This window comes from Benincasa hispida, chromosome 9 (assembly GCF_027475165.1).
Source record: "Benincasa hispida cultivar pf3 chromosome 9, pf3_genome.v1.1, whole genome shotgun sequence".
Lineage (NCBI taxonomy): Eukaryota > Viridiplantae > Streptophyta > Magnoliopsida > Cucurbitales > Cucurbitaceae > Benincasa > Benincasa hispida.
The window spans coordinates 29,309,630-29,381,718 of NC_143486.1; the positions used below are offsets into that span (position 1 = coordinate 29,309,630).

At 33.3% G+C, this 72,089-nt stretch overlaps 2 protein-coding genes and 1 pseudogene across 3 annotated transcripts; 1 reads left to right on the forward strand and 2 right to left on the reverse strand.

The window, feature by feature from the left end:
• Nucleotides 1-29,040: 29,040 nt before the first annotated feature.
• Nucleotides 29,041-36,760, forward strand: LOC120085640 (transcription factor bHLH155-like). The gene is made up of 12 exons (XM_039041739.2): nt 29,041-30,206; nt 30,777-30,947; nt 31,237-31,321; nt 31,457-31,498; nt 32,102-32,161; nt 33,426-33,539; nt 33,731-33,763; nt 33,892-34,914; nt 35,019-35,120; nt 35,619-35,759; nt 35,930-36,055; nt 36,260-36,760. The coding sequence occupies exons 1-12, from the start codon at nt 30,109-30,111 to the stop codon at nt 36,338-36,340; spliced, it is 2,076 nt and encodes a 691-aa protein (XP_038897667.2). The 5' UTR covers nt 29,041-30,108; the 3' UTR covers nt 36,341-36,760.
• A 274-nt stretch (nt 36,761-37,034) lies between these two features.
• LOC120084648 (1-aminocyclopropane-1-carboxylate oxidase homolog 11 pseudogene) lies at nt 37,035-37,818 on the reverse strand (annotated as a pseudogene). Its single transcript, XR_016531698.1, has 2 exons — nt 37,400-37,818; nt 37,035-37,139 (listed from the first exon to the last, which is right to left on the reverse strand). The product of XR_016531698.1 is annotated as a 1-aminocyclopropane-1-carboxylate oxidase homolog 11 pseudogene (transcript).
• Nucleotides 37,819-58,472: 20,654 nt separating this feature from the next.
• Nucleotides 58,473-59,396, reverse strand: LOC120084651 (uncharacterized). Its single transcript, XM_039040461.2, has one exon. It carries the CDS (start codon nt 59,394-59,396, stop codon nt 58,473-58,475), a length of 924 nt encoding a protein of 307 aa, XP_038896389.2.
• Between the last annotated feature and the right edge of the window lie 12,693 nt (nt 59,397-72,089).

Sequence of the window (72,089 nt, forward strand, 5' to 3'; positions counted from 1 at the left end):
GAGATCACAAAATCGTTGCTTTAAGAGATCAAATACAGACTCGAGAAATCGCTGAGTCGAGTTAATCTCCAACTACAAAAGATAATGACAAAGGAAAGACTATCTTGCAAGAAGACCAACCACAACAAACCACCTCTGTTGCCACCTTATCAATACAACAGCTACAGGATATGATTACAAACTCCATACGGGTTCAGTACAGAAGACCATCACAATCCTCCTTTATGTACTCCCAGCCGTACACCAAGAGAATCGACAGCCTAAGAATGCCAGCTGAGTATCAATCTCCAAAGTTCCAGCAGTTTAATGGAAAGGGCATCCAAAGCAACATGTTGCAACTTCATTGAAACCTGTGAAAATGCAGGAACCACAGGAGACCAGCTAGTCAAGCAGTTCGTCCGTACCTTGAAAGGAAATGCTTTCGATTGGTATACTGATTTGGAGCCAAAAATGATTGATAGTTGAGAACATCTAGAAAGAGAGTTCCTGAACCGCTTCTACAGTACAAGGTGCAATTTTAGCATGATGGAGCTGACGAAAACGAAACAGTGGAAGGGAGAGATAGTCATCGATTACATCGACCGATGGAGAGCATTGAGTCTGGATTGCAAAGATAGACTCACTGAATTATCTACAATGGAGATGTGCACTCAAGGCATGCATTGGAAGCTTCTATACATCCTACAAGGGATAAAACCTTGTACATTTGAGGAGTTGGCAACATGCGCTTATGATATGGAGCTGAGCATCACCAATAGGGGAACTAAAGATTTCTTAGTCCCAGAAGGGAGAAAATACAAGAATGAATCCAAGGGCACTGAAAAGATCGTGGATAGTGCCACAAAAGAATCTATGGTCGTTCATGTGACCCTGCTGAAATTTTCCTCCAAAGAAAAACAAACAAAATTTGAAAGAAGGCACAATGAAGGCGAGAAACGTTGTCCAACTCTTAAAGAAAGATAGGAGAAGGTTTATCCATTCCCTGACTTTGATGTGGCAGATATGTTAGAGCAACTGCTAGAGAAGAAACTTATTCAACTCTCGGAATGCAAGCGGCGGGAACACAAACAGGAAAAATAGATGATTCTACCTACTGCAAGTATTATCAGTTCATTAGTCACCCAGTTGAAAGGTGCTTCTTGTTGAAGGAACGCATTCTGAATTTGGCTCATGAAAAGAAGATTGAGCTAGATTTGGATGAAGTAGCTCCGAAAAATCACGATACAGTAGCGGCGACTTCAAGTGTTCCAACACTGTCTGTGTCCCATGCTCAAAGACAAAGCTCGATCCAGTTCGGAGCCTTCGAGCCTATAGTTGTTTGGTTCTAGCAAGAGATTAAAACAGCAAATTCCAAAAAGAAAGATGAGCACATTGAAGATGACAACAGTGGATAGTTGCGACTAGTCGAAAAAGAAGATAGCTAAACTCCACCCAAAAAGAGTCGCGTTCCTATCGAAGCTATAGAAGAATGAACAAGACTAATAAAAAAGAAAGGCAAAAAGATGACACAGAAGCCTAAGTCTGCTTAGAAAGAAGACAAGAACTTTCCTCAATTCCGACGATCGGCAACTTCGACAGAATTTCTCCCAAGAAGCTTTCTCAATATTCATCCAGAGAAAGTATCAAAAGTTATTACATGTCACACTGTTGGCATAGTGGAAGTCAACAACAATCATATGACTGCTAAAGAAGTCAACGACCCAGAAGAAATGAAGCAAAGAACTTCTGTCTTCGATCGTATTAAGCCTTCAAGTGCTCGATCTTCAGTCTTTCAAAGATTGAGTATGGCCACGTAGGAGAAGAAGACCAACGTCCAACGACTACTTCTGCCCGAACTTCAGCCTTCAAAAGGCTAAGTATATCCACATCAAAGAAAGATCAACCTTCAGCATTTGCTTTTGATCGTCTCAAGACAACAAGCGATCAACGTAAATGAAGGATGAAAATCTTGAAGCCAACGTCATTCCATGAAGAAAACAATGACGAAAAGATTCACAGTCGTGTCCCTTCACGCATGAAGAGGAAATTTTCTGTTGACATAAGTACAGAAGATTCCTTGATAGTGAAGCCAAAACTCATCATATTGACGAATCCTATAAATGAAGAGGATGATTAAAACTATGATGAAATAAGAGCTTCTGAAGTTTAAATGAAGAAGCTCTTCATCGCAAGAGCCTAAACTGTATGATGCTTCTGGCCGGCATGAGCTTAAAATGTGAACGACCCAAAAAAAAAAACTTTGTACGAATTACGTTACGACTTGATCTCTGTCATTATAAAGGGTACGTAGGTAACTTAGAGAAATTTAAGTTCAGTCATACATAAAAAAAAAACATTCTTTTTGAACTACATTATGACTTGATCCCTATCATTATGAAGGGTACGTAGGCAGCTTGAAAGAAACTTCATGTTCAATCTAGTTAAAAAACACTTCAAGTTCAAGTTCAGAGGTTTCATTAATGCTTCATCTTCATGCTCAAGTCTGGAGGCTTTGTAATGCCATCTTCATGCTCAAAGTCGTGAAGTCGAGCTCATGCGAAGATTCATTGATGCTTCGTCAAACTCAAGTGCGGAAGATTCGTCGATGCTTCAAGCTCAAATGCAGAGGATTTTCCGATGCTTCGTCAAGCTCAAATGTGGAGGATTCGTCGATATTTCAAACTCAAATGCAGAGGATTCACCGATTCTTCAAGCTCAAGTGTAGAGGATTCGCCGATGCTTCGTCAAACTCAAATGCGGAGGATTTGCCGATGCTTTGTCAAACTCAAACATGAAGGTCTTGTCGATGCTTCTCCATCTTCAAGTTCAGAGGATCCATCGATGCTGCTCCATTTTCAAGTTCAAGATCGGCGTGCATGTTCCCCACTTCCATATTCAAGTTTAACATTGGTGTGCGTGGCTCCACTTTCATCTTCAAGTTCAAGGTCGGTTTGTATGACTTTGTTCCAAATTTAAGTTCAAGGTCAGTTTGCATGGCTCCACTCCATCTTTAGGTTCAAGATCGGTGTGCGTGGCTCTGCTTGCATCTTCAGGTTTAAGATTGGTGTGCATGGCTCCCCTCCATCTTCAAGTTCAAGGTCGGCGTGCATGGCTCCGCTCCATCTTCAAGTTCAAGGTCAGTGTGGCTTCGCTTCATCTCCAAAGTATGGCGTGGCTCGCTTCATCTCCAAAGTATGGCGTGGCTCGTTTCATCTTCAAAGTATGGTGTGGCCCGCTTCATCTCCAAAGTATGGCGTGGCTCGTTTCATCTTCAAAGTATGGCGTGGCCCGCTTCATCTCCAAAGTCTGGCGTGGCCCGCTTCACCTCCAAAGTTTTGGCGTGGCTTACTTCACCTCCAAAGTCTGGCGTGGCTCACTTCACCTCCATAGTCTGGTGTGGCTCACTTCATCTAGGCGCGACTTCACTTCACCTTCACAAGTTAAGGCGCGACTTCACTTCACCTTCACAAGTCAAGGCATGGCTTCGCTTCAACATCAAAATTCAAGTGCAGCTTCGTTTCACCTCCAAAATTCAAGTACGGCTTCGTTTCCTCTCCAAAATATTGGTATAACTTCACCTCTTCTTCAAAATGTTGGTGTAGCTTCGCTTCCTCTCCAAAAATGTGTGTGGTTCCACCTCATATGCGAGATCAAGTTTGGTTTGCCTAGTTCTACCTCATATGCGAGAACAACTCTGGTCCATCCGGCTCCACCTCATATGCGAGGATAACTCTAGTTCGTTTGGCTCCACCTTGTACACGAGATCGACTCTAGCCAACCTGACTCCGCTCAAAAGCTTGATGGCATATTCTTCTCATCTTCAAAGTTTGATGGCATATCCGCCTCATCTTCAATACTCGATGGCATATTTCTCTTATCTTCAAATTTTGATCAATGAGTAACATAATAAGGTAGACCTTATCAGGATCCTCCTTATGGTGAAAGCATGGGAGAGTTGTAAGTCTTGCAGGGCCCCTCCCATGATGATCAGGATATGCGAACGATGCTACAAGGTAGACCTTATCGGGATCCTCCCTAGGTGAAATCATGGGAGAGCTATAAACCTTGCGAGGCCCCTCCCATGACGATCAAGATATGTGAACGGTACTACAAGGTAGACCTTATCAGGATCCTCCCCAGGGTGAAAGCATGGGAGAGTTGTAAGTCTTGTAGGGCCCCTCCCATGATAATCAAAAAGCATGAACAGGTATACAGTAGATAGACCATACCAAGGTCATCCTACAAAAGAAGCGGTTTGTAATCCCTTGAGTTGTGCTTTAATTCCTACAAAAGAGTAAGGGAAACAAGTTAGTAAACCTATGCCAAAAAAAAAAAAGGCAAGTAAAAATAAAGAAAAAGGGAAGTAAAAAAAACGAAAAAAAGGGAAAAAAAAGAAAATAAAAAAACAAAAAGGAATGAAAAAAAGGGAAAAAATCGGAAAACAAAAGGAAAAGAGAAGTAAAAGAGAAGAAGGGAAATTTTTTCTTTTAACTACCAATAGTTTCATCCATTGACTCAACTTGCCTCATCAAATTGAAGATCTTTTGTCATGAAAAGCAAAGAAGTAGGGAAAACAAATCAATTAAAGAGGACAGTAGAAGAAAATTCTCAATGAAAATAGAAATCCAAATGAGGAAAAGCTCTCATAAAAAGTTCAGGTGCTTCCATCAATTCGCCATTGATCTTACAGAAATTCTGCAACCACACAAATTCATCGAATCAGAAGCTTTTCCATTGGATATGATCTCTTTGAAGGTTTACCTCTATTTATAGATGAGGAAGTGGTTATGTTTAAAGAAATATATATAAAAGAAATCACAACGGTTGGAAGATTTATCTCAAATTCAATTAAGATTCTTTCAATTATTTGGAGTAGTTAACAAAATTGGTTGAAAACCATATTTGACTAAGTTAAAGGATACAACAAAATTTTACTTGAAATTGTCAAGTTTTATCAAGATTCAAGTTAAATCAAAATTTTAGCTCAAAATTTTAGTATATTTCAAATTTTACATTGGTGAGAGTTGGATGCGAACCAAATTATTGAATTTGAATTCAAATTATAGTCAAAATCAAATTTTCTGAAGACAAAATTTGACATATTCCAAAGTTTATGTCAAATCCAAATTGGAATGAGACAAAAATACTATTCGGGTACCAATAAAATTTTATCTAATATTGAAACTTTTATATAACTTAAGTGTTGCCTTAAATGAAAATATAGGCGCATTCCGAGCTTCACCAAATCAAGATTGAAGTAAAGAAGAAGACGAACTCAAAATTCTACTCCAAATCAAAATTGAAGCTTAGAGAAAGGTATTCATATTTGGTGTCCATGTAAGTCCACATCCTACTTGCCACTTTGCCCATAAATAGTGGCATTTGGTGGCTCTTAAAATCACACATACATTGATGAGAATTCCACTTCAAAATTTCACTAATTTTCATATTATCCAAATTTATAATTTTAGTTATTTTATGTTTTTAGTTATTTTATTTTATATATATTTAATATTATTATATTATATTTTCTCTATATGTGCGTTATCGTTGTGCTCCTCAAATTCACAACATGTTATCAACATGAGCTCCTGTCGTTTTTCTTGCTAAAGGTATGCCAGTTTTTTCCTCTTCATTATAATTAATAAATTTAATGTTATTTTGCATATTCAAATCTATTAAATTTATAACATGAGTACAATATTTTATGATAGTGTTACCATGATAAATCTCACAAAATTAGAATTTGTCGCCCTTGATATTAATGACAATAATTATTTGTCATTGGTATTTGATGTCGAAATCCACCCGGATGCTATGAACCTTAGGGAGACTATGAAAGAAGGAAATACGACATCATCCAGTCAAGACAAAGCAAAAGCTATGATTTTGTTTCATCATCATCTCCACGAGGGATTGAAAATGGAGTATCTTACGATAAAAGATTCCGATATCTTGTGGAAAAATTTAAAAGAGAGGTATGATCATAAAAAAACAGTTATTTTTCCTAAAGCTCGTTATGAGTGGATGCACTTGAGACTACAAGATTTCAAATCAGTAAGTGATTACAACTCCACATTATTTAAAATCAGTTCAAAATTGTTATTATACGGAGAAAAAATTACTGTTGTCGATATGTAGAGAAGACATTTTCTATATTTTATGTCTCGAATATGCTCCTGCAGTAGCAATATCGAGAGAAAAGTTTTAAACAGTATTCTGAATTAATTTTATGTCTTCTCATGGCCGAATAAAATAATGAATTACTGATGAAAAACCATGAATCTCGACTAATCGGAACGACACCATTCTCTGAAGTGAATGTTGTGAATTTTAATAATAATGTGTCGAGGTCGAGGTCGTGACCGTGGCAGAAGAAGAAATAATTATTATTTTTGTAGTGGTCATTTTAATCATTCAATTTTCAAAAGAACTACACAAAATGATGATCACAAAGGAAAAGCTGTACAAAATAAGAGTTCAAAAAGTGTTGAAAATAAATGTTTCCGATGCGGAATGATTGGGCATTGGTCACATACTTGTCGTACATCAAAATACTTAGTTGACCTCTATCAAGCCTTCTTAAAGGAAAGAAAGAAAAATGTAGAAGTAAATTTTGCATACCAGGATAATGACATATTTGACCCATCCCATATGACAAATTTGGATGTGGTGGACTTCTTGGAATCTTCTGAAGAGAAGATTGGCGCACTTGATGGAACATCAAGTTTTTTTTTTTTTTTAATATCTAGACTTAATGTTATTGTTTTCTGTTATCTATCTTCATATTTTTTTAGTAACTTTTGTATATTTTAAGTGTTATTTTTCTTATTGTAATTATTTTCTTTTAATAAAGCAATATGAATCATTTTCATACGTTGGGTGTTTAAAAAATGAGCAAAGAAAATCTATGTCTGGTAGACATTGTAACTACATATACAATACTTACAAATAAAAAATACTTTTCCAAATTGACAATGCTGAAAGCAAAAGTAAATACAATGTCAGGTTTTGCAAACTTGATCGAAGGTTTTGAAAAAGAAAATATTATTTTGCCTAGAGGAAAAAAATTTACAATTGACAATGCATTGTTCTCTAGTAAATCAAACATAAATCTTCTAAGTTTTAAAGATATACGTTGCAATGGTTATTATATTGAGACTGATAGTAAGAATAATGTGGAATATCTATATATCATATCCACTATCTCAAATGAAAAACGTATATTGAAAGAGTTGTCTACTTTATCTTATGAATTGTATTATACTCATATACGAGTAAATGAAACATATGCAACAATGAACCTGAAGTTCATGAATCCAAACATATTTACAATTTGGTATGACCGATTGGGTCATCTAGGATCTATAATGATGAGGATAATTATTGAGAATTCAAATGGACACCCATATTAAGAACCAAAAGATTCTTCAATCCAATGAATTATCATGTGATATTTGCTCTCATTGAAAATTGATAATTAGTCATCACTAGCTAAATTGGGGACTGAATCACCTACATTTTTAAAACAAATTCATGCTGATATATGTGGACCCATTAATCCACCAAATAGACCATTTAGATATTTTATGGTATTAATAGATGGATCCAGCAGATGGTCACACGTGTGCTTATTATCAAGTCAAAATCTTGCATTTGCAAAATTACATGCTCAAATAATTAAGTTAGAACACAATTACCTAATTATACAATTAAGACCATTTGTCTTGATAATGCTGGTGAATTTACATCACAAGCTTTTGATAATTATTGTATGTCAATTGGGATAAGTGTTAAACATCATGTAGCTCATGTTCATACACAAAATGGTTTAACATAATCATTTATAAAATGTTTGCATTATTTATGAGAGCTAAGCTTCCTTCATCTGTATAAGGACATGTTATTTTGCATGCAGCGTCACTTGTACGCATTAGGCCAGTAGCTTATCATAAGTATTCACCATTACAATTAGCTTATGGTCATGAGCCAAATATTTCCCATCTGAGAATTTTTGGATGTGCAGTATATATTCCAATTACTCAATCACAACGCACTAAGATGGGTTCTCAAAGGAGGTTAGAAATATATGTTGAATATGATTCCCCATCAATTATTAAATATCTTGAGCCTCTGACGGGTGATGTATTTACTACACGATTTGCTGATTGTCATTTTAATGAGACAAAATTTCCAACATTAGGGAGAGGAATTAAAAAGTTGGAAAAAGAAATTACATGAAATGCATCGTTATTGTCTCATTTAGATCCCCGTACAGATCAATGTGAACTTAAAGTTTAGAAAATAATTCATTTTCAAAATATAGCAAATCAATTGCCAGATGCATTTATAGATGCAAAGAAAGTAACTAAGTCACATATACCAGCTGCAAATATACCACAAAAAATTGATATCTCAACACAACAAGTTGTCACTAGTGAGTCTGGAATACGCCAAAAGTGTGGTTGGTAGACTAGTGGGTTCCAAAGATAAAAATCCTAGAAAACGAAAAATAAATAATAGTGAAAAAGACTTAGTTAAGGATGTAAATACCCATAAAAAAAATCCTCGACATGACTAATGAGAAAGATGAAATACCTAAAGATAATAATGAGATTTCAATAACCTATGTCATGACAAAAAAAAGATGGAATCAAACTAATGTAATTATTGACAACATTTTTGTGTATAATGTTACTCTTGATATTATATTTGAAAATAAGGATCATAAACCAAAATCTGTTGAAGAATGTTGAAATAGAAAAGATTGGCTTCAGTGGGAAGAAGCAATTGAAACAAAATTAAACTCACTTTCAAAACGTCAAGTTTTTAGACCAGTAGTCCGAATACTAGAAGGTGTTAAATCTATGGGATACAAATGGGTATTTGCGAGGAAAAGAAATGAAAATAATGAGGTCACAAGATATAAAGAAAGACTAGTTGTACGAGGTTTTTTACAAAGACCTGATATTGATTTTGAGGAGACATATTTTCTAGTAGTGGATGCAATTACATTAAGATATTTAATTGGCTTGACTGGTATATAAAAGTCTAGATATGCATATTATGGATGTACTCACAACATATTTATATGGATCTCTTGATAATGATATTTATACAGATCTCAAACAGATTATCTGTTCACATGTGGAGGAACTGCTATATTATGGTGATCGGTGAAACATACTATAACGGCCACTTCCTCAAATCATGGTGAAATTCTTGCAATTCACGAGGCTAGTCGAGAATGTGTATGGCTAAGGTCAATGACTCAGTACATTCGTGAAACGTGTGGCTTGTCTTCTAATAAAAATCTTCCAACAATATTATACGAAGAAAACATAACTTGCATAGCCCAAATCAAAGGAGGATATATTAAAGGAGATAGAATAAAACATATTTCATCAAAGCTTTTTTACACTCATGATCTTGAAGAAAATGGCGACATCATTGTACAACAAATTTGTTCAAGGATAACTTGACAGACTTATTTACAAAGGCATTACCAACCGCAACTTTTGAAAAATTGGTGCACAAATGAGAATGTGGCGACTCAGAGATCTTAAGTGATGTCCTCATGAGGGGGAGTAAATATATAGTATTCTTTTAGGAGTATGTATATGAAATATGTACTTTTTTTCCTTCACTAGGGTTTTTTCCCATTGGGTTTTTTCTAGTAAGGTTTTAACGAGGCATATATATATAATATATATATATATTATATATAGAGAGAGAGTTAACAATCTGTAGATTCATTCCCATGGTTCGATCTTTCCTAGTAAAGCGCGGCGTGTTTGAATTCTGATCGCTTTTACGCGAGAAAGAGGGACCACCCTCTAAGCCTAAGTATTCCTCAATGACCAATAGCGTACAAGTACCGTGAGGGAAAGGTGAAAAGAACCCTATTTAGGGAGTGCAATAGAGAACCTGAGATCTGATGCGAACAATCAATTTCCTACTTAGGAAGAGCCCTTCTCAAAGACACGCGAGCCAGCCTAGAACGGAGCACATGCTACTTCTTCGACATCGCAAACACCTTACCTTTCTTCTTAGTCTGATCCGTTTTAGGTTTTTAGCTTTGATCCAATTTCGAAGCTCGTTTGCTCACTAGCCGATGTCATTTTCAATTGACTTAGTTAGAAAAGTATGGAGCTAATCAGACTCTCCCGAGGAATTTGACTAAGACACCCTTTCTCCAGGTGTTAGCTCTTCCGGATTACACCAAAGCATACGAGGTACACACTATCCGATTTTTCCATTGGTGAATCAAATACCTGGTCTAATAACGAACCATTCTGATTAGTTGATAATATTAGTTGAGAATTTTTTGAAAGGATTCCTATAAAAGGTTTCATTAACTCCTAATTCATGTCGAGTAGACCTTCTTGTTGCAAGAATTCTTAATTCATGAGTTATAAGGAGGGACTTATGTCACCACAAACAAAGACTAAAGCAAGTGTTGGATTCAAAGCTGGTGTTAAAGATTCTAAATTGACTTATTCGACTCCTGAATATGAAACCAAAGATACTGATATCTTGGTAGCATTCCGAGTAACTCCTCAACCCGGAGTTCCACCCGAGGAAGCAGGGGCCGTTGCAGCTGCTGAATCTTCTACTGGTACATGGACAACTGTGTGGACCGATGGGCTTACCAGTCTTGATCGTTACAAAGGACGATGCTATGGAATCGATCGAGCCTGTTCCTGGAGAAGAAAATTAATTTATTGCTTATGTAGCTTATCCCCTAGACCTTTTTTAAGAAGGTTCTGTTACTAACATGTTGACTTCCATTGTGGGTAATTTATTTGGATTCAAGGCTCTGCGTGCTCTACGTCTGGAGGATTTGTGAATCCCTACTGCTTATGTTAAAACTTTCCACAGCCCGCCTCATGGTATCCAGGTTGAAAGAGATAAATTGAACAAGTATGGTCGCCCTCTATTGGGATGTACTATTAAACCAAAATTGGGATTATCCACTAAGAATTATGGTATTATGATAGTAGTCCTCCAAAAAAGCATATAATAAAGAAAGCAGTAATATTCAAAAGCATCTACCATAGAAAATCTTACCATCAGGCTATCTTGTATCTAGAACCCTCCCAGGAAGAGAATTAGCCTTAAGAGGAAGAATTCTCTATAGCCCTAAAGAAAAGGGATGACTAATGGTTTGGAAAGCATAGAGGTATATAACGTGCAAGCACCTTCTTTATTTTATTGTCAGATGGATTAAGTCAGATAACCTTATTTTTAAAGATCTCCCGGTACTCAAAAGTCTTAGAATCAAATGTCTTCTCCTATGGGATGAAACCACAACTTATTTTATATATGTGGTAAACCATTCCCCTAGCTGGCCTACGGAAGACTACTAGATGGCCTACCAATACATCTTAAAAAAACACTTTTTTTTTTCGGATCAAAAGGATATTCTTAAAGAAAGCCTTCCCCCTTACTAAATCAAATAGGGCTGAAATAGACAACAAGACAAAGCATTTTTATTAAACTGGCTGATACAGGTTAAGAGCATAAAGATATTAACAGCGGATATGCCACTAATAAGTAAGAACCCATCTGCGACAACAGAAGTAATATATATGGTAAGACTTTCTCTTCATCTTTCAATATATTAAAGTGCTTGTCTTAAAGAAGGAGAATGAGAATCTCTATTACTAGAACTTGAGCCAGCGTCGCCTGCAATTAAGGAAGAAATGAGGGGATGAGGCCTAGACCCCGGAGCTGGTGGAAGTTGCAAAGAAAAACCACTTCCTCCTCCTCTCCCTTTCGGTCAAGCTACTTCGTTCCTTGTTATTCCGAGCCTTAGATCAATCCCTTCTTGAGCAACCAATTCAATACCAGCTTCTTCGAGAAAATAAGAAGAGTAACTGCTGATTAGTTAACTGTCGACTCTTCCTCGTCAATTACATTGCCTTCTGTAAGAGCTATTGATCAGGTCTGCTAGTCTTCTGTTTACAGGAAAGGAAGTTGAAACAGGCATGGTATGAGAGGAAAGCCTCACGGCCACAATTCTGCTAAGTGTCAAAGACCGTTGACAGCTACTGTTAATCGCAAACCTTCTCTTCTGAAAGAACCTATTTGCCCACTGACTTTCAGCTCTGTAAAAGAACCCCTTCAACTATATGTAACCACTTCTTGAAGAGCCTCTTCCTATTCATGCAACAACAACACATTCTATGCCATCTTCCTTATATGATTAACCGCAGACAAGGCCTGTAATTCATCTGCAGCCCAGACTAGCTACTCGTATAAGTAAGGTTCGCATAATAGTTTGTCCATCCTTTTCTACATCTATCGCTGAACCAACTGACAAGATAGGCCGGCTGGAAAAGTTCCCCAATGCCCCCTGAGTGACCAGCTAAGTCAAACTTCAACATGTTTGGAGCTAACAGCCATACTAGGAACCCTATCTTACTTAAATTTAAATATATAACGTTTCGTTCGTGCACCTCACCCTATCGGTTCACTCATTCCTTTCGCTATCTTAATGGTATAGCATAGCCACCGCTTATTGTAATTTACACGTCTTCATCTCGGGTTCGTAAAGAGCAGTGACCGTAGATCTCAAATCTATTTCTCCATTCACTCACACAAATCCATCCAATTTCCTTTTTTTTTTTGTTGTTGTTTCTTTGTCCCATTATATTCTTGATCTGCTTTCACATCATACGATTTTTGCTTTTTTTTTTTTAAGAACAAGATTTCTTTTATCTTAAGAACAAGTTCGATCCCCATCTGGTGATGGAAGATGAGATTCTAAAACGATTGAAATCCACCACTCAAGAAGAAGTCTGACATCATTGAAATTATGGATTAAGACATCTCTAAGGGCATAGATGAAGTGGCTCGAAAAGTCTGATAGGGAAAGTTATGGATGGAAAAGGAGGAAGTCAATATACGCTGCCTGAGAAACTCTATGGCTAGTGCTTGGGATTGTAGGTCCCTTACAGTTATCCATTTGGTGGCACTTCAAGTTTTGCTTAAGCAGTGAAGATGAGGCAATAAGGGTTGGGTTCTTCACCAAGGAACTTGGTCTTATGAAAAGAATCTTTTAGTGTGAGGAGATGGGAAAGGAATATAGATAGATCCCAAGTGCAGTTCCATATGGTGCCATGGAGGATCCACGTAATAGGGTTTTAAAGTGGCAAGTTGGTTTACCAACTGTGCTTGAAAGGGACCAACAGCTCTAAAAAACGGCTATTTTCGCATTTGGATTGACCTATCATACATTGAGAATTCCCTGTAACTCGTGTATAGAAGCATGAAAACAGATCTTTCTAAATCCCTTACAGGCTTAAGAAGCTCATTTCCATGAAAGTAAGTAAGGAAGGCTTTTCCGAATAAGAAGAGGCAGAGAAGACAAAGAGCGTCCGATCCATTAATATCATGATTGGGTCGACCAGGCCAGATCATGAGTGAAATATCATGATCGGGTCAATCAGGCCAGATCATGAGTGAATAGAAAATCGAAAACATACATAGCAGTCCCAACTGAAATACTTGGAATAATTCTATCACTTCTACTAGGAGTAGCCTTTTTAGTGCTAGCTGAACGTAAAGTAATGGCTTTTGTGCAACATCGAAAGGGTCTTAATGTAGTGGGATCGCTCAGATTGTTACAACCTCTAGCATATGGTTTGAAATTGATTCTAAAAGAACCTCTTTCACCAAGTAGTGCAAATTTATCCCTTTTTAGAATGGCTCCAGTGGCCACATTTATGTTAAGTCTGGTCGCTTGGGCCGTTGTACCTTTTGATTATGGTATGGTATTGTCAGATTCGAACATAGGGCTACTTTACTTGTTTTCCATATCTTCGCTAGGTGTTTATGGAATTATTATAGCGGGTTGGTCTAGTAATTAGGGGGCGGCCGTTCGGTTGCCTATGATACTAGGACCAATAGGTCAAAAATGGGTTTGTGCCGCAGGTGTTGAACGATCTACTTTACACAGGTGTGGGCTTATAGGGCTAGGGCTCGTAAACCCTTTCTTTCATTCATAAATAGGGCCCTGGTCGGTCACTTTTCTGGGTCGGGATCGATAAGTGGAATTAATACAATGAATTCAAAAACATCAAACCTCTCTTGTTCGAAAGAATAGAAACACATCGAAATGGTACCAACTGTACTTAATAATAGAAGGATTTGGCAGAAATATGTAAAATTATCCCCCCTAAAAAGATTATTCCAGAATAAATGGGCAATAGTTAGGAGAGGTGCGCCAGCGGCGAGCAGAAGTAAGATTATTAGATACCTCAGGAAAGCCCGGCCAGAACCACACATGCAAGTTTCCTTGCATGTGGCTCGTCCATGATAACTTCTTCGAATTTGCATGAACTAGTAGACCGATCACTCAGTGAGGATGTTACCTCCAGCATGAGCGAACCTTTTCGGAACTGGTTAAGAATGGGCGCCATGAGACCAGCCTGAATCAGCCAGGTTCTATTTCTCATGTCCCCTTCCTAACAATTGTACCTTGTCTTGGGGCAATGAAATTGGCTGATATTATGACAATACTAGGTAGCATGGATATCATTATGGGAGAAGTTGATCGTTAAAATGAAAATTGATATATCAAGCTGGAACAATCTATTCTTCCTGAATACCTGGAAATATATGCTAATTCGAATTGAAGGGTGATATCAAATCGGTCTATTTTTGGCATCATATCCATAGTGAGCATCCACTATATATCAAAAAGGAAGAGAGGGTGCGACCCCCAGAGATTCATGAAGAAGTTTTGCGCTATTTACTAGTGAGTGGTATTATTGGACTGATCTTTTGGTGGGAAATGTTCTTCATTTTAGATAATGAAACCATTCCATTACTACCAACCCAAAGAAATACGACCTCTCTTAGATATACGGTTTATGCCGGAAAGGTACGAAGTTGGACTAATTTGGAAACATTGGGCAATTTACTTTATACCTACTATTCCGTCTGGTTTTTGGTTTCTAGTCTGATTTTATTAGTAGCCATGATTGGGGCTATAGTACTGACTATGCATAGGACTACTAAGGTGAAAAGACAGGATGTATTCCGATGAAATGCTATTGATTTTAGGAGGACTATAATGAGGAGGATGACAGACCCACTCATGATCTACTAAAAGGCAAGTAGCTTGATTGGTTCAAATCCAAGTCGTGAGATGGCAGTGATGGTGAGGAAAAGGCGTAGGTTGGCCTGGCTTTGGCTTGCACTGGTCATTATGGCGATTGATGATCCCAGTACAAACAATAAGTTAGAGTCTCTTAAAAAACTCCCAGTGTATAAAGGAATGTGTGTCGAAGATATAAAGCGAGTGCACCGGAAAAGAACGGAAACTGGGTTGATCTATTCTATGGCGAAGCATCCAAAGCATAACTGCACACTCACACGATCTTTGCCGAGAGATAGGAGCATTCGGTAGAACATTTCTGTGAATGCTATTCTAATTTAAGTGGTCATATTCTGTTGTAGGGTTTGGTGGCCCGAAATTGACTTGGCTTCGCTAAAAGGCCTCATCTCTAGAAGCCTGGCTCGCGAGGTGTCCCTCCCGTAGCCCTGTTTTCCAACATTTCAGATAGTTAGTGGATCGGGAATCTAACCCAGCGAAGAAAATGCCTACGACTAAGTCAGGCACACTAGCGCACCAAGCAAGAAAATGGTGGATTGACTGGCGAACTCGTGCAATCAACCAAAAGAGCCTTCGCCTTAGTAAGCTAGCTTTGGTTGTTAAGCAAGCGCTTCGGGCTCATTTGATCGAATTTGGAAAAGTCTTTCTCATTATTCATTCTATTCGAAATATGGGGGAGCTTTCGATCAAGATGTTCTCGCCTCCCATATTCAGGCTCTCGCTATTGAGTTCTCTTTCCCCGAGTAACTCACTAGGGGGACAAAAGCTAAAATGAGACCACGAAAGAGTAATCCACTCTCGCCCCTGATCATGCCTCGATTCCTCTCTCTATCGGTCGAGCCTGCTCTTCATGACAATGGTACTTGGGAGCTTGTGCATCTTCCATGTGGTAAGACGACCATTGGTTGTCGATGGGTGTATACAGTCAGAAGAAACAAGTCAAATTGACCTGTTCCATTTGCACCACAAGCCGGGCTTAGAGCGTGTGAAACTCATCGCGTTGAGACCATAAGATGTTACACGAAAGCGCCGCTTTCTCTGTAGTGTTGTCACACAGCAGCCTGCCTAGAAGAGCCACTCGCCCTTGTTTAATGCAACCTTTCTTTTTTAGAAAAATGTACCACAGAAAAAGAAAGAGGAATAGGTTGACTGCCTTATTCACTTAAACGATTGAGGAAGTTACACCTCGATTACTTCCCTACTAGTCCAAGGAAAAATAGAATAACCAGCATTACTCTATTTTTCCCCACCCTGAATGGTTTGAGTCACAATACGCTGACCCATCTCGTACAAAAAAGGTACAGGTTACATCAAACTTCAAAGTTGATTGGCACACTCTTGACATCAGAAAGAAAGACACATTAGTTATATAATATATATTATATATAGAGAGAGTTAACTATATATAGGCATATATATATAGAGAGAGAGATATATCTCTCTCTCTATATATATATGCCTATATATAGTTAACTCTCTCTCTAATATACTATATTATATATATATGTCTTGTTAAAATCTTACTAGAAAAACCCAATGGGAAAAAACCCTAGTGAAGGAAAAAAGTACATATTTCATATATACATATAGGTATCTAAGGAGGAGTGTTATGAATATTATAATAATAAATAGATGTTCATTGCTTAGTGTCCCAAAAGCCACGTGTCACTCTTCATGTTGTTCATGTGCCTTGTAATTATTCATGTTTGGTGTCCATGTAAGTCCACATCCTACTTGCCACTTTTTCTATAAATAGTGACATTTAGTGGATTTTAAAGTCACACATACATTTGTGAGAATTCCACTTCAAAATTCCAGTAATTTTCATATTATCCAATTTTATAATTTTAGTTATTTTATTTTATATATTTAATATTATTATATTATATTTTCTCTATATTCGTGTTTCTGTTGTGCTCCTCAAATTCACAACATTTATAACTATTTCATTTTTTTTAAAAAAAATGATAACAACAAAATTCCACACACATATATTTAAAAAATCTAAAATAATACATTCAACAAACCATTTAAATAAATAACAACATTCTACTTGTTATAGATTAAAAGAATCACGTCTTTTTTTAAAACATGTTTCAGTTAATTCTCTATCTAATAAGTGAACGAATTTTTATATTCATAAATGAGGATTACTCTAATATGTTTGGAAGTAGTATTTATAGGCTTAATTTTCAAAAAAATAAAAATAAAAAAAGGGTCGTTTGGGACAAAAAATTGGTTATTATAGTCCTAGGTTATTATAGTTGGGTTATAATAGTTTATGTTTGGTGTTTAGATTATTTTTGTTTGGTGTATAATAGTATGTGTTTAAGGTGTAAACTATTTTAATTTGAGAATAAAATAATAAATATTGTAGCAAAGAGTAAAAAAATGATGAATGTACAATAGTAAATACAGTAGAAAATGAAGGTTTTGAAATAGTGTTGATTGTAGCTAATTGGAGAATACAGAATAATATTTACTATAGCAAGAGGTAGTTATTATAGTCTTAGGGTAATCTTTACCCCAAACACACCCTAATGGTTACCAAATGAGGTTTTTATTTTTTTATTTTTGTTTTTGAAAATTAAGTCTATGAACGCTACTTCCACCTCTAAATTTCTTGATTTGTTATCTACTTTTCACCAATATTTAAAAAACCAATCCAAATTTTGAGAACTAAAAAAAGTAACTTTAAAAAATTGCTTTTGTTTTTGGAATTTGGCTAAAAACTCAACCATTGTATTTAAGAAAGATGCAAATCATTTTAAAAAATGTGGATGAAATAGACTTAATTTTTAAAAACAAAAACAAAAGATCAAATGATTACCAACGGGCCTATATTTTTCAAAATTTATAAAGTCTACCACTAATATATATATGTATATATTATCATTGGATTCTCTAACAACTTAGATTTGTTTGGGGCCACCAATGGTCTTAATTTTTTGTGTGAGTTGACATAAACTTGTCAACAAAAAGGAAAGAAAACCATACAAAATCTATATTAAATATGATAATAATGGCTGCTTTGATGCTTCTTGTTCTTTTTTTTCCTTGGTTTTAAAAAGAAAAGTAGGAGTTAAAAAATTAAGAAAATTCTTATAAATAAAACAATCCTAAAAATATTTACATTTCATAGCAAAAAGTTTCAAAGTGCTTTGTATTTTTGGAACTTTTTACTATAAAGTATAAATATTTTTAAATATTTTTTTATATTTAAAAAGACACCTTAAAATTAACATATCATAGTTGTCTGATTTTAGTTTTGTACTTTTGAAACTTTTTACTACAAAATATAAATATTTTTAAATATTTTTTTATATTTAAAAAGACCCCTTAAAATTATCATATATGGCTATGGTTTTTGCTGTCTGATTTTCGAGGAAATGGGAGCTTACCCTTATAAAAGGAAAAGAATGTTGGGGCCATCCCTTTAGTATCTACAAAACATATCCTATCTAATTAGATATTAAAAGAGTTATATTCAAAGGTTTCATTAATAGGTATATAACTTAATGTGAACTTGAAATAATATTGATTGAAGCATATAACTTCGACTAAGAAATCAATTTCATAAAAGACTTAGTTCACATTTTTATTTAGATAAATGACAATATCATTAACTACTACTCCACTCATGTAGTGCAAAAAAGTGTCTTACATCATGCTTACAACACAAAATAAAAAAATTACATAGCCAAATAAATTAAGCTCGTGGGTCGAACAATTCCAAACAACTTAGTTCCTTGAAAATAATGATAATCATATACTAATACGAATGACATAATTCAAACTTAATCTACCTTCAAAACATAATCCACCAACCAACTTGAATTTTATTGGTTAAATTAGAATTACAAATTTATTTTCCTACTTTTTTTTTTTTAGTTTGTGTTTATTTGATTCACGAACGTTAAAAGTATATTAAATCCTTAAAGTTTCAATTTATAATTAATAGGCGGCCCTTAAACTTTAAAGATGTCCTAATTAAGTTCCATGATATTCAATTTTATGTCTAATAACTTTCAGTTTTGTATTTAGTATGCAGATCTGTGAATGTTTTTAAAAAACTCTATATAAAAAATGTTAATTATCTATGAGAAACAAGTTTGAAAAATTTAAGGACTTATTAGACAATTTCCAAAGTTCAAGAATCATATATTGGACACAATTTTGAAAGGTTAAAAATTTATTAGATATTTTTAAAAGTTCATAAACCACATTTAAAAAAAAAAAAAAAATCAAATTCTGAAACTAAATTTGTAATTTAACCAATTGTATTTTATATGATTTTGACACGATAAAAAACATTTGCGTTATCTCGATTTATTCTTCATCCTATATATTCAAAGAGAAAACAATATTAGACACAAACATATACATATGCATCCAATCATAATTCAACTCTAAATTTTGGTCGTTGTTCGTGTGATAGAGTGTAGTTAGTGGTTATATTTATACTGTTTTTAAGGCAAACCATCACACCTAATTCTATAATAGTAATTGATGTCCTATCTATTGAGTTCTGTTCAGGATTGATAATTCACATATTATCTAATACAAATAAATGGTAATTGAGAAAAAGATATATATTATTTTGAGGTATAATGGCCACTAATGTCACACACACATACATATATTTATTGACATTTAGAGAGAGAGTGTTTGATAGATCAAAGTTCACTCATGACTTTGAAGACTAAGGACTCATCTTGTAGATTACATGTTTGTAAAAAGCTAAGCTATGAAATCTACTAGCGATGATGTTGGTTTCCCAACTCCATTTTTTAGAAAGAGGAAATAAAATTTGAATTTAAATAACTTTTTATTAAATTTGGGATTTCATTTGAGTTCAATGTAAAAACGTATTTGAAGTAAAAGGTAATTGTTTTAAATGGTAAAATGTTGAAGATATTTTCAAGTATAGCAAAATATCACCGTCTATTAGTGGTAGATCGCAATAGACATCTATAACTTTCTTACTATTCTCTTAAATATAACATAAGATCTACATCTTTTTTTTTATTTTCTTTTTTAGTCGGGTTGTTATTGTATCCTGGAGGGGATGTGTTAGAGAATAGTTGTTGCACTAGTGGTTGTCGATTGATATAAAGAAATACAATACACATCGTAGTGGCAGCTTGAAGCTCCTTAAAGAGGACGAGATCTCTGCACATCAACATAATTGTTTGTTTGTTTCTCAATATTTACTTTTTTTTTATAATTCTCCCAATATCACGCATATGCTTAATTAATGAACCTGTCATGTTGTTATATTAAGAGACTATATACCAACAAGAATGTATAACTCAAAAAACATAAAATATATAATTTCGATCAAGAGATTAGATGTTCAAATTTCTTTCTCTATGCATCATGAATTAAAAACACTATCTATAATCAAATTTCAAAATTGAGTGCCATAGTTCAAAATTTAGAAAGTAATACACATTACACACAACCATCAAAATTGATAATTTGATCTTTTTTTCCCCTTTTTTTTTTAAAAAAAAAATTAGTACGATAATTTGACCTATTTTTATAGCATTGAAGCAAATTAAAGAGAATCATTCTCCTTTTGTCTCTTTGTATTAATGGCCTTATATTTTCTATTTATTTTATTTTTGTTATTCTCCTTTTAGCACATTTCTTTATTATCTTATATATATATATATCACATACGACAACATAAAATCATAGCGAATTTCTAATTTGAAAGAAAAGCTACATATTTGGTCCAACGTAATAAATAATTAATAATTTTCAAGTTTTCTTTTTAGTCTTTTCAAACATTAAAGACAAAAATTACAAAAGGTATACAGCCCTTATCTACAAAGACCTAAATGCCTTTCCTTGGTTTCTCCAAAAAGGGTAAAAAAACATTTAATACTTTTATTTGTATACCATGCATAGAATAAATTGTACAATTTTAATTAATTTTATTTAGTTCTAAGAAATCCACTCAAATAAGTTTTTTTTTTTTTTTTTTGAAAAAAAAAATCTAGCTTTTTATCCCATCATTTTTTTCGTATATATATTATTTAAAATTCTAAGAACAAAACTCGACATTAATTTCTTGCACATCCAAAATTCAAATATAGAAAATGATTATTCTAACAATTAAAATATCAAACATTTAATATTCATATCTATAAATAATATTCACTATCCACTATCCGAATTCATTATATTAATAAATAAGATTGTAGTTAAAAATTATTTACCTCTATTTAATGTATGATACTATGCTATACAATAGGTGAGTGTAGTTGGTGAGAAAATATTTCAAAAGGGCTAATAATTTGTAGTGTAAAGGCTATAAATAAAAATAAGTAAGAATAACAGACATAAAATTAAACCTTCTATGGTAATAATCCCTAATTAGGTTTTTTTTCCCTCTTATCTTCAATTTAATTCCTTATATTTTAAGATTTTCAATTATAAACTCTTGTGTTGTCAATTGTTTCTTGTTTATTTGCATTCTAATTTTCCTAATTGTTGGAGGCTTAGATATTTGATTGCTCTACATGTGTTGTTACTTTGAAATTGTGTGTTTGGCACGCCTTTTAAAATTATCTAATAGATTATCAAATTTTCAATTTTATGTCTATTAGTTTCTTGAACTTAAGAGTCTAGCAATCAAGCCTCAGACTTACAATTTTGTCTAATATATAAGTCTTCGACTTTTCAATTGTGTGTGAGATATCTCATGAACTTTATCCACATCATTTAAAACATTTTTTTTTTTAAAAAAAAGAACCATATCAAAGAAATTCATGAAATCTATTGGACGCAAAATTCAATTTTATGTCTGATATATTTATTAAATTTTTTCATAAAATGTTTTGAATATGTCATGAAGCCATTAGACATAGAATTGAAAGTTCACACGAACCTCTTTGATACATTTTGAAAATTCAGAAACCTATAGGGTGTGTTTGGGGAGCTGGAATGTAATCAGGATAATTAGGAATCACATGAGTGTTGAAAAGTGTGAGTAATTGAAGACAGGAGGAAAATAAGATCGTGAAGCATGAAAACAATGAGAAAGAGAGTTAGACTGAAAATTGTCAGTACAAAATGAGTTTTGGATTACAATCAGACAAAAAACGCTCAATCCAAACATGGATTTTTTTTATTACATTACATTACAATCTCATCCTATTATGGGCCACCAAACACGCCCATATATTAGACAAAAGAAAAAAATAAAAGTTTAAGATAACTTATTAAATACTTTTTATAGTGTTTATTGACATATAAGACACAAACATGATAGTTCGTAGACTAAATTTTTAATGACCTTAAATCAACTCATTCTAACTAAAAAAAGAAAAAAAAAAGATTATAATATAGCACATATATATTTAGTCCACATATCTTTATGTAATATCCAAATCCAATTGACATCTCAAACAAAATATTGACCATGGTCAAAATTGAGGAATAATTTAGCTATTAGATCATGCTACATAAGAAATAATTAATCCATCACTTTTTCTAAATATAAAAACAAGAAATAATCCATTAGAAAAGAGAATAGCATGATTAATGCAAAATTATATTGTTAAGGACTTAGGTAAACTCACTAAAATCACTTTGGACAAATTGAATCTTTTTTTAGTAATAAAGCAAACATTTTTTAGGCGCAATTGATTGTATTAGATTTTCATCACTGATCTTTGTTATCATTTCGTTTCTTTGTTTCTTTGTTCTATATATAAATATATAATCTTTGTTGTTGTGATGTCTGTATTTATTTCATTTTGAACTTCAAATTTATAATTGTTTTGTTTTAGTATCTTTTGTTTTTTTCCCAAAAGGGTAAGAGTGATTGATGTTTTTAATTTTCATTAATTTTTTCATATAACTTTGGATATAAATTTAAAATCACTCGCCTCCTTTTTTTATAACTATTTCGTTTTAGTTTTCTAAAATTTGAACATATTTTTTTTACATTTTCTTACTACGATTTGTATGTTATATAAGTATGAGAGTAGAATACTTAACCAAATCTCTAAGATGAAAACAAGCTTTTGAAATTTTTTTTTTTTTAGTTTTCAAAATTTGATTTGATTTTTGAAAATATGAGTAAAAGATAGATAACAAAACAAGAAACTTAGAGATGATACGGATGTTTGTAAGCTTAATTTTCAAAAACTAAAAACAAAAAGTAATGATTATCAAACGGACTTTAGGTAAGATACTATATACAATTTATCAGATAGATGTTAGTGCTACATTATCTTCCATTGTTAATGTTTAGGTCTAGTCTCATAACTATTTTTATTCTTTTAGTTTTTTTTTTTAAGAATTTATTTGTTTTCTTACAACTTCTTTACATGGTTTTTTTAAATTTTTTTTCCCTCAAACTAAAAATTTAAATCTATAACCAAATTAAATAAATATTTAGAAACACTTTTTTTTTTTAATTTTCAAAAGTGGGGTTGCTTTTCTAAAACAATCATAAAAGTAGATTAAAAAAACCAGAATCTATAAATTTAACATTTTAAAAACTAAAAATCAAATAGTTATTAAACGAAATTTATATATTACGTTGTTTATTGATAAAAAAAATTAATGATAACTAAAAAATGGATCCTCAATATCCGTTTTAGATTGACATTATAATTAAATGTTTGAAATTTAGAGCCTAAACTAGAATAAAATATGAAAATATATAAATTAAACAACATTAAAAAAAATGAGGGATTTTAAAAAAATAGGAAAATAAGGAAAATTATTTATAAAAAAATAGAAAAATTTAATCATTTTAGATTTTTATAGTTTCTATCACTCATAAACAAACCTATTAATGATAGACTTCTATCAGTTGTCTATCTATTAATGATAGACTTTTATCAGTTTCTATCTTTGACTATCATTGCTTTTTTTTGTTATTTCTGTAAATAATTTGACATTTTTTCTATCCGTGAAAAAATTTTCTTAAAAAATCTGTTTGATTCAATGACTATTTGATTTTCAATATTTTTTAAAAAAAATTAAGTTTATGAATACTACTTCCAACCATAAATTTTCTAGTTTTAAACAAATATTGTTTAAAGATAATAAAGTGATTTTTTTATAAGAAATATGAAACCAAAATTGGAAATTTGGGAAGAGACTAACATAAATTTTAGAAACAGAAAACAAAAAACAAAAAAACTCATTTTAATTATTTCATGTTTAAAAGATCCTTTAACTTATTTAAAATTTTAATTTTTTTATAAACTTACCAAGCATAAAATCAAAGGATTATATAATAGATACAAAATTGAGAGTTTAAAGATTTATTAAATATCTTTACGTGCAAAAACTACTATTAATGTAGAAGTTTTTGTATTGTAAGAAACCTTTTGATAGTTAATGTGTATGACCATATGAAGATTTACATGTTATGAATGAACCCACTACCTTGAAAGCAAGAACGACACGACCTCGATGTTAAATCGTAAGAAGTTAGTTGCTCTCCAAGGTTTACACAACACTGAATCTCTGACGTGTACTCATCGGAGAATGAATTGAAATCAATTGAAAAATTGCTCAAATACGACTAACAAGAAACAGTAAGGATATGAAAATAGGGTCTTTTCTTGACACACTGGTGAAAGATTTATAAAAATTAATTTTAGTAAAAACGTTTAACGATAAAAAATACCCAAAGTCATTCTCAACATAATATTATAGCTTTCACATTATCTCAATCTTTATAGCCCGAAAATTTGATTGTAACACTTTTTATTTTTCATGACCAATTTGTGTATTTTGTAATAAACCACCAACAACAATGGAGTCGTTTAGTTGCAACAGTTTTGTAAGTTTCAACGTTTGATAGACTAAATTAAAAATTTGAATGCATGGTTTATTAGAGAAATTATTTCAAAAAAATATTTACAAAATATATCAAAATTTCTATCAGTGTCTATCGTCTATCAATGTCACAATAAACACTGATAGGAGTCTATTAATATCTATAATTGATAGTTCTAAAATATAACAAATATTTTGATTCATTTTTCTATTTTTGAAAACAACACTTATAATTAACTACTCTATAGTTCAAAACTCATGAACTATACATATATATACATAAATTAAAAAAATATATATAATGTTCACTTTTTCCCTTTTGCCTTTCTTAATAAAGGCATTCCTTTTCAACATTGTTTTGTTTTCTTCTTAATTATTCATAACCAAAGTAGATTTTCCTCTTTTCCTTATTATAATCACTTTCCCCTCAAATAGGCACCAACAAAATTTATATAAAAAAAAATATATGAAAGAGACAAAAAAAAAAGAGAAAAAGAGAGAGGAAAAAAAAATGATTGGAAATCAATGGCAATAATCCCAAAAGATCACCCCACTGTTAAAACACACATCATGGGATTCCCAAAATGATGTCTTGTTGGTGTGGTACAGGAAACATTGTTCAAATAAGTATGTTATTAGAACATTGAAGAAAAATATTTTTAAAAAAAAACCCTCAAAAGAAGAAAAAAAAAAGCAAAAATCCCTTTAATTTCATACAAAATTTGATTATCTAATTCTCACACATTAACTTTAGAGCACTTTCATGATCAAATGACACTCATTATGGTATGTGCATGGCTTCTATGCTATGCTCCTAAATTTTAGTAATTTAAAGGTTATTAAAATAAATCAATTAATTAACACAAAGTTATTATTATTTTTTTAATTGTGGTTGAATTAGAATGTTTATACCTAATTGATGTGGATATATATATTCATTATCTAAATAAATTAAGCTTTAGGTTAGGTTTCTTGGAGCTTTTAAAATAATTACTTACGGGTTGTGATAATATTTAGTAAATTTTAACTTTAAGTTATGAAAGAGCTAATTATGATATTTCTAAATTAGTATCAGAATGGTGTGGTTTAGTTTTATGGACCAAAGTAAACTTATTATTTCAATTATTTTTATACTGATATTTAGTTATTTTCTGCTTTTAATATTTTCCATGTAAATATTTGCATAGTTAGCCCATTTCTAGAAACAAACAAAAGTTTTTGAAAAATATTGTTTTTAGTTTTTAAAATTTGACTTCAATTTTAGAAATAATCCTAAAATATAAACCACATGAGTTAAAAAATCAATGTGTGGTAATGATGTTTTATAGACTTAATTTTTCAAAAATTAAAACAAAAAACTAAGACTCTTTTTGGAAATAATTTGGTTTTGAAAATTGTGCTTGTTTTCTCATAGTTTCTTATTCATGGTTTTCACAGGTAAACATTTGAATTTTCAGGCAATTAACAAAACAAAATTTCGAAAACTGATTTTTTTTTTCTAATTTTCTAATTTTAATTTTGATTTTGAAAACACCTAAAATTTATACAAGAAAGTACATAAAACTAAGAGATGAAAGTAGTGTTTATAAGCTTAATTTTCAAAAAATAAAAAAAATTACATTATCAAACGAGCATAAACAATTTATTTTACCAAACAATGTAGGCAGTTAAAATTATCTCATAATTACTTTTTAAGCTTCGGTGGATAGAATTTTGTTTTTATAGTTAGCAAAGTGTTCATATTATGTTGTTGAGTTTGAGCATTTGTTTCTTGAGACATCCACGTATATGAAATTGAAAGATTCGAACCTAGTTAATAGTTTTCTTGCTACTCTAACATCTCGTCATAAATTTGTTATGAATATCTTTTTAATTTTTTTTATTTAGATTTAGATATTATGTTTTGAGTTTGAGCATTTGTTTTACTTATTTAATTTTGTATGTTTGAAAAAATTTATATTTAAATTTTTAGGATTTATTGATTAACTCAAAACACTACTAATTCAAGTATCTAGTAAAGTTTTATTAGATAGAATTAGAAGTTGAGGTTAAAATTTACAAGAAGACAAAACAAAATTTTCCTAAACATTCCATACTTAGTGTGGATTAACATTTCTTCTTATTATTATTATTGATTTTAACTATAGAAAAATTGAAAAAAATATTATTAAAATGGTTGAAAATATTTTCAAATATGACAAAAATTTTGCAGTCTATTGGTGATAGATACTGATAAACATCCATCAATGTCTTTTAGTGATAGATCATAGTGATTTATCAGTGTTTATTTGAGGTTAAAATTTACAAGAAGACAAAACAAAATTTTCCTAAACCATTCCATACTTAGTGTGGATTGGCTTTTTTTCTACTTATTATTATTGATTTTAACTATAAAAAAATTGTTAAAACTGTTGAAAATATTTTCAAATATAACAAATATTTTGCAGTCTATCAGTGATAGATATTGATAGACATCCATCAGAGTCTCTTAGTGATAGATGATAGTGATTTATTAGTGTTTATCATTGATAGATAGTGAGATTTTACTGTATTTATAAATATTTCAGTTCACTTTACTATATTTGAAAACAACTAAAAAAATGATTTGAACACATGATAATGATCAAAATCTTAGTTTTATATAGCATAAAATTTGTTTTTTCCTCTGTTAAATATCTCACTTTTAGTCTTAAAAAAACATTATGATAAATACAAACTCTCACATTCAAGATATTCACAACAATAACCATAAGAAAAAAGAGTAATATATAATCATTTAAAAAAAAATACAAAAGATGAAGTCCTTTAGAAAGAGAGAGAGAAAAAAAATGAATAAGGGAAGCAATGGGGTGTAATTGTGACAACTTTTATAACAATAAAATCATGGTTGAAAAGGACCTCAAAGGAGGGAAAGGTTTATGCCAAACATTCATGTGCCCTTTGTCCAACAAAAGGGCAAGCATTAGGAGAATAATGGCAAAATTTTTCTAAAAAAGAAAAAGGATCAAGGGAGCATTTTCCTTCCTTAGACATCATGTTGTTTGCCATTTTTTTGACACTTACCCACAAAGTGAATGTACCCAAAAATGAAAAAAAAAAAAAAAAAAACCTCTTCCTTATCTTGGCCACATTTTTTCTATGAGGTTAAATTAATAGTTTTTTTTTTTTTTTAAGTATCATATTCCAACTCACAAATCGTTTCGTCCTTAACACATCTATATATCGATTGAACTACGCTCGATTTGGCATTAGATTAATAATTTTTTCCTCTCAACTTTGAGGTTGTTTCTAATAAATTTATAGTATGACATGTATACCAAAAGTTTGAGGTAGAATTTCAAGATCTACTAAAAAATCGTCTTGTTCAACTAAGGGAGAAATTATGGATAATTAATTTTACTAATTATTAAGGATTGGTTGTGCAGGTTTTTGAATCAAGATCGAGCGATTCATTAGGGACAACCATCTTATAGCGACCTCATTCAATATTTCTTCTTATAGACACACCTTTAAAATTTGAGAAGCGAAAAAATATAATTTGACGTCTCAGTATATATTTATAAACCCCATCTATATATATAATTACTAATTTGAAATAATTAGATGTTTCAACTATTACTTTCTCTAAAGTTGAATGTCCAATCTTACACTTTCATATTTGATGAACTCAATAGAGAAAAAAGAAAAGAAGTTTACCTTCTATTTTGATCTTTTTGGATTGTTCCATTTTAGTCTAGTCTATTTTAGTCTCTACTTTCATTTTATTTGTAACAATTAATGGCATAACTTTAAGTATGTATATTGATATGTTAATATGAACATGGTTTTAAGCTAAATAAATTAGAGCCAAACATTAGACAAGGTAGAAAAATAATACAATAACGACTAAAAGGATTGAATTTTTCAAAAAGTTTAAAAATAAAAACCGATAGATTCAAAATATAAGAACTTAGATGAAACAAATTTGAAAATTTTGACTATAAAATTACACCAACAATTTCCATTTCCGTTTTTGCCCTCCATTGCCATAGATATTAAGAAAATGCCCCCCACTAAAAAGGAATCATCAGCTAACATACGCCGGAAGAATAAAACTGGTGAAAACAGCGACTGAGCGGCTCCCAGTTCGCCGGCAATGCTAAAATGAGCCGTCCGATTGTATTAAAGAAGTTGGCTTTGAAGTTTTCCACCATCCGTTGTTTGTTGGGAATGTTTTTTCTGTTCTGTTCTGTTATTTTGCCCTCACAAATTGAGAAAAAGTGAACAAAATTCAACAGATACCTCAGAACTCTCTCTTTTTCAACTTTTTTCCCTCTCTCTCTCTCTAGACTACTACTTCTTCCCAGTGTTGTGTGAAGAGGAGCAAAGTTAAGGGATCTCTGTGTGAAATTTTGAAGCCAAAATAAGAAAAAGAAAGAGACAATGCAAGGAAATGTAGATCAGGGCGTTGAATTTCTCTGTGATTCTCGTTGTTTCTTGCAGTCAAAAAGCTTCAAAATTGTTTCTCTCTGTAAAGGAGCTTGTTGAAATCCATCCCTTTTTCTCTTTTTTTCGCTTTTTGGGTTCTTGGGTTTTGTTTTTGAGCCTTGGAAACACTTCTTCTTACGACCCTTTTGTTGTTTGATTGTTTTCTTTTTGTTTTTATGACGATTTTATAAGTTTATCCATGTCGTCCGACATAAGCTAGGGTTTAATTTCACCCTTGTTCGAGTGATCTGTGGTGGGTTTGAGAGGAAAAGAGCTCTTTCTAGAGTGTTTGTTTGAGATTCTTCTTTGCTTCTGCTGTTGTTTTTCTTTATGGATTGTTATACTTATACCAACTCTAATGGAGATCACTGTGTTAGAAGCTATGGTTTTGGTGATGGAATTTTGATTATATCATCTTATTTGTGTTGAATTTGTTGAAGAATTCGTGTATTTGAGTTGGGGGGTTTTTGGGGGTTGTTTGAGTTTAGGGGGATGGGAACTGATCGTCTGCTATTACCAACAGTTGGACCGCCAATAAAACGGCGAGCAGGGTTGAGGAGAAAGCAGGCTGGTAGAGGCTCATATAGGGGAAGCTAGGAAAATTGGGGATTTTCATTTTTCAAGCTGTTTAGAGTTTGGGGGTTTTTCAAGGTGGTTTTAGGAGCAAGCCCTATTTTCTAGGGTATTCATTTTAGGGGGCGTTAGACAAAATTCTTCAGTGAGAGATGGGTACTACTGACTTGCACCAAATACTCAAAAGCTTTTGTTGTAACTCGGAATGGAAGTATGCTGTCTTTTGGAAACTTAAACATCGAGCTCGGATGTAAGTCATTTTTCTTGTTTATTTTGTTGTGAAAGTTGGGGATTTGAATGATGAACTCTTTTGCCCTTTCTGCTTTACAAAGAAGATTTTAGGATGAAGGGAAAGAAAATATTTGTTTTGTTAATTCTGATTCCTGGATGGTTAAGACATTATTATAACTTCAACCAAAAGTTCAAAAGTTCAAATCTCTATGATCTCCCCCTCACGTAACATTGAATGACAAAAGAAAGGGGGAAACTTGATGGTTATTCAATTCAAGGATGACTAGGATTTCTCAGTAAAATTTTTTCAGTATGCTTTTCATTTTGTGGTTTAATTGCATTGGAGTATCCTGTCATTTCCTTTTCTTTATTTTCTCGATCAATGGAAGTTTGTATAATATTATTTGCTGTTATTGTGATTCTTGGATGGCTATTTCTAATGCTTATTAGTCAGTAGATGATAGCTACATGCTGTCCAGCAATTCCCTTCCCTGGTTTTGATCTTTCTATTGGTATGCTGTTCCAGTCCAGGGCTTGTAATTGATATAAATCTTTGATCTGTTACCTTTTAAATTAATGTTGAATTCAGGGTGCTGACATGGGAGGATGGCTACTATGACAATTCTGAACAACATGAACCTCCAGAGGGCAAGTTTTACAGAAAAACGCTTGAGACGTTTCACGATGGACATTATTCACATGACCCTCTTGGATTAGCTGTTGCAAAGATGTCCTATCATGTATATTCTCTAGGAGAAGGGTAAATGTCTTATCATTTGACATATATTTATTTTATGACTAGGTCTAGCCAATTTTGGTTTAAACACCTTAGTCTTCCTTAGTTCAAGTTTTCTTGAAGAGGAAAAGGAAACATAACGGACCATAACTTTCATTAATTAAATTGAAATTTTTTACTGCTATGACTTCAATCAGCCTGCTCCCGTATTATGGTTTAAAATTTGAGACTGTTGATTAAATCAGTTTCTCTGGGAATCTTTATAAATTTTTAATTGGCTTCACTTTGATGTAATTATAATTTTCTTTTGCAGGATTGTTGGACAAGTAGCAGTTACTGGAAAGCATCAATGGATTACTGCAGACGAGCAAACAATAAATTTCTCTTCAATACTTGAGGTGCTATACTTTCCTGTTCTGCAATAATTTAAGTTAATGACGTTTATCTTATCATTTCAGGTATATAATTAAATGCTTGTTTTTCGACTATTTGGGGTTGCGTTTCATTACTCATTTCCTGATTTTTTTTAATAGTACTGTGATGGTTGGCAAACACAATTTTCAGCTGGCATTAAGGTATGGCAGCCTTTCTTTTTGCTTTCTCACTCTCCCTCCCTCCCTCTCTCTCTCTCTCTCTCTCTCTCTCTCTCTAACACACACACATAGATGCATACACCCAGAAAACTAGGAAAAAATTATCACTTGATTGCCCACATATCTAGTGACTTGAGGGTGTAGTTACTGTTGTGCTATGGCACTTTGTAGGTCTTTTGAATCAAGAAAACATTTAGTTTTTCTCATTATCACATTTATCAATCTGAATCAGTATTTTTTTTTTTTCACTTAATATCTGGTTTATTTTATCAGAAATAATGTATGGAGTCTGGATACTACATTCTAAATGCTTTATTTTTGATCTGATAAAGCTTTGAAAATCTACTTTGCCTAGTTTTTAAGCCAAAGAAAATCTACCTTGCCTAATTTGGTCAAAGGATAAAAAAATCTACTTCGAATAAACTAGGATGGGTTTGGTCATGGATTCAACTGTTCAGGTGCTGTTTTGATAAGAAGTCTGAGAAGAAATCCGGCTTATTCAAGCTTTCTTTCTGTTAATCTCTTTTTTTTTTTTATATATATTTTTCTAACTGATTACTTAATTATTATTTATATGCTTTGTAGACTATTGTTGTAGTAGCAGTTGTTCCGCATGGGGTTTTACAGCTTGGATCTTTAGATAAAGTAAGAGCATCTTCCTTGCGGTAGATTGTGAAAGTTTGTGAATTATGATCCTTGCTGAACATCTTGGGATGCCGTATACATAATTGTTTTCAATACTAACTGTTTCTGAACTTGTTACATGTAATACTATTATAATAATAGGCCTCTCTGATATTATAATTTATTTTAATTTCTTGTAGCCTGACATTCCCTACAATTTGTTTTGTATTTGACTGTTAGGTTAGTAGCTTTGGTACCCATGTATTAAAAAATTGGTTTAAAACCTTTATGTTTTTCTATTTGTGAATTGGAACAGCAAAGATAGTCTGGGACCTATATTTTATTTCCATTGTTCGTATTGTTGAATGTTAATATCTATTATTTCAGTAACTTTTACCCGTGCTTTGAATAATGGGGTTAAAAATACACGTGATTTTTCTAGTTGTAAATTGGAGCAGCACTGGAGACCTCATTTTGTTTCATCACATTTTAGTACTTTCATTAAGTTGACAAATGAAGTATACTTGATAAATCTAAGGAGACTACTTATAGACAATTTTTTTGATAATGTTCTCTTGATTGCTTTTTCTTGGTGTAAAGCGAATTCACTTTTTTCCTCTTATACACTTTCCTCTCTTTTGTCCAATTGGAGAAGTTTATTGTAACTCCTTTGGATTTGGGATCTCTCTTTCCCCCTCTTTTGTTATTTCACTCATCAATGTAATTGTTTCTTGTCTTAAAAAAATGTTGACAAATGAAGTATACTCGTGATGCTTTGGGTTTTTTGATGGGTGTCCTTTTGTTCTTCATCTTCACTAATGATTTTCTTTTTTATTCTGTTGACCTCAATTTATAAAGTTGTGTGCTTTTTAGATATTTTCAAATTTTAGGTTTATCTTCGATGCTCTGTATTGCTGATGGATTCTTCCTAGATCAGTCAACCTGTGCATTCTATTTGGGCTTCTTATATTAGAATTTTCTTTCTGTAATATTTTCCAGTTTTGATCTCATGTAACTGGAATACCAATTTCTAGCTCACTTTCTAGATTTAGGTTAGGATGGAGGATGGGCTCCTGTTACCCAATCACCCTTTTGTAACTACTACAGTTGTTTATAAAACTGCTTTATCTGAAAACAATTACTCAATCTACTTGGAGAGAGTACTTGGTTTAACTTGCATGGATCAGTGCAGAGATATCCCATAAATATTCTGTTCATTCCTTAGATATAAATGTTATCTAACTTTTGTTTATTGTATCCATGTTCATTTTATTATTGGAATTAGGTAACTGAGGATGTCAATCTTGTGGCTCGCATCAGAAATGTTTTTCTAACTCTCCAGGAGTCATCAGCAGGGCATATTAAGCCAATGCCGTCATGTAAAAGCTCAGGATACGTGGTAATTGTCTTTCTGTGTCTCTTATCTTTTCTCTCTTTTTTCTGTTGTTTGGACAATTAAAGAATTTGACGGCATATCAAAAAGATTGACATCCTAAAAAAAAAGGCAATTAAAGAATTTGTCTGTGTTGGTTTGATATGATAGGGTATGTACTAGTTACACTAATCATATCAAAATTTCCTTTTCTGTAGGCAGACATTCCATCTAGAAGCTTAGCAACACAGGTGAGTGAGTCCTGGTTGTTTTAACAACTTAGATACTTTTGAAAATTAGGCAGTATGGATATTTATTACCTAAATTTTCCTTCCTGTGATAAAACATGGGATTTTTCTTAAATCTACTTCCTGTACAGAAAAGTGAAGATGAAAATGTGAGCAAGAATGTGGGGATAGAGTTGTCAGGATCTGAGGGCATTGAATCTCTAAAAACAAAGCCAGATGCTATCAATGTGGAGAGTTTTAAATCACAAGTGAGATTGCTTGATGACAGGATATGTGGAGGGGAGCCTAGTGGGTGCAAAGATACGGCAGTTCGTTTGGAACAAAAAATCAGTGTACGACCGCAAAATTCTGCCATGGATATGGTTAATATATGTGGTAATTTACTTCCACCTGAAAAGATAATGACAAATGATGCATACTTCCCTATGAATCCTCATGCCTCTTCTGTATTTGTTGGAATTAATCACAATGGGACGTTTAGCCGAACCAATCCTACAGAAATGTACTTTCAAAATGATATGGAAGCATCAGAAACTATTGATATGTATCCGTCAAACACATCATTGAAGTTCCCTGCTGGTTATGAGCTGCATGAAGTACTTGGTCCTGCTTTTCTGAAAGATGCTCTTTATCTTGACTGGCAAACAGAGTATGTTTTTGGTGGTAAAGCTTTTGAGTTATCTGAGGGAATGAGTGGTAGCCAGTTGACATCTGATTCACCGACAGAGCGTCTTCTAGAAGCTGTAGTCGCTGATGTTTGTCACAGTGGTTCTGATATTAAAAGTGACACATCTCTGTGCAAGTCTGGACAGTCTCTGTTAACGACTGAAAGAATTCCCGAACCTTCCACAAATGTTACAACATCTGCTTGTTCAGAAGGTTACTCTATGGGTCAAAGTCAAACATCTTTTATTGGAGAGGACATGCAGAACTCTTTAAGCTCATCAGGATTATGTGGAGTGATGTCACCAAAAGGGTTCTCATCGACTTATTCTGGCACTGGCAGTGAGCATTTGGATAAGTCTTTGGAACCGGCAAAGAATAGTAAAAGAAGGGCTAGACCTGGTGAGAGTTCTAGGCCTAGGCCAAGGGACAGACAATTGATCCAGGACCGAATCAAAGAACTTCGAGAGCTAGTACCAAATGGAGCAAAAGTAACTTCTGAGAAGCCATTCATCCATTTTTCCTTTTGGATGGAAATAAAATGTTCCATTACTTTTCGGCTTCATCCACTAAAAGTTTCTTGCTTGTATCACAGTGTAGTATTGATTCATTGCTGGAGCGCACAATCAAGCACATGTTATTCTTGCAAGGCATTACCAAGCATGCTGACAAGCTAACTAAATGTGCCAACATGAAGGTAAGTGGCTTACCTTCATGGCTTAGAAACCTAAGTGTAACAGGAAAGCTATTTATCATTTTTACATGATTAGAAAGCCTGTTCCATTTTATACCTTTTCCATTATCATGTCAAGTTTGCTTGAGCAGAAGCCAGTGGCATGCCTATAATATTATCCAAAGAATTATGATGAGTAATAACTATTATAAAAAATAACTCTTAGGGGGTGTTTGGGGCGCTACGTTGAGTTATGAAATATGGAGTTAATATATTGGAGTTAGTAAGTTCATGTTTGGGGTGCAGAGTTTGAAAATAGAGTTCCTCGATAAATATGCAACAGAGAGAAAAAGGGGAAGATGGAGTTTTAACTTCAATAGTGAATACTATTGAAAGTGGTGGAGTGGAGTTGAGTTATTTAAACCCGGCTTATGAAGTCGGTGGGCTGAACGTTCTTAAGTAAGATTTTTATGTATTAATCTTAACACCTTTTCCCTCTTCTTATATGTTATGTACTTATAGTTGCATCAGAAGGAAAATGGCATGTTGGGAACCTCGAATACTGATCAGGGATCAAGCTGGGCTGTTGAGGTGGGTGGTCAACTTAAAGTTTGTTCGATAATTGTGGAGAATCTCAACAAGAATGGACAGATTCTTGTAGAGGTATGATTTATGAAAATTCATCTTTTATTTATTGGAGCAATATATTAGTCATTTTCTCTGCGTAAACAAATTATGTTTTGTTGTCTATTTTGTTTCTTCAATTTAATTCATTCATTTGATTCAGTTTTCCTCTGTTTAACATAGTGACAAAGTGATACACCTCTATGCAGATGTTGTGTGAAGAATGCAGCCACTTTTTGGAGATAGCAGAGGCTATTAGAAGCTTGGGACTGACAATACTAAAAGGCATAACAGAAGCTCACGGCGAGAAGACATGGATTTGTTTTGTGGTTGAGGTATAAATAAACCAAAATCAGAATTCTTAATGTTGGTTGTGAAGAGCTAAAATTTTCCTCTCTTTAAAATACTACTTCTGCTAATGCAATCCACCATAATTACCAGCACAAGATTTATTCAATTTGTAGAGTAGTGTGAAGGCCAATGTCATGTTCATTATACTTGTCAATCGTTGTTTGATATCTGATTTTGAACTATTGTAGGGGGAGAATAACAGAAACATACACAGAATGGATATCTTATGGTCCCTTGTTCAAATACTGCAGCGCAGTAATACAATGTGATAGCTTCAACTGCTGAACTTTTTGCAACTATTTGTGTAGATTCCTTCTGTAAAATAGTGTGAGTTGCTTGTTGTGACTATTGATTCATCTGTCTCCTGCTTTATGGAGTGCTACACTTTTCTCAGAGATTCACCCTTCCCCATACAACAAAAGATGAAGAAGGATAAAGAAAAAGAAAAAAGAAAAAGAAAATTCCATGAAGGGTGGTTAAAAGCAAACCAAGTTGGGTTACTCTGACAGCAAACCAAGTTTCTGTGAAGAGCATTATTGTTTCGAAGTGTGAAAAACTATTTTTGTTTTTGGGTGTGTTTTCTATCTAGCAAGTATTGTCATTTGTTTGAAAAAAGCTTTCTAGTTGATAGAGTGCATCTCGTGTATTTTTATAACCCAATTTTAATAGTATAAGTTCATTGAACAATACAATTGTTTCTTCTTCTTTTCCCTACATTGCAGTCAACACTCCCACTCCCACAACAACACCCCCCCCCCCCCCCAAAAAAAAAAAAAAAAAGAAAAAGAAAAAAAAGCTAATAGTTCCATGTTATTGTTGTCTTAAGTGGACTTTCCTCTGGTAAAAATGGGGTTGTCGTCATATTTTAAAATGTGTTAGGGCTGAATGACCATCTAACCCCTTCAGTATATAGTGGCTAAGATATTCATTGATATTAGTGGGTTGAAACTCTTTTGCTGGTCCTTAAGGTGCAAGTCTACTTTTTGTACTTGGATAAAAGAAGCATGCTGCTGATACTCTCTTCCCATTGCTCCTTGCCAACACCCTATGCTCTACAGTCTTGATCTTGTCATTGGTGGATCAAGGTTATGTCATTTTGTATTTATTTATTTCTTTCATTTTAGTTTCTGAACTATTGATTATCTAGTTGAATAGTAACGAAAAGCTGATATGACATCAAGTGAAAGTTTGATGTGACACTTTAATGTGCATCCAATGATTAGAAGTGGGTGTTACATGATGTTAACGTCAAGTTAGCTCTTCGTCATTATTCAACTTAATAACCAACATGGACGACTAAACTGATGTGCACTTATGTAGATATGGATAGAATGTGTGCATACCTGTAGAAGGTCGCCGACGTTGGCGAGTAACGCTCCAGGGAGAGGAGGAACATGGGCCCATTGATTTTGATGGAGGACTTGGAGGCCACCAGTGTTGTCCTGGAGGAGAATTTTCAAAGCAGAGGGGTCTGAGTGCTTGGTTGTGCCCAAAGTGAGCTCTCGTTGAGGACAAGCTGGGTAATAGTGACACACAAGAGTTTCAGATTTCATGCATTCTAATCTTGCTAGGTAATCTGTACTGAGCCCCAGTGCCTCTGATAGCAACTCTGATATCTCATCTCTTAGCTCTCTCATGTGTTCCATTTATTCACTCACTCTCTGTCAAAGATAAAAAATATATATATGTATAGATTTAAAAGAAAGTTAATTGCAATGGGTAGTATTTTTAAAGAATTGCAAATATAACAAAATCTACCAATGATACTCCTAATAACGATAATTGTTGTGTAATTGTTTTAAATGACAACTGTTGAAAATATTTTTAAATATAATAAAATGTCATTGTTTATCATTGATAGACAGTGATTGTTATATTTGTAAATAAGTTGACTCATTTTACTATACATGAAAATAGTCCTTATCATTGATGTCCAAGAGTTAGATCTAAATTTTACTATATTTACAAATTCTTTTACATTGTGTTATATCTACTAATATTCTGAGTTGGTTGTTATATTTGCAACTGTTTCCATTGATAAAAACTCTACTGTCTAGGTCTCTAGTCATATATGTTGCCAATATTTATATGTTCTATTACGATAGAATTTGTAACTTACTATCTTCTCGAGTCACGTGTGACTTGCGTTGGAGTCATTTTTGCTTTTAGAATGAGTTTGAGATGACTTTTGAAAACGTGGTTAAGTTTTAAATATCTTAAAAGATTTTGAAAGATGCTTTTTTACTAGATCAAGGTGTACTTTCCTATCAAATAATAAACTCGGATCTTTAATCATTTAAAAGTTCAGTTTCGATTACGAGTTAAATCATGTGAAACGTGAGAAAGTTTCATTTCATGAATGGACAATATCTATTGAAATAAATTAAAAGAAAAAAAAAAAGTCCAAACTCAGTTTGTTGTCCATATTTTTTTGAAAATAAATTTCAACGTTTAGCATTGAAATTAAAATTTTTAGGACAATAATTTAATAACACAAACATCAAAGAAAAAAAAACCATTAGATTAACCAAAAGGGTAAATATAATATAGGAAAAAAAAACTGTTTTGGGTCTTTTTCTATTTGATTTCTATGTTTTAAAAGGTTACACTTTTAGTTCTTAAATTTTGAGTTTGGTTTTAATTTAGTTTATAGGTTTAAAAATTGTTGTAATTTTATCCTCAATATTTGAGTTTTGTTTTAATCTAGTCTCTTGATTTCAAGATTTACATATTTAGTCTTGATTTTCTTTATCATATAATGACTTTTCATCTTTAGTTTAATGTCTACTAATTAATTCAAAAGAATTATAATTATTTAAGTTTCATTATTTTCCATCTATATTAAAATTAATTTTAAATTTTTACTTCATAATTATTTAAAATTTAATGATAGGTATTAATCCCAGAGAATGAGTATATGATGAAAAATCAAGGTTAAAAGTAAATATTTTGAAACTCATGGACTATTAAAACAAAAATCAAATCATTTTTAAATGTATAGATAAAATTGAAATTAAACTCAAAATTAAGAGATTGAACGGGCGTTTGAGGGTGCTAAGTTTGTTCTTATAATTTATGGATTATAAAAATTCCACAAGTTAGTCTGTATTTGCGGAAATAGTAAACACGATCGATAGAATTAGTGAAAAACAGTAAATACTGTAACAAACAGGAAAAAGAATTTTGAAATAATATTTATTATATAATAATTTATTATATTATTATAGATATCATAAAAATAGATGCCTAATGTTTAGTCTCCTAAAAGCATGTTGTCCATGTGCTTGTAATGATTCATGCTTGGTGTTCATGTAAGTCCAAATCCTACTTGCTACTTTTAGTGGCATTTGGTGGATCTTAATATTATGCATATTGTTGAGAATAAAAAGAAAATTTAATATATTTCCTATTTCCATAAAATCATATTTTCTATTTCTATTATTCCTATTTTCATAAAATTATAATTTTAGTTATTTTAAAATTAGTTATTTATAAGTTAGTTATATATTTATTATTATATAATAATAATAATAATAATAATAATAATAATAATAATAATAATAACTTAAACTAATATATATATATATATTCTCCATATCCGTTGTGCTCCATTATGCTCCTCAATTTCGCTACACGTTATCAGTACGAGCTCTTATTGCTGAAGGTAGAACGGTTTTTTCCTCTTTATTATAATTAAGAAATTAAATGTTATTTGCACATTTAGTACATATTAAATTTCTAATATAAATAAAATATTTTGTGATAGTGTTGCCATGGAAAATCTTATAAAATTAGAATTCACAGCCCTTGACATTAATGGTAACAATTATTTGTCATGGGTGCTCGATGCCGAAATTCACCTAGATGCTATGAACTTGGGAGAAACAATTAAAGAAGAAAATACGACATCCAGCCAGGACAAAGCAAAAGCTATGATTTTCCTTCGTCATCGTCTCCACGAGGGATTAAAAATGGAGTACTTACAATAAAAGATTCCCTCATATCTTGTGAAAAAATTTGAAAGAAAGGTATGATCATAAAAAAAAATTATTCTTCCTAAAACCCATTATGAGTGAATGCATTTGAGACTACAAGATTTTAAATCAGTAAGTGATTACAATTCCACATTATTTAAAATTAGTTCAAAATTGTTGTTATCAGAGAAAAAATTACTGACGCCGATATGTTAGAGAAGACATTTTTTACATTTTATGTCTCGAATATGTTCCTACAACAACAATATTGAGAGAAAGGTTTTAAATAGTATTCTAAATTAATTTCATGTCTTCTCGTAGCCAAACAAAATAACGAGTTATTGATGAAAAATTATGAATCTTGACTAACTGGGACGACACCATTCCCTGAAGTGAATGCTATGAATTTTAATAATAATCGTGGTCGAGGTCGTGATCGCGATCGGAGTCATGTCTGTAGCAAAGGAAGAAATAATTATTATTTTCGTGGTGGTCGTTTTAATCATTCAAATTTCAAAAGAACTACACAAAATGATGATCACAAAGGAAAAGTTTCACAAGATAAAGTTAAAAAAGTGTTGAAAATAAATGCTTCCGATGTGGAATGACTGGGTATTAGTCACACGTCAAAACACTTAGTTAACCTCAATCAAGCCTTCTTGAAGGAAAAAGAGAAAAATGTGGAAGTAAATTTTGTAGGATAATGATATATTTGACCCATCTCATATGAAAAATTTGGATGTGGCGGACTTCTTTGAATCTCCTGAAGAGAAGATTGACGCAGTTGATGGAACATCAAGTATTTCTTTTGATTTTAAGAATATCTAGATTTAATGTTGTTGTTTTCTTTTATCTATATTCATATTTTTTTTTTGTAGTAACTTTTGGATATTTTAAGTAATGCTTTTCTTATTGTAATTATTTTCTTTTAATGAAGAAACATAGATCATTTTTATTTGTTGGGTGTTTCAAAAATGAGAAAAGAATATCTATGTCTGACAGACAGGGCAATTACACATAAAATATTTACAAATACAAAATACTTTTCCAAATTGACAATGCTCAAAGCAAAAGTAAATACAATATCAGGTTCTGTAAATTGGATCAAAGGTTTTAGAAAAGTAAATACTATTTTGCCTAAAGGAACAAAATTTACAATTAAATTGACAATACATTGTTCTGTAGTCAATCAAAGAGAATCTTCTAAGTTTTAAAGATATACGTTGCAATGATTATCATATTCAGACTGATAGCAAAAATAATGTGGAATATCTATATTTATCTTTACTGTCTTAAATGGAAAACGTATATTAGAAAAATTGTCTGCTTTATTTCTGGATTGTATTATACTTATATACGAGTAATTGAAATATATGCAACAATAAATGTGTAGTTCATGAATCCAGACATATTTACAATTTGACATGACCGATTGGGTTATCTAGGATCTATAATGATGAGGAGAATTATTGAGAATTCAAATGGACACCTACTGAAGAATCATAAGGTTCTTCAATTTAATGAATTATCATGTGATTCTTGCTCTCAAGGCAAATTAATAATTAGACCATCACTAGCTAAAGTGGGGACTTAATCATCTTCATTTTTAGAATGAATTCATGGTGATATATGTGGACCTATTAACCCACCAAGTGGACCATTTAGATATTTTATGGTATTAATAGATGCATCAAGTAGATGGTCATACGTGTACTTATTATCAAGTCGAAATCTTGCATTTGTAAGATTACTTGCTCAAGATTATACAATTAAGACCATTCGTCTTGATAATGCTAGTGAATTTACATCGTAAGCTTTTGATAATTCTTGTATGTCAATTGAGATAAGTGTTGAACATTCTGTAGCTCATGTTCATACACAAAATGGTTTAGTAGAATCATTTATAAAACATTTGCAATTAATTGCAAGACCATTACTTATGAGAGCTAAGCTTCCTTCATCTGTATGGGATATGCTATTTTGCATGCAGCGTCACTTGTACGCATTAGGCCAGTAGCTTATCATAAGTACTCGCCATTACAGTTAGCTTATGGTCGTAAACCAAATATTTCCCAACTGAGAATTTTTGGATGTGCCGTATATGTTCCAATTGCTCCACCACAACAGATTAAGATGAGTCCTCAAAGGAGGTTAGGTATATATGTTGCATATGATTTCTCATCAATTATTAAATATCTTGAACCCCTGACGAGGATGTATTTACTGCACAATTTGCTGATTGTTATTTTAATGAGAAAAAATTTCCAACATTAGGGGGAAGGAATTAACAAATTGGAAAAAGAAATTACATGGAATGCATCGTTATTGTCTCATTTAGATCCTCATACAGATCAATGTGTACTTGAAGTTCAGAAAATAATTCATTTGCAAAATATAGCAAATCAATTATCAGATGCATTTATAGATGCAAAGAAAGTAACTAAGCCACATATACTAGCTGCAAATGTTCACTAAAAAAATTTATATCCCAATACAATAAGTTGTCACTAATGATATGGAACATGCCAGAAGCGTGGTAGACTATAGGGTTCTAAAGATAAAAATCCTCGAAAATGAAAAACCATTAATAGTGACTAGTGAGAAAGGTGAAATACTTGAAGATAATAATGAGATTTTAATGAACTATGTCATGACAGGAAAAAGATAGAATCAAACTAATGTAATTATTGATAACATTTTTGCGTATAATGTTGCTTTTGATATTATATCTGAAAATGAGGATCTTGAACCAAAATCTGTTGAAGAATGTCGACATAGAAAAGATTGGCTTCAGTGGAAAAAAGCAATCAAGGCAGAATTAAACTCACTTTCAAAACAACTTGTTTTTGGACCAGTAGTCCAAACACCAGAATATGTCAAACCTGTGGGATACAAATAGGTATTTGTGAGCAAAAGAAATGAAAATAATAAGGCCAGAAGATACAAAGCAAAACTAGTTACACAAGGTTTTTCACATAAACCTGGTATTGATTATGAGAAGACATATTCTCTAGTGGTGGATGTAATTACACTAAGATATTTAATTGACTTGACTGTGTATGAAAGTCTGGATATGCATCTTATGGATGTAATCACAAAATATTTATATGGATCTCTTGATAATGATATTTATATGTAAATCCCAGAAAGATTTAAGGTACATGAAACATATACATTAAATTCCTGGGAATGGTATTCAATAAAGTTACAGAGCTCACTATATGGATTAAAACAATTAGGACAAATGTGATACAGTTACTTGAGTGGATATTTATTGAAAGAAAGATATCAAAATAATCCAATATGTCCGTGTGTTTTTATAAAAAAATTACAATCAGGATTTATTATTATAACCGTATATGTTGATGACTTGAATATAATTGGAACTCCTGAAGAGTTTTCAAAGGCAATAGAATATCTTAAGAAAGAATTTGGGATGAAAGATCTCGGAAAAACAAAATTTGGCCTTGGTTTACAAATTGAGAATTTAGCCGATGAAATATTTATTCATCAATAACTTATATAGGAAAAATTTTGAAAAGATTTTATATGGACAAAATACATCCATTAAATATTCCAATGGAAGTCCATTCATTGGATATAAAGAAAGATATATTTCGACCTCGAGAAGATAATGAAGAACTTCTTGGTTTTGAAGTATCATATCTTAGTGCAATTGGTGAACTTATGTATCTTGCTAAACACTTCATTATCTCCGAGGAACAATTGATATGAGTTTGTTTTAGTCAAATAAATCAAAATTTGATTTAGTTGGTTATGCAGATTTTGGATATCTATCTGATCCACACAAAACTATATCTCAAACAGGTTATCTGTTTACATGTGGAGGAACTGCTATATAATGGCAATTGGTAAAACATACCATAATAGTTACTTCCTCAAATCATACTGAAATTCTTGCAACTCACGAGGCTAGTCGAGAATGTGTGTGGCTAAGGTTAATGACTCAGCACATTCGTGAAACGTGTAGCTTTTCTTCTAATAAAAATCTTCCAACAATATTATACGAAGGCAACATAGTTTGCATAGCCCAAATCAAAAGAGAATATATTAAAGAAGATAAAATAAAGCATATTTCACCGAAGCTTTTCTACACTCATGATCTTGAAGAAGATGACGACATCACTGTACAACAAATTTGTTCGAAAGATAACCTGACAGACTTATTTACAAAGGCATTAGCAATTGCAACTTTTGAAAAATTGGTGCACAACATTGAAATACGGTGACTTAGAGATTTTAAGTGATGTTTTTATGAGGGGGAGTAAATATATTTTATTCTTTTAGGAGTATGTATTATATGAAATATGTACTATTTTTCCTTCACTAAGGTTTTTTTCCATTGGATTTTTCCTAATAAGATTTTAACGAGATATATTTCATATATTTATATATGGACATCTAAAGGGGAGTATTATAAATATCATAAAAATAGATCTAAATGTCATGTGTCATTTTTCATGTTGTCCATATACGTTGTAATAATTCATGCTTGGTGTTCATGTAAGTCTACATTCTATTTGTCACTTTGCCTATAAATAGTGACATTTGGTGGATCTTAATATTATACACATTGGTGAGAATAAAAAGAAAATTTAATATATTTCCTACTTCTATAAAATCATATTTTTTATTTCTATTATTTTTATTTTCATAAAATTATAATTTTAATTATTTATAAGTTTAGCTATATTTTATTATTTTATTATTATTATATTTTTATATATTATATTTTCTCCATTGTGTTCCATTGTGCTCCTCAATTTCATATTTAATTATAAGTTGTAAATAATTATAAATATCACTATTATATTTAGAATCTTAAATATGGAGCAGGTTCCATCGACTTCAGGGTCAGATACTCCTAAAACTCAAGAACACAAATGTATTTTCACACGATATAAATACATATTATCGGTACACATAAGGGATCGAATAACTTTGACCGACATGTTAATATTTTGCATTTTTTAGTTTGCCATTTTCTAAGAAACCAATTTTCAACCGATAGTGATTTTTGGAGGATTTTAGATTTTTTTTTAAACTTCTAAAAACTATAATAATAATAATAATAATAATAATAATAATAATAATAATAATAATAATAATAATAATAATAAAAGAGTTCTTTAATGTTTTCTTTAACATTAAAGAAGGAGCTGTTGGGGAATTTGAGGGACGTTGGAACGAGGGGAGAATTGAGAGCGAAACAAGAATAATGAAGCGTGAGAATGGTGGAAAAGAGAGTTGAGTTGAAAACAATAGAAAGAAGATGGATTTGATATTATAAATCGAGTCCAAAATATTCAATTCAAACATGGGCTTGAAATTAATATTCATTACAAGCCCATTCCATTCCATCCTCCCAAACATGTTCCTTAAGAGCCGTTCGTTTTTTGAAAATGTAGATAACCGGAATCTTAGATGTCCGAAATTATAGATGTCCGAATGTTTAGATTATCATGCTTGTTTTGTTGGAATATTTTTGTAGATATCTGAGAATATTTTGATAACCGTGTTTGTTTCGTAGGATTTCTACTTGAGAATGTCTAAAATTTACATAAAGTTCCAAAAATGCATTTACCACTATTTATTACTTTATAATTAATTTGATATAATTTAAACTTATATAACATATTTATTTTTATCAATTTGAATTTCTTTTAAAATTAATACAATTTATATTATTTTTGTATGTTATTTTCTCAACAAGATAATACACCATAATTTAAGATTTCTTTTTATAAAATAAATACCAATTTAAATTTAAATTTAAATATATTGCTAAAAAATAATAAGAATTATGATATAACTAAAAATATATGATGTACATGGTTGACACTATTTATTTTAATTATATAACGCAAATGAAGATTAATATATATATGTAAATAAAATAAAAGGAAGGAAAAAAAATGTAAAATGGGGATGCCCTCAACTCAAGAATCTGAAAAAACTCATGTTTTAGGAGGGTATCCAAAACTCTTCAGATGTCATCCGTCCGAGCATCGAGAATCTTCAGATGTCAGGACATCTCATAATACTGCAAAACAAACACTAATTTAGATGTCCATTTCATGAGAATCTAGGATGACTGCGAAACAAACGACCCTTTAATATAAAATTATTGTATTATGATAAACTTAAGTATTATCTATAGTTTATTATAATATTTTGTAGTCTTAGTAAGATTGGTGAAAGGTTGAATATTTTAATATATAATCAATATTGAGATAGAAGATAAATCTTTTATAGACATAAATATAATTTAATGGTTGAGATATCTATATGTTTTTTGAGGATCGAAATTTCAAATTAAAAAAAAAACTTACTTATATTAGTGTCCTCTTTTTATTGCATAATGTTGTTTGTATTTATATACATAACAAGTTGTTATATAAAGGTTAAATATTTAAAAGATCAAGAGTCATTTGGTAAGATCTTAATCTTTTAAGTGATTATTGTACATTTAGTTTTTGATGTTTTAAAACTCTTAATTATATTCTCTTATGTATATTTTTTTTATTCAGTTAGTGGTTCCTATTATAAAGTTTGTTAAAATGGGTAAATAATTGTTGATATTATGAATGTTATAATAATAAATAGATGGCCATTGCTTAGTGGCCTAAAAGTCATGTATCATCCTTCATATTGACTATGTGCCTTTAGTTATTCATGCTTGGTGTCTATGTAAGTCCACATCTCACTTGCCACTTTGCCAGTGACATTTGGTGGAGTTTAAGATCACACACCCATTGGTAAGAAATCCACTTCAAATTCCACTAAATTTTTTATTATCCAATTTTATAATTTTAGTTATTTTTATTTTAAATTATATTTTATTATTATTATTATTATATTATATTTTCTCCATATCTGTGTTTCGGTTGTGATCCTTAATTTCAGAACACGTTAGCAGCATGAGCTCCTGTCATTTTTCCCACCAAAGGTAGGTCCTAAAAGTATGTCAGTTTTTCCCTTTTCGTTATAATTAATAAATTTAATGTTATTTTGCATATTTAATATCTATTAAATTTCTAACATAAGTAACATATTTTATGATAGTGCTGCCATGACAAATCTCACAAAATTAGAATTTATTTTATGATAGTGCTGCCATGACAAATCTCACAAAATTAGAATTTTTCGCCCTTGATATTAACGACAATAATTATTTGTCATGGGTACTTGATGCCGAAATCTACCTGGATGATATGAATCTTGGAGAGACTATTAAAGAAAGAAATACGACATCCAGTTAGAACAAAGCAAAAACAATGATTTTTCTTCGTTATCATATCCACGAGGGATTGAAAATAAAGTATTTTCAATAAAAGATCCTCATATCTTGTGGAAAAATTTGAAAGAGAGGTATGATTATCAAAAAACAGTTATTCTTCCTAAAGCTCGTTATGAGTGGATGCACTTGAGGCTACAAGATTTCAAATCAGTAAGTGATTGCAAATCAGTTTGAAATTGTTATTATGCGGAGAGAAAATGATTGATTCTAATATATTAGAGAAGACATTTTTTACATTTCATGTCTCAAATATGCTCCTGCAGCAGCAATATCGAGAGAAAGGTTTTAAACAGTATTCTAAATTAATTTCATATCTTCTCATGGCCGAAAAAAATAACGAGTTATTGATGAAAAATTATGAATCTCGACCAACCGGAACGACATCATTTCCTGAAGTGAATGTCGTGAATTTTAATAATAATCATGGTCGAGGTCATGATCACGGTCGAGGTCGTGATCGTGACAGAGGAAGAAATAATTATTATTTTCGTGGTGGTTGTTCTAATCATTTAAATTTCAAAAGAACCATACAAAATGATGATCACAAAGGAAAAGCTCCACAAGATAAAGTTCAAAGAATGTTGAAAATAAATGCTTCCGATGCTGAATGACTAAACATTGGTCACGTACCTACCGTACATCAAAACACTTAGTTGACCTCTATCAAACCTCCCTGAAGGAAAAAGAGAAAAATGTGGAAGCAAATTTTTCATACTAGGATAATGGCATATTTGACCCATCCCATATGACAAATTTGGATGTGGTGGACTTCTTTGAATCTCTTGAAGAGAAGATTGACACAATTGGTGGAATATCAAGTGTTTCTTTTGACTTTGAGAATATCTAGACTTAATATTGTTGTTTTTCTTTTATCTATCTTCATGTTTTTTTAGTAACTTTTGTATATTTTAAGTGTTGTTTTTCTTATTGTAATTATTATCTTTTAATAAAGAAACATGGATAATTTTTATATGTTGGGTGACTAAAGCATGAGTAAAGAACATCTATGTCTGGTAGACAGTGTAACTACACATACAATACTTATAAATAAAAAATACTTTTCCAAATTGATAATACGAAAAGCAAAAGTAAATATAATCTCAGGTTTTGGAAAAACAAATATTATTTTGCCTAGAGGAACAAAATTATAATTAATAATGCATTGTTCTCTAGTCAATCAAATAGAAATCTTCTAAGTTTTAAAGATATATGTTGCAATGGTTATCATATTGAGACTGATAGTAAGAATAATGTGGAATATTTATATATCATATCTATTGTCTTAAATGAAAAACGTATATTAGAAGAGTTGTCTGCTTTATCTTCTGGATTGTATTATACTCTTATACGAGTAATTGAAACATATACAACAATGAACCTGAAGTTCAAGAATACAGACTTATTTACAATTTGGCATGACCAATTGGTTCATCAAGGATCTATAATGATGAGGAGATTTATTGAGAATTCAAATGGGCACCCATTGAAGAGCCAGAAGATTCTTCAATCTAATGCATTATCATGTGATGCTTGCTCTCAAGGAAAATTGATAATTAGACCATCACCAGCTAAAGTGGGGACTGAATCACCTGCATTTTTAGAACGAATTCATGATGATATATGTGGACTTATTAACCACTAAGTGGACCATTTAGATATTTTATGGTATAAATAGATGCATCCAATAGATGGTCACACGTGTGTTTATTATCAAGACAAAATCTTGCATTTGCAAGATTAGTTGCACGGAGGAGTTGTAGTGTGGCGAAGCACTAAGTAGGGGTGCATCGCAGACTCCACTATGGAGGCAGAGTATGTAGCGGCTTGCGAAGCTGCTAAGAAGGTCGTCTGGCTCAGGAAGTTCTTGACAAACCTAGAAGTTGTTCCAGATATGTCTAGACCCATTACCCTCTATTATGATAATAGTGGGGCAGTGGCGAACTCCAAGGAGCCAAGGAGTCACCAGCGGGGTAAACACATAGAGTGGAAGTATCATCTGATTCGCGAGATAGTGCATCAAGGGGACGTGATCGTCACGCAGATCGCTTCGAAGCACAATGTTGCTGACCCGTTTACAAAGGCTCTCACGACTACAGTGTTTGAGGGTCACTAACAGAGCATGGGTCTATAGGATCGCCCGTGGTTGACTAGGGCAAGTGGGAGATTTTATTGTACTGGGCTTTTATGTGCCCTAGTTTATTGTTTTATACTCAGTTTTTTTTGTACACCCCACTTCGCTTTAGGACAAGTGGGAGATTGTTGGGGTTGATGCCCTAAAATCTCGTGTCCTGTAGTTTGTAAACAATATATATGAACACATGTGATTGTTAATATATGATATTTACTTCACATCTTGTTGTTTTTCTCATTTACGTGTTTTATTTGCTTTACCTTAAACCAATAAACATAAAATCCTTGATTATCTGTATATGACTCAAGCATGTATATGGTGACATACAAGTGGATCATGTCTTGAGTGATAACCAAAATGGTCTGTAGTATATGGATATAGGAGGAAAACCTTATCCTGGTAATGCTATGAACGCGGCCTGCTTTGTGGAATGGTCACAAGTGTTGTGACTTAACATAGATGGTTTGATTCTGATCATTCATGTTGGGGACATGCGAGTGGGGGTGTTCTATACAAAGAGTTTGTATAAGACCTGACCACGAAGTGTCAATGTCTCGTTATATAACACTGTTCATGACAGAGACTTCACTTCACTAAGATGACCATAGGTTACATAACCTCAATCCTAAGTGAGTTGGGAACTCCTGCCATTGAGGGCGGTCCTTTGATTTGTATGGGTGCGAGTGGCCATGTCGCCGATTCAAACTTACCATTTTGAGGATACGTCTGATTTGGGAGTTAGGAACTCAACTACACAAGATGGAATTCACTCCTTCCCTGAGGCAGGGGTAAGTAGATAGATGGCTCCTTTAAGGGCTGATTCAGGGGCTTGAATGATGTGGCGCCACACATCTTCTCTTGGCCTGAGAGGTGTTCACACATAGTTGGACTATGTTGTATTGTTCATTAGAGGAATCAGTGATACTTAAGGAGTGAGATGTAACTACAGGGGGAAAACGGTAAATTGGCCCAGCTGTATTTACGAGCATCTGGGAAGGGTCATCGTACTCATGATTGGTCATATCCAATAGACACAGAAATATATCTGTGGTAAGAAGAATTCAGCTGTTGGTCTTTAGTGGAATCACTGACTGTTAACGGATGGTGAATCTCGTGGCTAAATAGTTTAGTCAGCTATTCACATACCACTGGAGCTTCGAGCCATAGGTCCATTAGGTCACCTGGGTAGCTTGGATAAAGTCGAGAACCAGTGTTTGGGTTAATTTGAAATGTTCAAATTGACAAGAGGAAGTTCAATTATATATGATATAATTGGACTGGTTAATTATATGTGATATAACTGACTAAATGTATAAGATACATTATTTTGGAGGAAATTAGATATAAATATAATTTATATCAAGTAGAAGAAAAATACTATAGTAGATTTATGATATCAAACTATAGGATATAAATATATGTTCGCTTGCTATCGTGAGATGTTTTAGGAGTATATAAAGTGAAATAGATTGGAAGAATAAAGCCTAAGTGCTACATTCTGCCTTGATGCTTTTAAATGAATGCAATGCGTTGAGGCGTTAGTATTATGCACAAAAGGAACACAACCCCTTATAATAACGTTCAAGTTTTCCTAGATTAAACCCAAGTATAAATCTAATCTAGGTTCCTGACAAGTCTAGGGTCGATCACAGGGATTCAGTTTCACTAACACAGATCATGCATTGTACTTACAGTAGGAGGTTTTTCCTAAATGAATGTGAAAGATGTATTATTTACACTAACATTCTATGCTTGTGCAAGATAATACAAAAAAGTTGAGTGGAAAATGAAGGATCATGTGAAAATGGAATTTAAGTAGGTGGACGCGCCGGTTAAAGATAGTTGCACACAACTGATGTAATGTGGATGAAATGGGATGGGTTGCTTATCTTTCTGTTCATGCGTTAGACATCATTCAATACTTTTCAATGCGAATAACATAGACGCCTATCTCTAGGGTGCATGCGTCCAACTTAGAATGCAAGAAACACCAATAAGTCTATCTCTAGCTGTACTAGGCGTTCTACTTAATGTGGCTTAACTATTCTTTCAAACAACTAAGTAAAGAAGCTTTCACCAAGTTGTCAAGTTGGTTTAGGCGTTGGAACAGAATTATGCATGAAGTACTAATGCTTTCAACATAAACAGAGGATAAACAATAGAAAAAGTGATGATCAAATATATGAATTTTATAAAGGATCAATGAGTCTTTACAAAGAACTATATTCAATCAAAATGAAATGGAAATGATATTAAGAGAGAAACTGAGTCAAGCCAAAGAATACAATGTCTTGTAGTTCTTTGGCTTAATCTTGTTGTGTACAATCACTTTAAAGAGTCGAGGATAGAGTATCTTTCTCAAGAATAACTTTCTCCACTCCTGGCCGGCGGTGGTGGTGGTTCTCAGCTCCTTCGATCGTCTTACACCTCGACATGGCTTGTACAAACTAAAACTAAGTCTACAAATTTACAGAGAGTATAGAGCTTCTCATTCTCCGAACTCCTAATTCTTGAGGGTCTTCAAGTATTTATAGGCGTTGGTCTCGTCCACTTGGAGGATGGGCTGCATTTAAGTCCATGCCCTGGTCAACATTAAACTCTATGTCCTGGTTGGCCGCCTGACCTCTGGAAGCTTTTCAGACGCCGTCTATTGCAGGTGCCTATGATTGTAAGTGGTGATGTGAGACAATTAGCCTGGACAATGAATCTTCTATGTGTTGAATTTCCTCCGACGCATGGCTTTAGCGTGTTTCCTACGACACTTGTCTAATGTGTTATTGTCAGTTCTTACATTGAAATTCTGCAAAGTAGTGCATTAGCACCACGATTTTTAGTGATAAACTTCTTTTACATGAAATTGCTATTGTTTAAGTAAATCCATGTGTTTCTATTAAAAATGAGGAGAGTTTATCATTAAAAACCCTAATTGTTCTAACTTAAGAGCAAAGATAACTTGTATTTTTACAAGTTATCAACCACCCCCAAATTTGAACAATGCTTGTCCTCAAGCATTCTAAAATAATTCTTTGCTATCTCCTCTGCCTTAGATGTGCAAATTTTACCTCTCATCATATTAGTCTCAAAGCTGAAATAAGAGTTGAGAAAATATAACTTAGATTGACGCTTTTCTTAAAAGGACTAATATCTAGTTTCCGATGCGGCAAGCTTCTCATCGCAACTCCTTTCATTTCTCAAAACATTTCAATCTTTTCTAAACCAGCAATGCGTTAGGTGCTATTTCTTTTGAAAAAACAAATGCTGGATAAAAAGAAAACGATTGTGTACTTGTACCCATGCGTTGCTCCCGCTATCTCACTTTCATTTTGGCTTGCTCCCATGGGTGTCATGCGAGCATCCAACTACGGGTGAGAACCCTTTACAACTAAACTCATATCTAATATTCATTCCTTTTTCAAAGTATAGTTTTTTTTTTTTTCCAGACTAGATAGAGGAGTTTTATGGGATGCGTTGGTCTAGGATACTTAACTTCGTTTTGGCTTACCCTCACGGGTGTCATGCGGGCATCTAACTACGGCTAAGTGCCTGTTCCAATTAAGCTCATGTCATTTGAAATTTCTTTCTTTTGAAGTAATGACAGAGGAGCTGCGTTCAAAATTCTTCTTATTTTGTTTCCCTTTTTCTTTAAGATGTATACATTGATGCGTCTACGCTCGGATTTCCTTCATCCCCAAATTTGGAGATGAGCTATATCCTTATTGCCAAAAGAGCAAAGTTTTAAAAGGCTTTGATAAATTGAAAGAAGTGTAAGACTTCAAGCTTGCATGCGTTAAAAAGTAAACTTAATCTTCTTACGAGAAGTTCAAGCCTCGTCTATTTTCCTAACGCCTATCTTATGCTTATGAGTTCAAATAGTTGATATCATTGAGGTGAGGTTAAGCATAAGACTTAGAAAACAATCAAAGAACAAAAATAAAGTAGGCTAAGGACAAACGCAAGGATCAAAGTGATAATAACTTCTCATTCATTTTTTTTCATATTTTAACATAGATTGCATAAACACAAAAAAAAGATGCAAAAGGACAATTAAACCAAAATTACAAAATAATTTTAACCCAACAGCCCAAGGTTCTATTGTGCTGGCGCATTATATCTGCATTCTTCTTCGGGGTTCTCATCCATGAAGCACAAGGGATTTCTGAGATGGGCTAGTAATGGAGGCAAGGCAAACATACCCACCAAGACCTGATTGATATACTGCATTGTGTAGACAAATTGGTCTTGCATGCGTCTTGTCTGTTGCCTCAAGTAATCCCTTAATACCCAATTTTGTTGTTGAAGATCTTCAATTGATGTGGCCAACGGTCGGAGTTGATCACTGATGAATGTTTTCAACTCCTCCAAGTCTATACTGCGTTGGGTACTGGTTCTTCTCGTCCAACTGGGTCTTCAAATGCGACTGCGTTACTGGACCCTAACCCAGTTGGCTCAAAGATCACTGGAGGCGGCACAAAATTTTGGATTGGACTTTGTTAGGGCAAAGGAATGGAATGAGGGAGGTCCTGATCTATGAATATGGGTTCTTGATGCGTCTTCTCAGGACTCCCTTCTAGCTGGGCTATTGGTGAGTCATGGAAAAGTTCAAATGCAGGTTACGCTTCTTCAGCCAAAGCTTCTGGCTTAACTTCGCATTCTTCATTCTCTGAAGCTTCATCGTTGTGTTCAACTATCATGACGCGTCTTTTTTTGGGGGTGCATTTTGTTGGTCGATTCTACGTGCCACTTCTTTGGCAGGTAAGGCTGGTTGATGCTCTGATCCTCGAAGGAGACGCCTTATTACCTTTATGTCTATCAGACCATCGACTTCTTCATATTCATCCCCCATAGGGATGCCTCCGCGTTCGCATAACGCGCAGATCAGCCATGGAAAATATTGTTGCCCTCGAGGCTTGTTCTTGATGGCCTTGATAATCGACCAACAAAATGTTAGCATCTGGGTTTAGATTCCTGGAAGCAAGCATTTTTTATCCATTCCTTGATGTCTGCCACATACTTCCAAGTTTGGCCACTGTCTTCAATGCATCTTCCTATTGACCAGGTAGGAAGGGGTTCATGCGTTGCACCCACCAAGGTTATGTTCGGGATAAATGGTGGTGAGGCAGGCTTGGTATAAGGTTTGGATGCGGCCATAAATGACGGACGCGTCTTGGACTTGGCTGGTGTCTTTACCCTTGTTTTAGGGGCAGACTTGGGTTTTTGTGGGGTTTTAGCCCTAGGCCGAGAAGTTTTGGCCAGAGGGTTTACAGGTTTCTTGGACTCTTGGCCAAAGCTTTCATGGAGGTGTAAGGAGGTGTAGGGGCAGACTTGGGTTTTTGTGGGGTTTTAGCCTTAGGCCAAGAAGTTTTGGCCAAAGGCTTTACAGGTTTCTTGGAGCTCTTGGCCAAAGCTTTCATGGAGGTGGAAGGAGGTGTAGGGGTAGCCAGACACTGAGCAGAGGTAGCGCCGCCATAAGAGGCTTTCGATTGGGTAGAGACGAAGGTTGATTTCTTAGGGTTAGGTGGTGGTGAACTCGAAAATGAAGAGGAAGAGAAGGAACTTACCAGTGAATCGTTGCCTAGGTTGTAGCTTTGGTTCTGAGAATTTGAGCTGGACGACATTGTTCACCGGAGATACTGAGTGAGAGAGGAAAAATGGAGGTATGGTGGATCTGAGGTTCTAGAATTTCTGAAGAAATGGAGGTTCGTAGGCACGGTGAAGGAGAAGAAGAAACAGTTTGGTTCAAGTGAGGTTTTTGTAGGGGGAGAGAATGATCGTGGCTGACGTCAGGCGCCGCCTGACGTCTACAATTAATGCAAACTGGAAGGGTCGCCTCGTTTAGCCAAAACATTAGAGTGTTTTGTGTTTTCAAGACGCGTCCCTTCAACTGCCCCCTGCGTTGGACTTGTGTCTAACGTGTCCAATGTTTCAGTTTTATTTTACACAACTTTTCTAAAAGAAAAACAATCAAATTTCCAAATTTTGTAAAGACAAAACAATCAACTTAAAACCTTCAAATAACTAAACTAACAAATTCAAACATAACTTAAAATACAGAATGCAAAAGAATAAGGTTGAGAGAGGCGTCCCTGGAAGATGTGGCGTTACAACTGCAGAGATGCCTCGACGTGAGCTTCAACTTGTCTCGCATAGTGCAAGAGATGACTTTTGGCGTTCCACTTCGTCTTCAAAGTATGACTTAACCCTTTGGCCATTTACCTTGAACGCACCAGTGCCATCTTCTCGCATTAATTCCACAGTACCATAGGGAAAGATCGTTTTAATTATGAAGGGCCCAGACCATCTAGATTTCAATTTTCCTAGAAACAAACGCAAGTGTGAGTTGAACTGAAACTTTCTGGCCATCAACAAGTACCTTTTTGCTGATGCGTTGGTCGTGCCAACGCTTTGTATTTTCCTTGTAGATCTTGTTGTTTTCATATGCGTTCATTCGCCATTCTTCGAGCTCGTTGAGCTGAAGCTTCAGTTGAATGCCCGCTGCATCCAGATTCATATTCAACTTCTTTACTGCCCAAAATGTCTTATGCTCCAACTCTACAGGAAGATGACATGCTTTTCCAAATACAAGTGAGTAAGAAGACATACCTATAGGCGTTTTGTATGTAGTCCTGTAGGCCCAGAGTGCTTTATCCAGCCTCTGCGCCCAATCTTTCCGCATTGTGCTGACGAATTTTTCCAGAATTGATTTGATTTCTCGATTTGAAATTTCTGCCTGACCGTTTGTCTGAGGGTGGTAGGTGGTAGCAATCTTGTGCTTGACATTATATTTTGCAAGTAATTTTGAAACGAAGCAATTGATAAAATGCGTACCTTCATTGCTTATCAGAGCTCTCGGCGTTCCATAGCGTGTGAAAATATTCCTGATAAGAATTTTAGATACAGTAGACGCGTCATTTCTGGCACAGGCTTCTGCCTCTACACACTTAGATACATAGTCTACAGCCAACAGGATATATTGCTGGCCACAAGACAGAGGGAACGGGCCCATAAAATCTATGTCTCAGACATCAAACAACTCCACTTTAAGAATATTATTCAAGGACATTGCGTTTCTTGAAGAAATATTCCCTGTGCGTTGGCAGGGGTCACAATTTTGAACAAACTCTCGTGCATCCTTAAAAGGGGTGTGCCAAAAGTAATCGCATTGAAGGACTTTCCCCGTGGTCCTTTGCCCACCAAAATGCCCACCATAAGGAGAATTATGACACTTGGACAGGATGCATTGTGTCTCCTCCCCTGAGACGCATCGACGCAGTATAGAGTTTGGGCCTTGTTTGTATAGAAATGGTTCGTCCCAGAAATAAAATTTACTGTCATGGACTAGCTGTTTCTTCTGCTTGGAATTGAAGTTTTCAGGAAACTGCTTGGTGGTCAAGTAATTAACTATATCAGCATACCAAGGTTCCTTGCCTTCAATTCTAAACAGACTCTCATCAGGGAATGCATCCTTGATGTCGTTTTCCTGGACTTGCATTTCTTGATTTTCAAGCCTGGACAGGTGGTCAGCCACCTGATTTTCTGTTCCCTTTTTGTCTTGGATGTCAATGTCAAATTCCTGTAGTAGTAGAACCCATCTTATCAGTCTCGGCTTTGCGTCTTTCTTGCTCATCAGGAACTTGATGGCTGAGTGGTCGGTGTATATGGTGGCTGATGCACCAACTAAGTAAGAACGAAATTTTTCAATACCGAATACTACAGCCAACATCTCTTTCTCAGTAGTTGTATAGTGTTCTTGAGAGTTGTTTAATGTTTTGGACGCATAGGAGATGGGATGTATCAAGTTTCCCCTCTTCTGCCCTACCAGAGTTCCCACTGTGACATTACTCGCGTCACACATAAGAATGAAATACTGCGTCCAGTCTGGTGCTATTAACACTGGGGCTATTGTCAACGCATACTTCAAGGTTTCGAACGCGTTAGTGCAGTCTTCGTTAAAAACATAGGGCCGGTTCACCTCTAATAATGCGCTTAGAGGTCGCACAATCTGAGAAAAGCTTTTGACGAACCGTCTATAGAAGCTGACATGTCCTAGAAAAATTCTTAGCGTTTTGACATTTGTTGGTGGTGGAAGTTTTGCTATTACATCAATCTTGGCTCCATCCACTTCCAAGCCAGCCTTGGATAATTTATGCCCCAAAACAATTCCTTCTGTCACCATGAAGTGACATTTTTCCTAATTCAGTACTAAATTTTTTTCCTCGCACCGAGCAAGGACGGCTTCTAAGTTATCCAGGCATGACTGGATTGAGTCTTCAAAGACTGAAAAGTCATCCATGAAGACTTCCACGATCCTCTTTAAGAAATCAGAGAAAATGGCCATTATACAGCATTGAAATGTCCCTGGTGCGTTGCATAGCCCAAAGGGCATGCGTTTGAATGCGAAAGTGCCAAAAGGACAAGTGAACGTGGTATTCTCTTGATCTTCCGGATCTATTAAAATCTGGTTGTAATCAGAATAACCATCAAGAAAACAATAGAACTCTTTACCTGCAAGTCTATCAAGCATCTGATCGATGAAAGGAAGAGGAAAGTGGTCATTTGTAGTTGCTACGTTGAGTTTTTGATAATCCATACAAATTCCCCAGCCTGTGACAGTTCTTGAAGGAATGAGTTCATTGTTACTGTTTAATATCACGATTGTTCTCCCTTTCTTGGGAACGCATTGAACTGGACTAACCCAACTGCTGTCGAATATCGGATAAATAACTCCCGCGTCCAGCCATTTCAAAATCTTCTTTTTGACCACTTCTTTCATAATGGGGTTAAGCCTTTTTTGAGGCTCGATTAACCTCGTCTTCCCTTCCTCCAGCCTAATTTTGTGCATATAATAGGATGGACTTATTCCACGAATATCTGCAAATGTCCACCCTATTGCGTGTTTATGTTTCTTCAACATCTACAAGAGTGAATCTTCATTAGGCTTTGTGAGATTAGCAGAAATGATAACATACAATATATTATTAGTTGCAAGAAAAGCGTATTTTAACAGGTAACTGTTTTAATTCGAGTTCAGGTGGTTGTTCAAGTGAAGGACGCATTGGTTTTGTCTTCCGTTCACTCAGACTTGGTGGCTCGGATTCCTTCAGGGTTCCCTTCAACACGAAAACTTCACATACTCGAGTCTCTTCTTCAGTCAATTCAATATTGTTTAGCTGACAATCATCACTGTCTGGGAATTTTAATGCGTTGAGCACATTAAATTTCACCTCTTCATTATCCACACGCATGGTTAGCTCATCTTTATGCACATCAATAAGAACTTTCCCAGTAGCCAAGAAAGGGCGTCCAAGGATGATTAAAACCTCCCTATCTGCTTCATAATCCAGAATAATGAAGTCTGTTGGGAATATGAGATTGTCAACCTTCACCAAAACATCTTCAATCTTCCCTTCCGGGTATTTAATTGTCCTTTCAGCGAGTTGAAGGGCGACAGAAGTAGGTTGTGCCTTGCCAATCTTCAATTTCTTAAAAACTGAAAAGGGCATGAGATTGATGCTCGCTCCTAGGTTGCACAACGCATGACCCACATCTAATCCTCTAATTGAACAAGGAACTGTGGAGCTCCCTGGGTTTTTCTGCTTCTGTGGTAGCTTGTTGCTTACTAACGTGTTGCATTCCTGCGTTAGTGCTATTACTTCTTTCTCACTGACTTTTCTCTTTTTCGTCAAAATGTCCTTAAAAAATTTCATGTATGTTGCCATCTGCTCCAAAGCTTCTATGAGTGGTATGTTGATATGCAGCTGCTTTAGAAGCTCGAGAAAGCTCTTGAACTGATGTTCATTATTCTTCTTCATCAGACGCCTGAGGAATGGTGCGTTCAGAGGCACCTCCTGCTTTCCCACGTTAGACGTGCTGGTTTCTGAATGGCTTGTATTTTCTGGCATTCTCTCTTCCTGATCCGTTGAACATGTAATGCATTCTTTCGAAGGACTATTGTTTCTTGGATTTATCTTTCTTTCTGCAAGGGCTCTTCCACTCCGCAACGTCACTGCATGACATTACTCTTTCCCGTTATTATTCCCAGGTGTCTCTGTACTGCTAGGTAGAACGCCTGGCTGCCTGCTTTTCAACTCGCTTGCAATCTGCCCCACCTGGATTTCCAGGTTTCTGATTGATGACGCCTGGCTCTTCAGTATTGTGTCGTTCTGGGCTATGTATTCCTTCAATAGGTTTCCAGTGGAGTTCCAGAACTCGATGCGTGGCCACCTCTATTGAAGGGCTGTTGATGTTGTTGATGCGTTTGTTGAAAAACAGGCGGCGGTTTATTCCTTTGCTGATGGCTCTCGCCTGGGTGGTGCTCTTGCTGATTTCCTTCTATCCAAGAAAAATGCAGATGGTTTCTCCATCCAGGGTTATAAGTATTAGAAAATGGGTTATTCTTGATGAAACATACTGATTGAGGGTTTTGAGGATGCTCAGCATATGAGTGAAAATCTCCGCATCTTACACAGGTTACTATGGGTTGCCCAAACTCCTCCACTTGATTCACCTTCTATTGGTTTGGTGCGTTACCTACCGTTATGTTCTATAGAAGGCTGGTCATGGTAGCCACATGAGCGGAGAGCGTGGCTATCGTGTTGGCATCAACAGAGTTAATGTTCTGAGATCTTCTTCTCTTGTCATTTCTTCCATCGTATGTGTCATCTACCCACTTCATGTTATGTTTGGCAATGCGGTCTAATATTTCTTTAGATTCAGTATAGGATTTGTCCATCAGTCTTCCGGCTGCTACTGCATCTGCTGCCATCTGTGATGCCCTATTTAGTCTGCCATAAAATGTCTCCATCTGAATAGCTAAAGGTAGTCCATGGTTCGGGCAGTTCTTGACCAAGCCCTTGAAACACTCCCATGCAGCGCTCAAGGTCTCAGTGTCTTCCTGTTCAAAGTTCATGATTTCCCAACGCCTCCTCGCATTAGTGGTAGGTGGGAAATATTTTTGCATAAACATTTCCATCAACTTTTCCCATGTGGTGATTTCCCCAGGCTCTAATGAACTCACCCGTTGCTTTGCGTCGTCTTCCAAAGAATAGGGAAACAAGGAGAGCCTGATTGCCTCTGGTGTGATTCCAAGAATCACAAAGGAATTGCACGTTTCCAGGAAACGCTTCATATGGACATGAGGATCTTCGCCACGGCTACCCCCAAATTGCCCAGCAGTCTGAAGCATTTGGAGTATAATAGATTTCATTTCAAACCTAGTTCCATCAGGCGTCTGATATATAATTCCTGGAGAGAAATCATATAGCACAGGGGACGCATATTCTCTCATAGGACGCGTGCTGTTGTTTGCCATCAGGATTGGGTTCTGTGCAACGGGAGCCAGTTGCTGAGCTAGTTGCTGATTTTGTTGTTCTTCCGCCATTGCTCTTTCCCTTTCTTGCTGTCTGAGTAACTGTTGCCTCAACCTTCGACGACGATTGGATCGATTCCTGTGCCAGAAGGTCCGTTCAATCTCGGGGTCATATCTGAACTCAGAAGTGTTCTCCCTATTCATACACGTTCACAAGCCTAGGTGTAGCTTTTAATACTTCCTTTAATTGAAGTGTCCCTACAACAAATACAAACGGAATTTCTGGTTAGTTCTTGTTGCTGAATCCCCGGCAACGGTGCCAAAAACTTGTTCGCTTGCTACCATGAGATGCTATAAGAGTATATAAAGTGAAACAGATTGAAGAATAAAGTCTAAGTGCTGCGTTTTACCTTAATGCATTTAAATGAATGCAACGCATTGGGGCGTTAGTATTATGCACATAAGGCACATAACCCCTTATAATAACGTTCAAGTTTTCATATATTAAACCCAAGTATAAATCTAATCTAGATTCCTGGCAAGTTCAGGGTCGATCACAGGGATTCAGTTTCATTAACACAGATCATGCGTTGTACTTGCAGTAGGAGGTTTTTCCTAAATGAATGTGAAAGATGTATTATTTACACTAACATTCTATGCCTGTGCAAGATAATACAAAAAAGTTGAGTGGAAAATGAAGGAACATGTGAAAATGGAATTTAAGTAGGTGGACGCGCCGGTTAAAGATAGTTGCACACAACTGATGTAATGTGGATGAAATGGTATGGGTTGCTTATCTTTCTGTTCATGCGTTAGACATCATTCAATACTTTTCAATGCGAATAACATAGACGCCTATCTTTAGGGTGCATGCGTCCAACTTAGAATGCAAGAAACACCAGTAAGTCTATCTCTAGCTGTACTAGGCGTTCTACTTAATGTGGCTTAGCTATTCTTTTGAACAACTAAGTAAAGAAGCTTTCACCAAGTTGTCAAGTTGGTTTAGGCGTTGGAACAGAATTATGCATGAAGTAATAATGCTTTCAACATAAACAGAGGATAAACAATAGCAAAAGTGATGGTCAAATATATGAATTTTATAAAGGATCAATGAGTCTTTACAAAGAACTATATTCAATCAAAATGAAATGGAAATGATATTAAGAGAGAAACTGAGTCAAGCCAAAGAATACAATGTCTTGTAGTTCTTTGGCTCAATCTTGTTGTGTACGATCAGTTTAAAGAGTCGAGGATAGAGTATCTTTCTCAAGAATAACTTTCTCCACTCCTGGCCGGCGGTGGTGGTGGTTCTCAACTCCTTCGATCGTCTTACATTTCGGCACGACTTGTACAAACTAAAACTAAGTCTACAAATTTACAGAGAGTATGGAGCTTCTCATTCTCCGAACTCCTAATTCTGGAGGGTCTTCACGTATTTATAGGCGTTGGTCTCGTCCACTTGGAGGATGGGCTGCATTTAAGTCCATGCCCTGGTCATCATTAAACTCCATGTCCTGGTTGGCCGCCTGACCTCTAGAAGCTTTTCAGGTGCCGCTTGCTGCTGGAAGCTTTTCAGACACTGCCTATTGCAGGTGCCCATGCTTGCAAGTGGTGATGTGACACAATCAGCCTGGAGCAATGAATCTTCTATGCATTGAATTTTCTCCGACGCATGGCTTTAACGCGTTTCCTGCGGCACTTGTCTAATGCGTTATTGTCAGTTATTTCGTTGAAATCCTGCAAAGTAGTGTGTTAGCGCTGCGATTTTTAGTGATAAACTTCTTTTACATGAAATTGCTATTGTTTAAGTAAATCCATGCGTTTCTATTAAAAATGAGGAGAGTTTATCATTAAAAATCCTAATTGTTCTAACTTAATAGCAAAGATAACTTGTATTTTTACAAGTTATCAATATAATATGATTATATTTATTAATAAAATTAATTGATTAATTATTTAATAATTAACCAATTAATTCATGTTTGAACGTGGGATCGTGGGGCCACGAAGGTTAAGGTAATTCAGTCGTGCATTTTGAAGTGAATTCAGTCGTGCATTTTGATATCGCGCGCCCAAAAGAATTCGTGAAAGAGCGATCGCGAGAGCCTATACGATAGAATCTCATTCGTCTAAACGATTGTCTAATTCACGCGTTCTCAAAACGATCGTATACCACATTCCTAAACGATCGTCCAGTTTTTCCTAAATGATCGTGTAGCTCTACTATACGATAAACGTCTCCGCTATAGGATAACAGAGTACTTCTCGCGTGTGCTTATCTTCTACACGAAATCATCTCCTCCGTCCTCTACCAAACTCACCAGAGCCCACTCTTTGGGTTTTTGACGTCGAGGATACCCGGGTTTCCCTTGTGGTGGTGCGATCTTTGTCGTGTACGTTCGATTGTGCAGTAACAGTTGAGAGACTCACCGGGTGCTAGTAGATCGGTGGGAGTTTTATGCTGCTGTGGGTTCACTCATACGAAGATAATCTTCCTCTGGTATGAACCCTTATGTTTTATTATATTTTCAACATACTGTTGATGAGTTTAATATGCATAACTATTAGTATAGAATGTATATCGTTTATGTTTTAGTCACTGTGAAATCGGTGCGATCTAAGCCCGCTTATGGAACTCTCGGTATGAGATCCTTCACCTTGCATAGTGGATATTTCCAACTTTTGGAAATCTCCACTTTGAGTTTTGATTTTCAAAAATGGTTTTTCAAAGAATGATTTCCAAAATCAATTTCTAAATTAAACTTATTTTATTTAATTTATTAGTTTTATAAAATTAATTCAATTAATTAATTTTTAAAATAAAACTAATTAATTAAACCTTTTAATTAATTTTATTAATTTAATATCTCATAAAAAACAATTCCATCATAATGAAATTAATATTAAACAATTAATATTTAAATCATATTTTAATCATTAATCGTTTTTCCAATTTCGTTTAATTTTGATAAAATTAGATATTTAAATTGTATTGAATATAATAAATAGAAACCCTAAATGAATTGAACATTTCAAATTCTAAACCCTAATTTCAAATTCTATCAAGATTACTCAATTTACTAATCTAAATTACGAGCTAGCAGAGGGACCTTATGAACCTATGGATCATGAGCTCCAACGACTTGTAATTAATTTGTTAAACTGTTTAAACCGAATTAACCACTATTCGTTATTTATCAAGACATTCCACTATAGCTCGATAGTTGTAATCTCCTCACTGTAGATATATTTCTGTCCATTTTAACTATAATCGGTAAGTCAATCCTTCACAGCTTGTTTGTATTTACAACTGGGTCAAAGATTACCGTTTTACTCCTGTAAATACATCTTGCTCCTTAAGCTCCCACTGATCCTCCATTGAACAATTGATTTATAGTCCAACTTATAAATCATAACCCTCTCTTCCATGAGAGGGCGGGGCTCCGTTGTTCAAGACAAGGCATCAACACTTAAGAGAACAACCCATCTGCTAACCCTAAATCGGGTAGGAGTGGATTCCATATTGCAAAGTCATGTCCCCAACTATTTATCTAGTCTTATCCCCAAAATGGGAGGCTTTTTAAGCAGTGTTGTTAGACTACTCTCACCTATGTAGATCAAATAATAATTCCAAATAAACAAGAGTTCATAGTTAGCTTAAGATTAAGATTGAGTTACCCTAGGTCATTGAGTTTGAGACAGTCAGTTTTAATAGTAAACGATTGTTATAAAGAAAAGTGACTATTTCGAGGTCTGGTCTTATGCAAACTCATTCCATAAGATGTTCTCACTCACATATCTCTACATAAATGATTTTTCGATAACATCATTTGCATCAGTATACAAAATGGGTCGCATCCAATAGTGTCACCAGGATGAGGTACCCAATCTCATCCGTATACTTATAGACTATTTTGGCTACATACTGTAGGAGTATATCAGCATGCAGTGGAAGCAACAAGGATCAATAAGCATTCTAATTCATTAATTTTGGCTGTAAATAAAGCATACTCGTATAATAATAAGAGGGTTTCAAGTAATACCTTTATAGAACCTCTTTAATCTTGAATTCAGCTGCAAATCTTCTCAAAATCTTGTTGTGAACCATCTCAAGATCTTCCCTACTATTCTCTTGGAGTTTTAGATTGAGTTGTGGAACTCAAAATAAGCTTGAATGAAGGTAATTTTGAAAAGAACACATTGTTGCACCCATTTGAAGAACATTTTCTTCAACTTGAATTTTTCAACAAAAACTCAACTGATGCATGTCTCATTTCCACTTCAATCTTCTCTATTTATTGCAGGACTATCATGCAATGGAGAAGGCAACATGAGGTGTAGCTCATGCTTGGTGAATTGAAGCAAGAGTCAAGTGAGTTTAGTGTGAACAACTTGATGAAGGTGAGTGGAGAAATCCCATATTTCTCATTTTGTGTTTTTTCCAATTTTGATTTCAATTTTTTGTTTTATAAATTGATTTCCAAAATCAATTTAGTTTTCAAAATTAAAAGTTTATTAATTTTACAAAATTAATTTCATAAATTAATTTTCTAATAAAATTAATAATAAATAATTAATTAAATAATTTAATTAATTATAATTAATTTAATATCAAATATTAAATTAATTTTACAAAAATTCCACCTTCATGAATTTAATATTTAAATAAATTTAAATATTAATTATTTCTCCAGTTCCATTTAATTCCAAAATTAAACACGTAATTATATCACATATAATTACCAATTCCCTAAATTCTAATTTGAACGTTTCAAATTAACTTATCACTCTACTCTAAAGCTAATCCATTTACAAGCTAGTTGGGGGACTTTGTGGACCTAAAGATCATGGGCTCCAACGATCCGAGATTAAGTGGTCAAACTCTTTACACTGAATTAACCCTCATTCGTTACTAATGGGTCACTCCACTAAAGTCCATACTTGCACTCCCCTCACTTTAAATATATTATGTCCACTTGATATAACCATGATTGGTAAGTTAACCTTTCACAGGTCGTTCGTAATAACGGCTGGTCAAATGTCTGTTTTACCCTTGAGATTACCTCTTGTTCCTTAAGTCCCACTGATCATCTAATGAACAATTGGTTTTTGATCCAATCAACAAACCAAGTCCCTCTTGGGCCAATGAGAGGGTGAGGCCCCTTGTTCAAGACCTGGAGTCAGCACTTAAGGGAACAACCTCTCTACTATCCCTGAAAGCAAGTAGAAGTGAATTCCATCTTGCACTCTATGTCCCCAGCTATCTACCTGGTCTTACCCCTGAAATAGATTTATTGAGCCGACGCTGTTGAGCCAACCCTTACCTATGAAAATCTAAGGGTAATTCCGAATAAATAGAAGTTCATAGTTAGCTCAGGATCAAGGTCAAGTTACCTAGGTCATCATTTTGAAATAGTCAATCTTAAATAGTAAACAACGTTATAAAGTAAGAGTGACTGATTTCGTGGTCCGATCTTGTACAAATCCATTGCATAGGACGCCCCCAATCCTCATGTCATAACATGTACGAATTAGAATCACAATGTATGTAGCACTTTATAACTCTTTGTAACAACTACAGAGTGGGTCACATCCAATAGTGTTACCAGAATAAAGCACCCAACCTCATTCATATACTATAGATCATTTTGACTATTTACTTGATCCTAATCCACTTTTATGTCTCCACATAAAGTTCAAGTACTCATGTAATAGTCATGGATATTTTAGTTTATTAGATTTATTTCTAAAACGAAATAAGCAATACATATTTTCAGTAACAACTTATTGAATTTTCAGAATAAGTTTTATTATTTATAAACCACAAGTTTTAGGACATAAAACCCAACAAAATCCTACTTGGACTAAAACTTCAGTGGTAACTTATATATCAAAATATATAAAATTGGGTCTCTGAGTTTTATAGAGAAATACAATAAACTAGGGCATCATATACTCATGGTTTATGATACGGTATCCCATGCCCGATTTTCTCCCACTTGTCGTAGGTTATTAACCTGGTTAACCTAGTCGTACTAGATCATTCTCAAACACTTTAGTTGAGAGAATCTTTGTAAACATGTTAGTGTACAATAGACTTTTTATTAAACTATATGAGGAATGCATCTTATTCTCAATAATGACTAGGAAGTCATACTTTTCTCCCACTACATCGAGGTACTCTCAACTCTTCGAGTATGATGCATCTTACCTATCTAAATAACTCTTGTTAACTGTGTTAAATCAATAACTCTTTATTGATTTATGCAAGTTTTTATGGAAACAAATAATACAAAGTGATCTGGAACAATATTCCAATGATGTTGAGAAACCAATTTAAGGTAACTGGATTTCATGTTCTATCAAATAGATCTAGAAATCTTTAAACTTTCTATACTTTGATCCAATCGAAATATTTTGGTTTTATTTTACCTAACAAGTTTTGTACACTTTGAACGTTTCAAGTATTCTAAAATTATCATTTAGGTTAAATAACTATTTGCCTTAATCGATTTCTAGCCGTTTAAAATATCTGAATATTTACAAATAGTTTTTAACTAGGTTTGTTCTTTAACATAAGTTGCTATATGATAGAACAAACATAATTTTTGAAAATGAACATTTCAATTACAACAAAATACAATTTGTTCTTTACATGATAACAAAAGCAGATTAGATTATCATCAAACAACAACATCTCTCACTAGTCAATCTGAGGACAACTATCAATCTTCAGGAACTAGTTTGCTTGTTTTTCTTTATCTGTTCTCTTCTTAGCAAGGTATTTAAGGCAGTTTCTCTTCCAGTGCCCTTCTTCATTGCAATAGAAACACATTCCTTTGTCTGTAGTGTTAGTCTTGCCTTTTTTCCCAACGGGTTTTTTCTCCCCTTTCCCTTTGCTCTTCGTAATAAGAATACTCTTAGTCTGTGAAGAGGAAGCAACATCAAGCTTTTTGGAGGATGTTCCTCTTTTGAGCAATAGTAACGTATACTTCCTGTTCCAGACCTTTAGCTCTCACTATTGTCTGGTAAGCCTGTAGCTCATTCAGAAGAGTAGTCAAATTGTATGCCTTAGGGAGAAGGACGGTTGTCCGAACATCCCTCATAGAGATTCCATAATCTCTTTGGCAGTACCTACATCCTCACGTTTCTTTGCCAAGACATCAGATATGCTGACAACGATATAGGCACAGGCTTTGTCATTCGCCCTGATCCATCTATCGTACGCATTCTGAACAATTCGGTTTGCGTTAGAGCTTGGAATGGGAGGACAATCATCTGTTAAGACGAACCGTAAATTGTCTATCACCAGTACAATATTCAGATTTGATTTTCAAGTTGCATAATTATCTCCAATCAGTTTATCAGATGCCAACAATTGTACAAATGAACTTGTCATTCTAAAAAATATAAATAAATTTTATAAGTGAATTTTTTTTTAAACCCAATCAAATTTTAGTAAAGTAATAATATACTCAAGATTATTTTTGCAACGATATTATAGCAAGACATTCTTGACTAAATACTATTGCAAGATTATTTTTCATTTGTGCCAAAATTATCCCTAATAACGTTTAAAAAATAAAGAAACTCAATAGATGGAAGTTGTGTTTTTAAGTTTACTTTTAGAAAATGGAAAAAAAATCAAATGGTTATTGAAAGATTTTTCAAGTTAGGGCTTAAAGTTATAAGTTTTCTTAAAAGATAACAAAACATTTGAAGGAAAAAAAAAAAGAAAACTGTTCTTTCTTGTTGGCGCAAAATCAACGTGAATCGATGGAACACAATTTTTTTTTTCCCGTATAAAGTTGGGTCATATATATTTAATGAAATTCAATTTGTGCTCCTCTTCAATATTATTCCATCAAATAAAAAACATTTTTTTTTTTAAAAAAAACAATATGTCTGAACGCTTTGAAATTCAAACCAAGAAATTATGTGTTTATTTTATGTCAGTTATGAATAAAAAATATATATATTTAACTAAATTTATGGTTTGACTAAAAAAAAGTATTTTTAAAAATTCATTTTTATTTATACACTTTTGATAAAATTTATTAAAATACATTCGAAAAACTATTTTGAGTTGTTGCGAACCACTCCAAATTTCTTTGGAAATAATTTATATTTTTAAATTAAATACTTGAAAATGCAATCCGAACACACCTACATGACCACATTTAGCATAAATATTTAAACACACTTGTCATCTATCAACTAGAAAAATAGTTTCTTAGAAAAGTTATTAAATGAATAGTTTGATAGTTCAAAGGTAGAATGACTTCCAAAGTTTAGTAGATACATATATATTTTTTTTCCTGAAAAATATTTTATGTCCCCTTTACAAAAAAAATTAAAAAACCCTCAATTTTTACATTTAATATACTTGATTAATTTATTCTTTGGGGTGTGATGTAATATAGTTTAGTAGATAAAACAATATTATTATCTAAAAGTTGATATTATATTTCTCAATTTGAAAATTAATATTTTCTTAAAAGATAATATTTAGAAATATGTGCCAAATTGAATATAGTTCTATTGGCATACGACTGTACTAGATACTACAAAGTTTGTAGTTTGAATCTCTTTATCCCAATTTTACTTTAAAAAAAATTAGAAATAATTCGCCCTTAATTAATCAAGTATAATAGCCACTTTCATTTTTCATCTTCTTGTTTTTGTTGTTTTTTTTTTCTTTACTTATTAATTAGGAAGAATTATATATGTGATAACTTTTATTGCTACTTTGATAGGATCTGGGCTTGAGAAACATAATTTCATTTAAATGATTTAAAGTTTATTTTAAATAAAATTAATTAAAAATAAATTTAAATTATTAAAATCTAAATTGATTTACTATAAAAATTTAAGATTTAAATTCATACAATTATTTATATAAATTTTAATTGATACAATCTTCAAAGAATATAAAATGACTTTTTTTTCTTATCGTAATTTTAGGAGTCATATAACAATCCCTTTCCACTTTCCTCCTCTCACATAATAATCTAGGGTTATTAATAATAATATAAATTAGAGTAATAATAGTAAAAAAAACGTCTTAATGTTAAAAACTTTTCCTCCATCCTCTCTAATTCAATTAGCTTATTAATTCTACCAATAAAACTATTGATATTCTTTTGATATTGATATTGCCAACAAGAGTGTAACTCAATTGACATAGTGTTCATACTATCAACCTCGTGGTTTGAGATTCAATTTCCTCACTCCACACTTTAATTACAATACATTTACATAATAATAATAATAATAATAATAATAATAATAATAATAATAATATTGATATTATAAAACTCTTTCAACCATGTTTCTTGAGACAAATTTAGGTTTTTAATTCTAGAAAAATTGGGATTATATATATTTAAATGCTAGGATTATATATGTAACAACTAAGTATGTGCATAAATTACAAGCAATTTATTTATTTATTTTTTTATTTTGTAAGACCTATTAGAGAAGACTAATTTTAGATTTAATATATAAGGTTAAAAGTTAGTTCATAGATATCCTTGAATAATTGAGAAATAAAATCTTAATTAAACAAATATCTAAACAAGTAAATATCTAAGAAATAAATAAAGATGACATAGAAAGATTTTTAAGAAGAAAAATCTAGTAAGTTTCTAAAGCAAAATAAATTATTATTGACTATGTCGGTTAAGTAAAGAAATAAATTAAAGGAAATAAAAAAATATGTATACTAATGCATACATGTATGTCGGTTAAAGTAGATAATAGTAAGTAAATAAAATAATAATAATAATAATAATAATAAATAATATATAAAAATTTTAAGATAATAATGATATATTTAAAAAATGAGAAAAGAAAGAGATAAATATAAAAATAGATAAACATTAAAAAAAAAAAAAAGAAAAAGAGAGAAGATAAACAATAATAATAATAATAAAAATAATATAAAAGAAGATAAACATAAAAAAAAAAAAAAAAAACATCGGTTTGAGTAAATATTAAAAAAATAAATAAAAATGAAAAAATGAAAAAATATAATAATAAAAGGAAGAGAAAGAGAGAAAGTCGGTTTAAAAAAAAAGGAAAAAAGAAAAAAATAAACACAAAAAGAAAGTCAGTTTGAGTGAATTTAAAAAGAAGACTTTGAAGTTTTGCTATTACCAAGTAAATTGTTTTCTTTCCTGTCTATTTTTAAACACTTCAACTTAATTATTAAGTTATATATATATATATAATCTTCTTTCCACTTATTTTTTTTATAATTCAATTAATATATATGGATATTTATGATATAACCTTAAGTAATTAAGTAGACAAATCCATTTTCTCTTTAATTGTTTTACTTGACACATTTATCAATACTTGAATTTACAACTATGTTAAAATCTTTAGTAATGCAGGAGACAAACTTACTTTAAGTTGAATAATATTATGCAGTAACATATGTGCATAACTTTAGTAAATTATGATACTGTTGTTTCTAATTAAAAACAATATTTAGTGATAAACTAACTTTTAAATTATAAGGTACCTATTTTAATTAATATTATCTTTTTACCAAACCTTCAACTTTCACTATTATTAATGTTGGGTTATTGTTGGAAAATATATTTTTCTCATAACTAATTATATTTCACTATTTAAGTATATTAGCTCTATTAAAATTTATAAAGAGAATTACAATACTTTTTTTCAAATTAAATTGTTATATACCTTACTCATATTACTAGTCCTAATGCTAGTGTTTTATAAATAATTCAATTTATAGGATCAAACTATAAGCAATAATTAGGAATAAAAGGATCACAATCAATATAAGTAGTTTATCTCACCCTCTTTTTAAGTGTTTTTTTTACGGTAGTGTACCTTTTGTTATGTTGCATTATTATGTTATTATTATGTTGCATTACATGTTTAAAACACATTTCTCAACAAGGGACCCCATGCATTATGTTTGTTCACGATGATGTAAAGATCAAGTTTTAATTAGGTATAGGTTATGCTTCCAGGGCTAGCAGGGCATGTATGGTTACATCCCTCTAGGCCCAATTCTATGTCAAGTTTATGCTAGGGACTAGTAGGGTATGTATGGTTGCACACCTCTAGTCCAATCTTACATTTATGCAAATGGTTGATGTTGGATGTGTCTCTGGCCCTACTGGTTGCATGACCCGCTAATCATTAGATGGGTTAGTTTCCTCCTAAGTCCTCATCTTCCTACCAGGGCGCAGGAATTTACGTTGGAAGCATAACCGACCACCTTATGTTATTATATATTTTCGGTCCCAAT

Coding starts and splice junctions, on each gene's coding strand:
- LOC120084651 (XM_039040461.2), bottom strand. CDS start 59,396: ATGCCAGAAAATACAAGCCATTCAGAAACCAGCACGTCTAACGTGGGA.
- LOC120085640 (XM_039041739.2), top strand. CDS start 30,109: ATGGGTACTACTGACTTGCACCAAATACTCAAAAGCTTTTGTTGTAAC. Junction 32,162..33,425: donor AGCTTGGATCTTTAGATAAA/GTAAGAGCATCT, acceptor TATTGGAATTAG/GTAACTGAGGATGTCAATCT. Junction 34,915..35,018: donor TAGTACCAAATGGAGCAAAA/GTAACTTCTGAG, acceptor CTTGTATCACAG/TGTAGTATTGATTCATTGCT.